The sequence below is a fragment of the Raphanus sativus genome, chromosome 3 (genome assembly GCF_000801105.2).
Source record: "Raphanus sativus cultivar WK10039 chromosome 3, ASM80110v3, whole genome shotgun sequence".
Lineage (NCBI taxonomy): Eukaryota > Viridiplantae > Streptophyta > Magnoliopsida > Brassicales > Brassicaceae > Raphanus > Raphanus sativus.
In genome coordinates this window covers 12135582-12202889 of record NC_079513.1, presented here as the reverse complement: position 1 = coordinate 12202889, position 67308 = coordinate 12135582, and the positions used below count along the sequence as shown (strand labels likewise).

At 32.4% G+C, this 67308-nt stretch overlaps 4 protein-coding genes, 2 long non-coding RNA genes and 1 pseudogene across 15 annotated transcripts; 3 read left to right on the top strand and 4 right to left on the bottom strand.

The window, feature by feature from the left end:
- Nucleotides 1-3223: 3223 nt before the first annotated feature.
- LOC108847436 (uncharacterized) lies at nt 3224-4368 on the bottom strand. Its single transcript, XR_001948962.2, has 3 exons — nt 4230-4368; nt 3974-4063; nt 3224-3587 (listed from the first exon to the last, which is right to left on the bottom strand). It is a non-coding gene; the product is annotated as an uncharacterized LOC108847436 (long non-coding RNA).
- A 10088-nt stretch (nt 4369-14456) lies between these two features.
- Nucleotides 14457-16747, top strand: LOC108847434 (cytochrome P450 704C1-like; annotated as a pseudogene).
- LOC108847435 (histone deacetylase complex subunit SAP18) lies at nt 16609-18083 on the bottom strand. Its single transcript, XM_018620677.2, has 6 exons — nt 17898-18083; nt 17780-17812; nt 17557-17667; nt 17372-17467; nt 16942-17016; nt 16609-16839 (listed from the first exon to the last, which is right to left on the bottom strand). Exons 1-6 carry the CDS (start codon nt 18003-18005, stop codon nt 16807-16809), a joined length of 456 nt encoding a protein of 151 aa, XP_018476179.1. The 5' UTR covers nt 18006-18083; the 3' UTR covers nt 16609-16806.
- Nucleotides 18084-31203: 13120 nt separating this feature from the next.
- LOC108847433 (uncharacterized) lies at nt 31204-35061 on the top strand. 3 transcript variants are annotated; one of them, XR_008943133.1, is made up of 7 exons: nt 31204-31346; nt 31709-31753; nt 31831-31868; nt 31960-31993; nt 32078-32163; nt 32245-32476; nt 34813-35061. It is a non-coding gene; the product is annotated as an uncharacterized LOC108847433 (long non-coding RNA). The 3 variants fall into 3 exon arrangements; XR_008943135.1 differs by having other exon boundaries at nt 32078-32294; nt 32385-32476; XR_008943134.1 differs by having other exon boundaries at nt 32078-32476.
- Nucleotides 35062-36459: 1398 nt separating this feature from the next.
- Nucleotides 36460-39129, top strand: LOC108846673 (agamous-like MADS-box protein AGL6). 6 transcript variants are annotated; one of them, XM_057005632.1, is made up of 8 exons: nt 36463-36715; nt 37774-37852; nt 37975-37989; nt 38159-38258; nt 38345-38386; nt 38453-38494; nt 38577-38722; nt 38822-39129. In XM_057005632.1, the coding sequence occupies exons 4-8, from the start codon at nt 38187-38189 to the stop codon at nt 38916-38918; spliced, it is 399 nt and encodes a 132-aa protein (XP_056861612.1). In that variant the 5' UTR covers nt 36463-36715; nt 37774-37852; nt 37975-37989; nt 38159-38186; the 3' UTR covers nt 38919-39129. The 6 variants fall into 6 exon arrangements, with proteins under 6 accessions (XP_056861608.1, XP_056861612.1, XP_056861613.1 ...); XM_057005633.1 differs by having other exon boundaries at nt 37117-37852; XM_057005629.1 differs by having other exon boundaries at nt 36464-36715; nt 37975-38036.
- A 5410-nt stretch (nt 39130-44539) lies between these two features.
- LOC130509672 (MADS-box protein SOC1) lies at nt 44540-48108 on the bottom strand. Of its 3 annotated transcripts, XM_057005843.1 has the most exons (10): nt 47900-48108; nt 47613-47717; nt 47481-47520; nt 47116-47320; nt 45875-45956; nt 45631-45692; nt 45422-45521; nt 45280-45321; nt 45157-45198; nt 44540-44908 (listed from the first exon to the last, which is right to left on the bottom strand). In XM_057005843.1, the coding sequence occupies exons 4-10, from the start codon at nt 47295-47297 to the stop codon at nt 44777-44779; spliced, it is 642 nt and encodes a 213-aa protein (XP_056861823.1). In that variant the 5' UTR covers nt 47298-47320; nt 47481-47520; nt 47613-47717; nt 47900-48108; the 3' UTR covers nt 44540-44776. The 3 variants fall into 3 exon arrangements, with proteins under 3 accessions (XP_056861823.1, XP_056861825.1, XP_056861824.1); XM_057005845.1 differs by lacking the exon at nt 47613-47717; XM_057005844.1 differs by lacking the exons at nt 47481-47520; nt 47613-47717 and having other exon boundaries at nt 47900-48106.
- A 14697-nt stretch (nt 48109-62805) lies between these two features.
- Nucleotides 62806-65991, bottom strand: LOC108844541 (lysophospholipid acyltransferase LPEAT2). The gene is made up of 14 exons (XM_018617806.2): nt 65474-65991; nt 65199-65379; nt 65052-65111; nt 64744-64907; nt 64608-64671; nt 64443-64511; nt 64252-64347; nt 64093-64137; nt 63834-63904; nt 63660-63726; nt 63498-63548; nt 63247-63357; nt 63121-63168; nt 62806-63037 (listed from the first exon to the last, which is right to left on the bottom strand). Exons 1-14 carry the CDS (start codon nt 65896-65898, stop codon nt 62909-62911), a joined length of 1581 nt encoding a protein of 526 aa, XP_018473308.1. The 5' UTR covers nt 65899-65991; the 3' UTR covers nt 62806-62908.
- Between the last annotated feature and the right edge of the window lie 1317 nt (nt 65992-67308).

Below are 67308 nucleotides of genomic sequence, written 5' to 3'. Positions count from 1 at the left end.
GCATTTATACTTCAAGCTGTCACATAAGCATAAAGGCTAACACATAAATATGTTAAAGTTTTGGATGTTTATTCAAGCACGTTTCTAGTGATGATGAAATTAATCAAGATTTCACATATGTTTCTTATACTTGTGAATTTCAGAAACTAATTACAAGTCTAAAAAGCATATACCTGTCACTGAAGTCTGCTACACTTGAAATCTTCTCAGAATCTCTAAATATTTTGATGTTTTGAACACCTTCTGAAGCATATACCTGAAAAAAAATCAGAATTAACTAGTCTTTTACTTCTGAAGCATATACCTGAAGACTCTCTTTTAGATTCATAATACTTGGTAATAATCTTTGTGCTATGCTTCTTTCTCAAGATTGGTACGTAGTCTCTGTCTAAACACTGATTTTAGACAATGAATTGGTCATTCTTCCATTGTCTTTGTCTTAAGTGTTGGTGGTTCTATCCATCTAACTTATTGTTCTTGTATACTTTTAAACCTTGTGGTTCATAGTCTTTGTCTTGAGACCTTTTTAGGTCGTTGTCCATTTTGCCAAAACAGACCCATAGTCTTTTTTTCAAAAGACTTTTAAGCCATGTGATTACATAAAACTCTGTTGTAGATTCATACTGTCAAGAAACTTTGCGGTGTGATTTTTTTTGCCGTTGGCCTTTCATCAATACAACAAGTCCTTTAGTTTTTTTTTTCTACCATCCGACAAGTCCGTTGTATAGACTTTCTCAACATACTTCTAAGCCAAGTGGAAATAAGAATCTTCTAAGCAGTTGGTCTTTTTGTATACGGCAAATGGTTAGTTGTTTTTACCGTCCAACAAGTCTTTGTCTTAGAATTTCTAAGCTGTAGGCTGTCTTTGTCTAGAGACATTGCAAAGCCATGGCAGTTTTTTGTTTGAGCTCTATCTTATTACTGGTCAGACAATTGGTCTATACATCTATATTTGTCTACTTTTAGCCTTATGGTTATTAAACAGAGACAGGTCTTTAAGCCTGGTTGTCGTCCATGGCTTTGGTCCATAGTCTTTTTTTAAAAAAAACTGGTTGTCGTTTCTTTCATCCAACAAGTATTATCTCAGCCATTATAATGTCTGTCTCTGTCTTAAGACTCTTTTAAGATGTTGGTCTAGCGTCTTCTGTATGCTATTTTGTACTTTATTCCCATCAAGCACTTAAGCCGTGGAGTAAGGATTTGATTTTCAATCAGTCTCTTTTCCTTACGACTTTCTTAAGCGCTAGTTAACTGATTAGTCGTTCTATACTCATAAGCCTTGTGGTTATCGCAATGAAACTTCTCAGTTAAGATTCTTTTGTGTTAAGACATCTCTTAAGCTCTTGGTTGTTTTTTTTACCATACAACAAGTCTATAAACCATTAGTCATTTTTATCCATCTAAGGACTTTTCGGAGACTTGTCTTAGGACATCTTTAAGTCGTGTTTTGCCCACATCCAACAATCCTTATTTAAGCTGTTAAGTAAGAATCTCTTTTGAATTCATAATATTTTGTTAAGAATCTTTGTGTTATGATTCTTTAAGCCATTGGTAGTCTCTGTTTAAGACTGATTTCAGAGTATGAGGTTGTCATTATTTCCATCCAGCGTAACAGTCTTTTAGAAACAGTTCTTTAAACCTTATGGGTCATAGTCTGTGTGTTGAGAGACTTTCTATTTGAAGTTGTCTGGCAGAGTAACTAATCAGTTCTCTATCTGTAGTTTGCAGTCGTGAGAGATTTTATTTCATTTGAGCCGTGAGTTTGTTTTTCCACCTATAGTCTTTCCCTTGAGACATTTTAAAGTTATTGGTTACTATACCAAAACCAAGCCATATTAGTTTGAAGAAGACTCCTAAGGCATGTGGTTTCGTAAAACCCTGTTGTCGATTCATATTGTCAAGAAACTTTGCCTTATGAGTTTTTAAAGCCGTTGGTCTTTTATCAAAACACAGAAAGTCAGTTCTTTAGTAGTTTTCTACCATCCAACAAGTCCATGACATAGACTTCCTCAAGAGACTTCTAAGCCGCATGGTTAAATAAGAATCTGTGTTTGATTCATAGTCATTAGAATGTCTAAGCAGTTGGTTTCTTTAAGCCGTTTGGGTATCATTTTGTACAGCAAGTGTTAGTTGTCTTACCATCCACAAGTCTTGTCTTATGACTTTTATTAAGCTCTGTGTCATTTTCTGCATCCACCAAGTATTCTCTCAGCCCTTCTTTTTGTAAGCCGTTGGCCAATGTTTCCATCTTTATCGTTAGCAGCCTCTGTCAAAAGACTTACATTAGTTGTTTTTGTATCAGCTCTTCATTAAGGACAATAATTGTTCATCCCTTCCATCTGCCAAATTACAAAAACCAACTCATACTATTTGTCTTGACTTTTTATAAAGCAGAAACTGTTTTCGATTTTTTAAGCCTTGTATTTGACAAGCAGACAGTTTTTTACGCCTTGCGGGTCATAGTCTTTCAACACTTCATCAAGCCGTTGGTCGTTTTTTATTTTCCCCTCTTTTGCCTGTCTTTTTTCCTTCTACGGACCTTTTGTTTCTGAGCCACTGGTCTTTTTTTTTCCATTCAGCATATCTAAATACCAACCGCTTTTGTCTTTGCCAAGAGACGTTTGTACTGTTTGAACTCTTTTATTCCACCAAAGACTCTTTTCTAAGCAACCCCATACTGTCTTTTGTGTAAAAGACTTTTGTTTCAGACTTTTCTCTTAAGCTTATTTCAGCTGTTGGTCGTTTTTTATTTCCATCTAACAAATCGTAAACCAACCCATCCAACTTTGTGGTTCAGAGTCTCTGTCTTAAGACATCTTTAAGCATTGGTCATTTTTCCATCCAAGAACTTTTACCAAGCCGTGGGTCATTTTTCTCTCATCTCTATACAGTCTTTGTCTTCTTAAGACTATTGAGCATGCACTACCAACCAAAATATTCTTTACGGGACAATGTACCTCTTTGTGGTTTAGAGTCTTTGTCTTAAGACTATTGAACATGCACTACCAACCAAAATATTCCTTACGGGACAAGTACCTCTTTGCCGTTCAAAGTCTTTTGTCTCAAGACATCTTTAAGCTGTTGGTCATTTTTCTAATCCAACGAGTCTTATTCATGCCATCGGTCGTTTTTCCATCCAAGGACATTTACTAAGCCGTGGGTCATTTTCTCTCAATCCCCATATAGCCTTTGTCTTAAGACTATTCAGCATGCACTACCAACCAATAGATTCTGAGTCTTATATGCCATCGCCATTAACATTCTTCTTTAGTCATACAATACCAACCAAAAGATTCCTTACGGGACAATGTACCCGGATAATAATAGGACAGAACACTATTAGGTTAGTGCTTGCCAATGATCTCTTTGGATTTCAAAACGCGATGTCATCGAATTATAACTGATCTAATGTGTGTTGTCTTTGGAAAAACAAAAAAAAAAACTTGCATTTTTGTTTCATAGACAGAGCATTTTACCTAGGCGATGATGGTTTCACGCAGAGTAAGCTTCCCAGGAATGTAAAAGCAGCAACTCTGGCGGAAAAAGAAAGGCAAGTGAGTTTCTTCTTCCTCAAGCGATACTGTCATCTGTTCATCAAACCCCCAAAACACATGTTCAGACACTTGTGTGCTAGAGATTTATACAAGAGAATGTATCTGACATTCCTATACACTTGCAACCGTTTGGGATTCGTGAAATCTATGAATTTAAACACACAAATCTATGGCATTTAGTGAAGATAAACAGATCTTTTTACAGACAATAGAAACAGACAGTGTATGCATGAAGGGCGCACATAAGATGGTTTTTTTTAAACTAATAGCTAATCTCAGAGAATGTAGAAACGACGAGTGCAGAGAGATAGACTACAAGTTTTCTAAACGAAAACGGGAACCCTAAACCAAAGATCACTTCAAATAATTTTTTACTTTGAAAATTGAAATCGCGAAACATATGAAGGATCAACACGAACCTTACAAAACCCTAATTAACCGATACAGAGACGGCGAGGACGAGTGATGAGAAACCCAATCAATCACATCGTGTTTCAGGCGGAATCAACCTTCAAAAGAAAACCAAAAACAATCTAATCAAGAAGAAAAAAAGATTGAACGGTTCATGAAAATATGGAAACTCAGAAGTTAAATGGCGATCAAATAGTACTCGAAAACTCTGGAATCCTCCAACAGATTCACGTCTTACAGAGAGAGAGAGAGAGAACCACTTACTAATCTAACATCGTAATTGATTTTTCCGAATTTGCAAATCTTCGAGGAGCCGATCGAGAGATTTCTTCCTATGACAAAAAAAAAGAAATTGCGTATTGAGAGCCCAAGTTACAAAATATAAATTGGGAACAATGTGGAAATAAATTGACAGACGCATGATTCTTAACGTTTTTTTAATTAACTGATATAGATGGTGAAGACGCGTTTCTAACGGTTATATTTTAAAATTTGAGTATATGATAGTAATATTTTAATGTAATATAATTTTGCAATTATTTTTTTTCCTTTACATATGTAAACTAGTGAAAATGTAACATACGGAAAAAACTTTATAAATTAATAATACTGAAACTACAAAATTGTATTAGTTTACTAAAAAAATGTTTTTGGTTTATTTTATTTCAGAATATATATTTTTATAAAATAAAAAAACAATATTAATTTATAAAGTTTATATGTATATTTTCAGAAATATAGGGAATCACATAAAAGTTTTTTTAATTTGGCTTACTTGACATTTTAGATCTTTGACTTTTTCTCATGACAAGTATAGATCTTCAATTCGATATCTTTATACAAAAACATACAATTTGGCTTATTTGTTCATCTAGTCAAAAAGTGATTGAATGATTTATTTAAGGATAAAATTGGATGATGCGTTAGTTTTCTAAATAATATAAAATCATAATTTTTTTTAAAAAAATCACAAAATTATAACAAATAAAAAAAATCATAAAATCATAAAACGCTAAAATAAAATCATAAAATCATAACAAATAAAAAATAACAATAAAATTATAAAACTAAATAAAGATTAGAAAATTAAATATTTTTTAAGAATTGTAATTTAAAAAACTAAATGAGCTTATTAGTGAGTTTTTCTTCTCTGTTTTTAATATATTGTTAGCCCTCTCCTTTCCCCTTCATTCTATTGCTATCATTGCATCACATTATGGAGATTTTATTTTTTTCGAAAGTAACACCCCAAAACTTTCAAATATTTAAAAGTTTCTCTCTAATAAGTTCATTTAGCTTCGCGTTTCTGCGTAAATTACAACTCTTCATACTCCAACTACCATTTTCCATGCCCTAATAACACATCTTAGTTCTAGGCAGAGACGGATCCAGAAAACAATTTAATACGGAACATAATATATAATTTATGTTGTATTAAATATAATTTAATAAATAAAATTAACCTATATTTTAAAATACAAAAATTAATGACAAAAATAAATTAGTCATTAATTTTTCTCAAATTGAATAAAATATAAAAGACATAATTTCGCAATTTTAAGTAATCATTTTCAATAATATCATAAAACTATATATTCACATAGTAATTTCATCATCAAAATATTTCTTTTAGTTTTTTTATTTTTGTCTAACTATTGAAAAATACTTAACAAAAATAATTGCAAATTTAAATATTAATAAATTATGAGTTTTTATATTGAAAAAATGATATTAAAAAGTGATTGAAATACTATAAGTCGAATACCATTTCTCAAAAAGAAAAGTCAATAAAAACAACTTCAAATTTTGGGTTTATGTATTATTGTTTAGGATTTAATATTTAAGGGATACATTTAGATTTATAAAATTTTATAGATAATTTAAGAGAGTAATTTAGTCATTTTTCAACACAAATTTAAAATATTTATGAAAATAGTCATCTTTTAAATATAAATTTGGAAAGTGAAATCAAATTTGTGGTAAAATTAGAACTTTCTATTTAAAACAGAAATAAAACAGTTATTAAACTAGTTTAGATTAGGACTGGGCAAAAAAATTGAACAGTAAAATCCGAACCGAATCCGATCAGGTAAAAATGAAGAACCCGACATAAATACCGAATGATCTTGTTTTATGGTATTTGGGGTTATGTGTATCATCCGAATCTAAATGGATATCCGATAGAACCCGAAACATTTAAAACCCCATAAAGATCTTGTACCAAACATGATCTCAACTCCTAATATGTATTCAAAATATATTAAGATATATTACACATCTCAAATACTTATCTATTATATGAATGTTGGTGGTTCTATTATATGAATATTGGTAGTTAAAGGTGGCTGTTGAATTTTGAAATATTTAAATTTAGATTTTGTTTTCATAAAACAATGTTTCTCATTTCATGAAAATGTGGTTTTTCGTTTTATGCTTTCATTTTTATCACTAAATATGTTTCTCTTTCGTTTAATTTCGTTTGATTTTGAATGATCATGGTTGATCTTCTTTTCTTATTTTTAAATCGATTGTACTTACGTTTTGTTTAAGAAAATGTACAAATTAAGTGTTTAGTTACAAAATAGGTAGAAATCAAATATTTTTAAACCGAATAACCGATTGGGATCTGAATCCGAAAGTACATTGGGTTGTACCAGTTCTTTGAAGATTTAATAACCCCGAACCGAATCCAATAAAATCCGAACCAGTCTCGAACCGAACTTTCAAATAATCCAAATGGAGCTGATTTTAATAAACCAAAAAAATTGAAACCCGATTGGGACCCCGAATGCCCAGGCTTAGTTTAGATAGTAAATCAAAAATAAATATTTGATGAAACAGTAGTTAAAATTTGTAGAAAATTTGAAAGCACAGAAAAGCAACACATGAGTTCGAACTTTAGCTAGCCGGGGCACAATTTAGATTGCATGACCAAATTATCTACATAATTCGCTTTGTATTGTGAGGTGCATAAAAGATTATAAGTTGGAGGGGTTATTGGTAGATAGATTCTAGAAGAATTTTAAAATTTTGAAAATCTATTATTATTGGTTTATGGATTTAGAAAATCTTAGTAAACTCCATTGTTATTGGTTTGAAGATTTTTAAAATCCATCCAAAATCCTCTATTATTCAAAAAGTTTACTTTTTAATGATTTTGTAATTCTATCAAACTCTATTGTTATTGGTATATAAATTCTTTACTTTTTTACTCACGAGACTCAACTTTGAAAATATGATGGATACACATAAGATTTTCAAAATCCATATACATAAATAAGGGGGAGTTATTGGAACTAGAATTTGGAAAGAGTTTAGTGATTTTAGAAGTTGACAGATTTTTAAAAGTTTAGGAGATTTCACAAATGTTTTCTAAATTTCTATCAAATATTTTGTATTGATTTCTATAGATTGTTATTGATTATTAAGAATTTGCACAATATAGATTTTCAAAAAAAAAAATCCTTCTAAGGTAATATACAAAAATATTGTAGAAATTTTCAACAATGAATCTCGATGAGGCACTATTAGATTATCGTTTGGTGTGTTCACATAGATAAATGCATTTTATGGTATTGATTCTTTGTATTATGATTTGTTCTTTGATTTGTTATGAAAATAGTCATTTTTATCTTCGTACTACATGGTAGATTTTTAACAATCTTGTTTTCATTGACATTTTCTTTTTTTGACACATCACTCTTACAAACGAAAGATTATGTTAGAACGCACCAAATATAAAACTAATCGACAAAGAAATCTTCTGGAAATCATACTGTATGGAAATGTTTTTATTAGTACACAGATTTCAGAAATCTTATGAGTAGACATGGTATTTTCAAAGTCTAGCTTATGAGTAAATATATAAAGAATTTAACTCCCAATAACCATAGAATTTAATAGAATAGCAAAATCAATAAAAACTAAGGGGGAGTTATTGGAACTAGAATTTGGAAAGAGTTTAGTGATTTTAGAAGTTGACAGATTTTTAAAAGTTTAGGAGATTTCACAAATGTTTTCTAAATTTCTATCAAATATTTTGTATTGATTTCTATAGATTGTTATTGATTATTAAGAATTTGCACAATATAGATTTTCAAAAAAAAAATCCTTCTAAGGTAATATACAAAAATATTGTAGAAATTTTCAACAATGAATCTCGATGAGGCACTATTAGATTATCGTTTGGTGTGTTCACATAGATAAATGCATTTTATGGTATTGATTCTTTGTATTATGATTTGTTCTTTGATTTGTTATGAAAATAGTCATTTTTATCTTTGTACTACATGGTAGATTTTTAACAATCTTGTTTTCATTGACATTTTCTTTTTTTGAGACATCACTCTTACAAACGAAAGATTATGTTAGAACACACCAAATATAAAACTAATCGACAAAGAAATCTTCTGGAAATCATACTGTATGGAAATGTTTTTATTAGTACACAGATTTCAGAAATCTTATGAGTAGACATGGTATTTTCAAAATCTAGCTTATGAGTATATATATAAAGAATTTAACTCCCAGTAACCATAGAATTTAATAGAATAGCAAAATCAATAAAAACTAAACTTTTTGAATAACAAAAGATTTGAATGGAATTTAAAAGTCTTAAAACCAATAACAATGGATTTTGGAAAGATTTTTAAAATCCATAAACCAATAACCATGGATTCTTAAAATTTTATAATTCCTTAAAAATTCTTAAACCAATAACCCCCCCCCCCTAAACTTTTGAATAACAAAAGATTTGAATGGAATTTAAAAGTCTTAAAACCAATAACAATGGATTTTGGAAAGATTTTTAAAATCCATAAACCAATAACCATGGATTCTTAAAATTTTATAATTCTTTAAAAATTCTTAAACCAATAACCCCCCTAAATAAATAAACACTTTTGATTCCGTAGCATTACACAAACAAGTAATAATAACATCAATATTTGCCCATTCATTTCAACACTGTAATAAGAAGAACGTGACCCATGCAAAGAAAAAAAAAAGCAGCGATGATGTTCTTATACCATAACAAGAAGCAGTGCTTGAATTTCATCATCTTCATAGAATAGCGTAAGCAATAGTGGTGGAAACCTGTCATTCATGGCCGACGATTCTTTTTTTGACATGGACAGTGGAATTATTTTTTTACCTGCGGGAGAGGAAATTGATATTTAGAACTATTGGGATATAGGATAAGAATATTCCTAGTCCTAGAATATTGGAGATATATTTGAGATCGGTTGCACATATCTTTAGAGATAGAAATGTATCTTGTAAGTTAAGATTGCCTTCTTGTATATAAGAGGCGTAGGAGTTCCTTTGTAAAGTCATCTGGTTCAATACAAAGCATTACTAGATCTTACATGGTATCAGAGCCTTCTTAGGCATGACGAAGACTGACGGAAAACAAATCGAAAGCAAGATGGAGGGAGCGGTGAGCAGAACCGTGACGTCCCCATATGCTTTGGCTACGAAGGACGATCCAAAGAACGTGATCACAAAGGTCGTGTTCAATGGAAGGAACTACGATGAGTGGGAAAGAAAGATGAGGACGGGACTCAGAGCTAAGAAGAAGCTCGGTTTCGTAAATGGAACGGTAAAGCCACCGGGAGAAGGATCAGAAGAATAAGAGGATTGGCTTACGGTGAACGCGATGGTGACATCTTGGATATTCAATACCATTGAACCAAAACTCAGGTCTAGCATCACACACCGTGAGATCGCTAAGGACTTGTGGGATGCCATCAAGGCGCGTTTCAGTGCCAAGAGCGAAGTGAAAGTTCAACAATTAAAGGAAGAATTGATGAACTGCAAATAGAAGGATGTCTCACTAGAGACATACTATGGAAAGTTGCAGGTGATTTGGGAGGATCTCTCGAACTATGAGTTCAAACCTGTGTGTAGCTGTGGGGGATGCAAGTGTCAAGGATGCACATGTGATTTTCTGCGTCAAATGGAGATGGCGCGAGAGAAGGAGAAACTGCATCAGTTCTGTCTTGGTCTCGACGCATCTCTCTATGGGAACGTGCGAACGGCTATCATGAACACTGATCCTCTTCCGAGTGTGGACCATGCGTACGCAATGGTAGCAAGAGAGGAACAGATGAGATCCTCTGATCGAGACCGTGTGAAGGAAGCAAGAGGCGAAGCTATGGCCTTTGCAGTCAATACAAGTGGAGGTCAACCTCGAGGACATAACAGAGGAACTCTCTGTAACCACTGCAATAAGCCAGGGCATGATGCAGCAACTTGCTACAAGTTGCACGGTTATCCCGACTGGTGGCTCGATAAGTTTGGAAAAGGAAAAGAGGGGAAGAGTCCTCAACAAGGAAACAAAGGAAGAGGAACTGGTCTCAATGCAGCTCCTCATACGGTGTCAGCAGTGGATGCTAACGCAGTCACAGGACTGTCAAAGGAGCAGTGGAACAAGTTGGTAAAGCTGCTTGGTGAGAAAACAGAGGAGACTCGTCTTAATGGTAAGAAGTGTAGAGATGATTGGATCATAGACAGTGGTGCCTCACATCACATGACTGGTTTGATCGATTGTATGTCTGATATACATAATGTTACTCCATATTTGGTCGGTCTACCAAATGGGAAACTAGTTGTAGCTGATAAAGAAGGAAGTGTTCGGTTGACTGAAACTCTGACACTTCAGTGTCCTTTATGTGAAAGAGCTGAAGTGTAACTTGATCTCAGTTTCGCAGCTCATTGATGAGTTGAACTGTATTGTCTTGTTCTCAAAGACGTGTTGTCTGATGCAGGACCTCACGCTGATGATGCCGATTGGAATGGGTGAGAGAAGGGATGGCGTCTACTTTCTTCAAGGAGCGGAGTTGGTGAGAAGAGTGAAGAAAGTAGGTGCAAAGGAGTCACTGGAGCTATGGCACAAGCGGCTTGGGCATGCATCAGAGAAGAGAATAAGGCAATTGCCAGTAGTTGATAGTAGTGATGGTGTTGAGTTTTCAGTCTGTGATATTTGTTTTCGAGCAAAACAGTGTAGAACTGAGTTTCCTTTGAGTATTAATAAAAGCAAAGACATTTTCGAGCTCATCCATGTTGACTTATGGGGTCCGTACAGAACACAGAGTTTGTGTGGATCTTACTATTTCCTTACTATTGTGGATGATTTCTCAAGAGGTGTCTGGGTTTTTCTCTTGGCAGACAAGACACAAGTACAACAGACTCTGAAGAATTTTCTTGCTATGACATCACGACAGTTTAACAGAGATGTGAAAGTGATACGCTCAGATAACGGGACGGAGTTTACGTCAATGACTGATTTTTTTTCCTACCAAGGGATAGTTCACCAGACATCCTGCGTTGGGACGCCACAGCAGAACGGACGGGTTGAAAGGAAGCATCGTCACATACTAAACATCGCAAGAGCTCTAATGTTTCAGGGTAAGTTTTCAACTGAGTTCTGGGGTGAGTGCGTGTTGGCAGCAGCTCATCTCATCAATCGAACTCTGTGTGAGATTCACAAAGGCAAGACGCCGTATGAGGTGATCTTTGGCTCAGCCCCTAACTACGAGGAGCTAAAGGTAGTGGGATGTCTTGCCTATGCACACAATCAGAAGAGGCATGGTGATAAGTTTGCTAGCAAGAGTCGTCGGTGTGTTTTCATAGGGTATCCATACGCAAAGAAAGGTTGGACACTATATGATTTAGACACACTTGACATTTTTGTGTCTCGAGATGTTACATTCTGTGAGGATGTCTTTCCATTCTCTGAACTTCCGGTACATGATTCACTTAAAGAAGCAGAGTATGAAGGGAATCAGCTAGTCGATCTTGATGCAGTCTCTTTCTCTGATAGTGATGATGAAGGCGATAAAAAAAAGAGAAAGCTCTCGAAGTGTTAGAAGGAGAGACTTCGGGTGATCAAACGGAAGTCAGCAGAGTAACAGAAGTGAGCGAAACGACAGTGGAGAAAGACCCTGGACAAGTGACAGTAGAGGAAGACAAACCTGCAGAGACTGAAGTGGAGACAGAAGCAGAGAACCATGTAGAAGAATCTGTTGAAGCAGAGCCGGTTCAGGTACCAGTTACGGAACTAGGCAGAGGATTGCGTGAGAAGCAAGCTTCCACGAGACTGAAGGATTATGTTTTGAATACTGCTCAGAAGTGCAGAGATCTCGGAGATGGGGAGTTTGAGCTTGAGTTTGACTCACTTTATGGAATAGATCAGTTTCTATCTTGTGATCGTTTCTCTACTACACATACTGCATTCTTAGCAGCGGTTACAGAAGCCGTAGAACCAAGGTCCTTTGCAGAAGCTATGAAGGATAAGAGATGGAGAGATGCAGCAGGCGTAGAGATTACTGCATTGGAAGCAAATGGCACGTGGTCTGTGGAACACTTGCCTCCTGGTAAGCACGCAATAGGGTGCAAATGGGTTTTCAAAATAAAGTTCAACGCAGATGGAACCATAGAAAGATTCAAGGCTCGTCTTGTGGCGCTTGGAAACAAGCAGGTAGAAGGGATCGATTATTTTGAAACATTTGCTCCGGTTATAAAGATGACAACAGTGCGCTTGTTCTTGAAGCTTGTGTGTGGACGAGGCTGGGATTTGCATCAGATGGACGTCCACAATGCTTTTTTACATGGAGATTTGGATGAAGAAGTCTATATGAAACTCCCGCCTGGTTTTCATGCTCCGGAGAAAGGTATGGTGTGTAGACTGCACAAATCTCTGTATGGACTCAAGCAATCTCCACGTTGTTGGTTCTCCAAGTTTGCTAAGGCATTGTTTGATTACGGTTTCGTTCAGTGTGGAGCAGATCACTCTCTGTTTTCTCTGATCGATCACTCGTAAGAAAGAGCTTCACGTGTTAATATATGTGGATGATCTAGTCTTAACAGGAAGCTCAAATGAGGTGGTTCAAGAGTTTAAAGCATATCTCAGTGATCGGTTTCACATGAAAGATCTTGGGAAGCTTAAATATTTCTTGGGCATTGAAGTGGCACGAAACCATGAGGGGATATTCTTGTCACAGAGGAAGTACGTTTTGGATATCTTGACTGACGTTGGCTATCTTGGAGGACGTCCTGTTGATTTTCCTATAGAGCAGAATCATCAGTTAGGGAAGTCTAAGGCTCCGCTCATGCTTAATCCACAGAAGTACAGACGTCTTGTTGGTAGACTTATCTACTTATCAGCTACGCGTCCTGATCTAGCGTACGCGGTTCATACGTTATCGCAGTTTATGCAGAATCCTACTCAGGAGCATTGGGATGCAGGGTTGCGTGTGGTGAAGTACTTGAAAGGATCTCCTGGAGCGGGTGTTTTTTTGAAGTCAGATAGCAGTTGTCAGCTCACGGCTTGGTGTGACTCGGACTGGGCTGGTTGTCCTTTAACTAGAAGATCTCTCAGTGGTTGGCTTGTGCAGCTTGGAGACTCGCCAATTTCTTGGAGGTCTAAGAAGCAAGATGTTGTCTCTCGCTCCTCAGCAGAGGCAGAATACCGAGCGATGGTTGAGGCCTTGTGTGAATTGAAGTGGATCAAGAACGTTCTTTTCACAATGGGTGTTGATCATCAAGGACCGATGAACTTGTTTTGTGACAGTCGATCAGCTCTATATATTGCAGCTAATCCCGTTTTCCATGAACGGACTAAGCATGTTGAGTTAGACTGTCATTTTATACGAGACGACATACAGCGAGGAGTGGTTCGGACAAAGCATGTAACCACACTGAATCAGTTGGCGGACATCTTTACGAAGGCGCTTGGAGGGAAGACGTTTCAATCTTTTCTTTCCAAGTTGGGCATTAGGAATCTACATGCTCCAACTTGAGGAGGGGTATTGGGATATAGGATAAGAATATTCCTAGTCCTAGAATATTGGAGATATATTTGAGATCGGTTGCACATATCTTTAGAGATATAAATGTATCTTGTAAGTTAAGATTGCCTTCTTGTATATAAGAGGCGTAAGAGTTCCTTTGTAAAGTTATCTGGTTCAATACAAAGCATTACTAGATCTTACAAGAACATCATCTGAATAGCTTAGGCAAGCTTTAATACATACACAGAACTACCCAACACTCATTTGTCTTTTCTGAGACATTCATCATTTCCTTGTGTCTTTTTCGGAGTGGAGATTGGATCATCGTTACTAGTGTTCATTACATTTTAAAATTTTGGAAATGTTCTACAAAAACTTTTATATATTATCTTAGAAGGATATTTTCTGGAAATAAAGAATGTAAGCAAATCCTTGAAAATCAATAACAATCAATGTAAATCCATGTAAAGTATTTGTTAAAATTTACTTAAATTTTAAAAATCCATCAACTTTTAAAATCACTAAATTCCATATAAATTCTTGTTTGAATAACCCCTTTAGTGTGTGGCACGTGGCAAGTGTCACATGCTCCCTTACATGGGTCCGCCTCTGCTTCTAGAGTGTCAGTAAATGAAAAAAAGAAAAGATTTGGAAAGAGTGCAAGTTCATGAATACGTTACATGATCCACTCGTTTTACTTTTCAGATAGAATATGGATTCAGATTTGGTTTTTAGTTACAGATGCGCCGGCCTCTCGCTACTAATAGTTACAGATTTGGTTTTGAAACAAGAAGCCAAGAACGAAAAGTCTGCCAAGTAAGAAAAGAATGGAGGAGATTTTAGCGACCAGAAATTAATTAACTCTTGACGTTGACTTAAAAAAAGAGATTGAAATAAGAAGCTAGTCCGCGAGAAGAAGCAGAGAAGCAAGAAAAGCTATGGAGGAGATTTTAGCCACCATATCCATCGCACTAGCGGCCACTATCTTCATCGTTCTGTCATTCTCAATCTATCTAACCATCGGAATCTTCACCGGAAAATCCATAAACGACAAGGAGTACTCTCCAGTACACGCGACGATCTTCGACCTTTTCTTCCACAACAACGAGTTATACGAATACCAGACGGAGATCGCAAGGAAGAAGCCCACTTATAGGTTCTTGAGTCCAGGACAGAGCGATATATTCACTGCTGATCCTCGCAACGTGGAGCATATTCTCAAGACAAGATTCGACAACTACAGCAAAGGAGACAACAGTCGTGAGAATCTTGGTGATCTTTTGGGGCATGGTATCTTCACTGTTGATGGAGAGAAGTGGAAACAGCAGAGGAAGCTTGCAAGCTTTGAGTTCTCTACTAGAGTTTTAAGAGACTTTAGCTGCTCTGTTTTTAGGACAAATGCTTGTAAGCTTGTTCGTTTTGTCTCTGAGTTTGCTCTCTCTGGAAAATCTTTTGATGCTCAGGTAAGACTAAATATGGAAACTTTGCAATGTTTTATTTTAAGGAAACTCAAAAGGGTACTTATTTTTATATATATTATAGGATATGTTGATGAGATATGCACTGGAGTCTATCTTCAAAGTTGGGTTTGGTAAGGAGTTAAAATGTTTGGATGAGTTTAGCAAAGAAGGCGAGGAGTTCATGGAAGCTTTTGATGAAGGTAACGTTGCATCTAGTTATAGATACATCGATCCTCTCTGGAAGCTGAAACGATTTCTCAACATCGGATCACAATCAAGACTCAAGAAGAGTGTTGATACTATAGACAAGTTTGTCTACAGACTCATTACCACTAAAAGAGAAGAGCTTGCCACGGGACAGAACACTGTGAGTTCTCTCTTGAAGTTTTACACACTCTTTTTATTGGATTCTTATCACTTTTGGCTCGTCCTTAGGCTGTTAGAGAAGATATACTATCGAGATATCTAGTGGAGAGTGAGAGAGATCCGGAGAAAATGAATGATAAGTACCTGAGGGATATAATCTTGAACTTTATGGTTGCTGGGAAGGACACAGCCGCTGCATCTCTCTCTTGGTTCTTGTTCAGGAGAGAATCGTACAAGAAATCAGAGACGTGACATCAAGTCACGAGAGGACAACCGATGTAAATGGCTTTGCTCAAAGTATAAGTGAAGAGGCTCTTAATCAGATGCAGTATCTCCATGCAGCCTTGTCTGAGACCTTGAGGCTTTACCCTATTGTGCCTTTGGTAAAATAAACATTTCATTTATAGATTCTTCCGTGATATACCATGTTATAAGAGCTAAGGGAACCACACGAATGAGGGTTTAACATTTTTTTTTTCTTGGTGCCTTTCAAAGAACATGAGGTGTGCAGAGAATGATGACATACTTGCAGATGGACATAGAGTGAAGAAAGGGGATAATGTCTACTACATGGCCTATGCGATGGGAAGGATGACTTATATTTGGGGACAAGATGCTGAGGAATTCAAGCCAGAGAGATGGCTTAAGGATGGCGTGTTCCAACAAGAATCACCCTTCAAATTCATAAGCTTTCATGTTTGCACACTCTCTCGCAGACAAGCTATCTATGTAGTTAAAGAGTACAAACGTTATTATCTTCTAACGTGTTTTCTTTCATTGACTGTGTATGTAGGGTGGTCCAAGAATCTGTCTTGGCAAGGATTTCGCATACCGGCAAATGAAGATAGTATCAATGGTACTTCTTCACTTCTTTCGCTTCAAACTGGCTGATGAGAAGAGTAACGTGCGGTACAAGAGAATGCTCACGCTTCATATTGAAGGAGGACTCCATCTCCACGCAATCCCAAGGACAAGCACTTGATTTCATCACAACCCTTGCCACACTTTTATAGTCTCTACTTCATGAATCCAACATTTGGTTACCCATTCAAACAAAACATCATTTGAATTGTTTAAATCTCGTTTAAACTCATTACACCACATATATTAGACATAAAATGTCGTCTGAACTAAGTTTTGAAACGGGAAAAACCATGAATGTGTTTTTTCCTTTGTCCACACATACACCTAAAATCTCATTTGACGAGAAACAGAAACCTCCTCCTAGTAGATTGCTACATCCAGATAATCTCCAATCTGTAAAAGGATGATTAATTGCAGTTATAATTATTCTACTTGGCAAACTATTTTTAATTATAAAGATCACCATTGTTATCTTATGTGTGTGTTTAACTTTACCTCGAAATGAAGGTCAGCGAGTGTTTTACTGTCGTCTGGTTGTTTTCGGTTTGGATAAGACATCGTCTGACCAACCTTTATCAATCAATAATCACAAGATCAGTATCTTCCCATGGGTTGTAGCAAACATCACAAAGAACAAGTAATGCATTCTGTACTCTCAACTTTCAAAACATAAGCATGTGAAAATGACTAGTCGATGCTAATATGATCTGAGTAAGCTTCATAAGTATGACGTATAACAAATGACATGTTGAATATAAAGACTCTAAATCACCTATGACTTTAAGAAAGTGGCATAAAACACACAGAAGGAACTCTAGCATGTATCAACAATCATGTGGTGGTTTATGGTTATACCCTATCTTATCAAGAAAGCGAAGAAAGAAGGTAACTTTTGACCAAAAAAACGAAAAAAGAAAAACTTTACCTGTCTCACAATGAAACGGCCATTCTTGTCTGGATAAACAAACGCAAAAGACAACCTTGCGTCTCTTCTCCTAGCTGCTACAGAGACTTCTTTGACCTGAAACACAAATAAGTGTGGTTTTAACTTTGTGTGCTTGCTAAGAGTCAAGAAGAGAACATACATTGTGTAATAATAAAAACACATACCAAATCAGTTAACTCGCGAAGATTAGCATCTTTCCAAGTGTAAATTTGAACTTCATCCTTTGGTTCTTTGCCTCTCACAGCATAATCTTCCTTAGTATGATGACCACCACTCTGCATTAATATCCCAATTAACACAGTACAACTCAACACAGTACACTTTTTTTTGTAACACAGTACACTTGCTAACAGAAAAAAAAAGTAACAGACTTGGAGAGAAGCTTACCTTCGTAAAAACGCGAAGAAGCAGAGGACATGTCTGCAATTCGAAAAAAGGAATCAAATTGAAAGTTTCGAAACAAACCCTAGAAAAAGTCTGCAGATTTACGAATCGAATACAAAACCTTCTCACGATCGACAGGTTCGGATTTAACGCGAGGAGGTTGATTGACGCCTCTCGGAAGAGGCGGCAATGGCCGCCCACCGCCTTGTCTTCTCGCTGTTTCAGCCATCTCTCTCTCTCAGTCTCTCGCTAATGAATATCTCCGACGAAGGTGCAGTGAGTAGTAATGTCGCTGGGAGTGATCGGTTTGCTTTAGGCTCATCCTTATTTACCTTAATGGGCCCTTTTGCATAAACTATGGGCCTTAATATTATTCATCTGTTACTGGCCCCTTTTTAATATTAAATAATATGAGAAATTCCTTTATGTTGAATAATGAACGGGAAAGCTTACTTTGATCATCGACTAAACAGTCGTATATATACATGATACATGTAGTTATCCTAATTATAAGATAAACACCAATCTAGAAGTAGATAATGATGAAATAGAATATGTCGATCATATATATCGGTACATAACACTCCCCCTTGATCGACACATCTGATTCATGGTTCATTCATGCTTTTGATGTTGCCTCATTAAAACCTTTCCAGAAAAACCCAGTGGGACAAAACCATGGATAAGGAAAAAGAGTACAACACATGAACTCCCCCTGATGAATGCATCACTGAAGATCTTTGGACGATGCATTCCTATCTCGTCGATGAGCTTCTTGTAATACTTTGTAATTTCGCCGGCCTTCAGAAACTTCATTTGGACATGGTCAAGACGTGCTCCTTTGATGCTGACCACTCGACAATGTCTTCATGTTCTGGTCGGATGGATGATGCTCAATCAGTACTCAGATAGTACTCGACCGGTACTTGGATGTACCTCTATCCTGCGATTAAATCTTTCTTGCAGGTCCTCTCATGTCCCACGGTTCCTCTAGTCTCATGGCTTTGCCATATCGTGGATACTTTCATTTTATTATTGACTCATACATTCTTCTGGTCACTATCTCTAGATGATGTCTCATGACTTCTTTCATTTTGTCGTAGACAATGCTATATTTTCGAAAACATACATGTTAAGTCATAGACCTTGTCATCACACGCCAATATACTCATATATGGCTAAGGTATTGCAGCCTGATATAAAGATATGGTCCGGATATGATACTGCAATTATATGGTGTGGTCCACCTTATACTTTGGTGGAACTTGGTCGGACCATAAACCTCGACCACTCTTATGATGATTGGTTCTTTTATTTCTTTACTGATGTATAGACATTCATTAGTCCCATATACTTCATTTGGTACTTGACCACACGTTTTATGATACTACCATATGCTGGTCGATCTTTTCATTAGCTGCATTACATATGCTGGTCGATCTTGGTCGATCTGGTCGATCTGGTCGGTTCATGATGATACATCAATCAATTCACAAGTATACACTCGGATTTATTTGGCTAATTGTGCAGCAATGGTTTATAATTTGCCTGAACCAATTCACCACACTACTTTTGGTTATTCTTATGGACGATTGGGAAGTATGGAGCCGGATGGTCTTTGGCATGAGAATTAATGGTTCTCTTTGTCTTCTCCTGCGACCATCTCACATTACACCATCTAATTGTGGCGTGCTGATCTCAACTCATACACGGCTATGATTTCTAGTCCCATCATATTCTGTCCAAAATCAATCGATAACTTGTATCATTGAAATCATTGAACCATTGAACCTCTCTTTAGGTTGGTTTGATATAAACATAAACACAAGGAATTATAATATCCTCTATAAGGATCTATGGACTGATTGTACTAAGTATTTTCTTAGTCTTTCTTATCACTTGCAGCTGCTTTGTTTTCAGTCCATGAATAGCTTAGGAACAAAACTATTCTATGAGAATTTCTTTTCTCATCTTTTTGATACTTTTATCATTTCTTTATCCAGTGATCAATATGCTACTTACTACATTTCTTTCTTACTTATATCCATACATTTATCATTTTCGAATTTATAGTAGCATCCACCACATAGGAGTACATCTCCTTATAATCTGTTCCTTAGTCTTTGTGTGTATCCTTGTGTAATCAAGCCATTCTTTGAATGCTGTAAATAGGAATATGAACACCTTAGTCCATGTCTCACGATTTCTTCTTCTTTCCCACACATGACCTATTTTTCACTGGTTTTATCTTATCAGATGGTGTTTCTATATATGGCCAATACACCCATCTCTTTTATAGATTCTTTGAATCTTTCTTTTAAACCCCCACGGTTTCAACCTTTTAATCTATGAATGCATTCTTGTATTCACGTGGGTTCTGATCCTCGCTTATATATTTTAAACTCAAGTGCTATTTCCTTATGCATCTTTATCTTTTATGTGTGTATGTGTCGACACTCTATTATATGTATGGTTCCATTGTGTTCCAGACATGAACTAATCGATTAGAGATTTCATTGTTACTAAGAACCTTCATTACCTTGTAGTTTGGCGTCCCAAACTACATGGTCTGGTTCCTTTGATGTTTAGCTGCGCAGCCTTATCTCAATGTCTGGTATGGTTTCCCTTATGACCTCGGATATGTCATTTCTATGCACCTTTCTTTTCATTTCCGAGGTTCCTTATCTTATGGAACATATTGGTCTATCTTTAGACTCTATAGCAACTTGATTATGTCTCTTCTAGGACATTAATTTCGTGGTGCTTAAGCTGGTATGACTTAGTCATTCTTTTTCTTTTCTTTTCGGGTCTAATCTGTCTGGCATTCTTTTAGCTAGCTTTGTATGATCTTTATTTGGACGTCTTAAATCATATTCTCTGGTCCGAGGATCTTGCCAAGACAAGGATGGTTAATACCATTCCATTTCTTTATACTTGTACCAGCTTATTTCTTTCTCCCCCTGATGTTGGATAGTCGGATTTAATCATGCAATCCGTAAACCTGGCATTAATCTGATCACCCATATTTGGCTCAAGGTTTCTTATAAAATCGTGGGAGAAAGCATTCTCATATCCAACATATATTCCCAATCTTATCTCATCTTTTTATGAGGTTCCATCCTAGACGACACATATTATTGTGGTGGTCTATACATAATCTCTTAGGATGGTCTATGTCTGGATCATGACCCTTTATCATTCTTAGATGGGAATATCTATGCTCACTTTATATGGTCTGATGCATATTTTTATTACATGTAAATCCATGTGTTCCCAAGCATTAGCTAGTGATCTTTGTATCACAAAGAATTCGGCCAAGTTCTATCATGGTCATAGACCATGTCATTCGGATTTTTAGTGTTGTTCATGGACCACGGGAGTGTCATTTCTCCCCCCTCATGAACATGCTATAAATATTTTAGATGCTTGGAACATTATAGCCTATTGAGTTTCCCTTGTGTACATGTTACACAACGTGAGATTCTATGGGATAACTCTTTTGTGCCTTTTTTTCTTTTTTTCGATATCAATCTTTGCATCAATTTTAAAGATCTGGATGGCTAGTCCAGTCATGCCATAAAGTGTATAAAATTTCGTGGTCAACCTATCTGGTTACCTAGGCCTTTTGCCTTTATCATACTGATCTTTTAGCATAGTTTAGATCAGTTGGGAGTACAGTCTCGACCATTTTTATGCCTTGGGCGATTTTTACTTTCTTTATAATCTTAAGGAATTTATATATGTCAAAAAAATGACCAAATTTTTTTATCAAAAAAAAAAAGACCAAATTTTTTTTTATTTAAGAGTAAATATGCATTTATAGCATTTGGGTTAACTAATCTAAAACTTATGGTTTAAAGTTAAGAGGTGGGTTTGGGGGTGAGGTTTCAAATTTCAAAAAATAAAAAATAAATATTAAAATTTTCAAAATAAAAATGAGCTATTTTTATCATTTTATTTTTTGAGAACTATTTTGTGATAAAAACTTAAAAAGTGTTATTTGAGAGAATTGCCCTTTTAATATTGGCTTATTATTTTTATCTAAAATAGAAATCTGCATGGTTTTAGTTATAGGCAATTTTCCTAAATATTATTTTTAAGTTTTTGTCATAAAAATAGTTTTTCAAATAGAAAACTGATCAAAATAGATTTCACTAAAAAGCAAAAGTTCATTCAATTCCTTGCTTTATAGATATACAAAATAAAATAAAAATAAAAATTTATAACTACGGATGATATGTATCTAAATTCGAACTTTTTATTATTTTTCTATTTCTTTTCTTGATATTTTTTTTAACAGGAGGTTCGAAGGCGGACGCGATGGCACCTACGCCGCGCTTAACTCAACCGACTAATCCCCCTGGCCCGGAACCAGCCGACACTAATATCCATTACCCAAGGGACACAATGGCACCTACGTCGCGCTTAACTCAACTTAAGGAGGACGTAAAGCATTCCGTGGCCACGTGTGACATTCGACATGGCCGACATTCGAACCTTTGTCCCCTTGAATGGTGCTTTTCTTGATTTTTTCGAATTTCCTTTTTTAAATATGAAGATATTTGTGAAAATATTTAAATTTTTTATTTTAAAATATTTAATATTTATTTTCTAGTTTTTTTCAATTTAAATCTCACCTCCAAAACCCCACTCAATTATAAATTTAAATTCTAGGGCTAATTAACTCTAGGAGTATAAAGATAATTTACCATTCAATAAAATTTATTTTGGTCATTTGCTTTTTTAGAATTTTTTTTTTGTCGGCCAAAAATTTTATTAAGTAGCATCTGTTATTACAATAAGTTTAAGATAAGATGGACAAGAATGATAAATATTAAAAGGTTCTGATGATAGTAATGCTTTTTTCGCTAACATGTCTGCACAACGATTGCCATCTCTTTTTTTATGTGAAAATTGGATTCCGGCAAAACAGTTTTTCCAGGCCTTGATCGTATAAATAATGGATTGTAGCTTAAGATTTATATTTTCTGAAGCGAGAAGCTGCATAACACCAAGATTGTTCCCTTCAAAAATGACTCGTTGATATCCTAGACCCCAACAACATTGTATTGCCCATAGTAAGGATGAACATTCTGCTTCTTGAACTGTTGTTCGACCCTCAAAAACACCATTACCACTATTGAGGAAAGTACCTGCATGATTTCGTACAATCCATCCTAGACCAGAAGGATTATTACCTTCTCGATGAGCGACGTCAAAGTTACATTTTACCCACCCCAAGGGCGGTTTCTGCCATTTTGAAGATATATTTGAGGAACCTGTAGTTTGTTGTGCCTGAAACTCATGTTCTGTAATTTGAATCCATTCTTTCACATCATTGTAAACTCGTTGTAACAACACTGATTCTGTTAATGCCGACTGTGCATAGAGGAGCTCATTTCTTGCCTTCCAAAGACGCCAGAGAATCCAAATAGGTTGTAGTCGAATGTCACGAGAGAGAGATTGATCATTTGCAAATTTGATGATGAACCGGAGCTTGTCTTCCACACTGACTGTTATATCAATAAGTAGAGGATAAGGCATTCCTGAAAGTCTCCAAACGCCTTGAGCATAAAAACAAGTGAAGAACAAGTGATTTGTTGTTTCTGAATGCTGACAACACCGAAAGCATTGAGAGTTAGCCACAACATGTCGATGACGTAGATTTTCCATCGAAGGTAAGGCTTTCGATAAGAGCCGCAACAAAAAATGTTTAAGTTTGGGAACAGTATCAACTTTCCAAACATTCTTTGCTAGATCGGGATGTTATGCCAGAGGAGGAGAACGATCCGTGAAATCCGAAGAGTGCGTTACGAATCGTAACTTACGATAAAATGGTACCCCGTCTTGACGGTAAAGTTGCCATCTCTCGTATACGGCCAAATTTTGTAATCAGAAATATGGTTAGAGGGTAGGAAAATTTTGCGTATGAGAGCATGATCTCGTTGATCTATCAAATCATACAACATTTGGTCATCCCATTGATTGGTTGAGAGGTCAATCAAGTGTTGTACAGAGAGTAGAGGATTAGTATAAGGCAAAAGGTTAGGTGGTCTCGGTGGGCTTGTAGGCAGCCATGAGTCACTGATCTTAGTGGAGACACCATCACCAATTCCAAGTTGGATTCCTTGTTCAAGTAATTCTCTACCAAAGAGTAAGGATTGTCAACCATAAGACGCTTGGGAACCCAATTTTGCGGACCATATAGTTCCATTCCTAAAATAGCGATGTTAATTCTTTGTGAAAACAAACTTAAAAGTGTTATTTTAGGGAATTTTTTAATCAATTGGCGATGGATTTATTTTAAGATATGATGAGTTAATTATTCTCTAAATTTATTAGTTAATCGAAAAGGTGAATCCATAATCATCTTAGTATGAAATGATTCTTGGCTTCGATCCACTCGTTCGAGACCAGCAAACAAAAATCAACACAATCATTATATGGATCTTACAGTAGACTCTTATCAATGCAACAACGAGAACATAAAATTTACAGATAATTCGGACTCTGATGGACCCTCAAGATGTGGAAATAATTGAAAGTATACTTTTAGGGTAAGTCCCTACAACAGATCGGGATGAATGACATTTTACTAAAAATAGGAGATACACGGCTAAATCTGGATATCAATCTGAATGAGTGTACCCAGATAAATAAAAGACAATACCAGAGTACGGTTCTTTGGTCACTCCTTTGAAGGCTTTTTTGCTGGAAAGTATGATGTCCACCTAAGATCAAACATTTTTTACGGCAACTAGTATCAGGATGGTAAGAAAAATTTAAGAGCAAGAGGAATTTAGGGTGACACAATTTCTGCACGTTGCAGAGACCTCGAGGAATCCATAAATCATATTTTTTAATGTTTACTGGCGGTTCAAGTTTGGGCACTTTCATGTATTCCATCGAACCCTAATATTTTTCTCACCCAATCACTCTTTGCAAACATGGACCATTTATTTTGGAGGGTGTTCCTGACAATGGAGGATCACCAATTTGCATATATTTTATGGTATATATAGAAAAGAAAAAACAACAAAATATTTAGCTATTTGAATACTGATTCTAGGAATACCCTTAAAGTGGCAGAAACTAAGTATTTACTTTGGTCTGAGGCACATAATACACTTTCACGAGAAACATATCATACTCGATCACCAGCATAACCAATAATACCGATCATCCCAGGTATATTGTGTTTTACAGATGGATCATGGAAAAATCAGAAACCATATTCAGATCAAGGATGGTACATCACACTGGAAGGTTCTTATGGTTTAATGGGAGCAAGAAATACACGAGCGAATCAGTCACCTTTACACTCGGAGATAGGGACGCTCATTTGGGCAATGAAATGCATGAGGAATTTATGACAGATTACTATTACATTTGCAACAGATTGTTTTTAGTTGATGGAGATGATTTTAGAACCAGAAGAGTAGCCAGCCTTTACAAATTACTTGGAAGACATTGCGATTTTGAAGAAAAGTTTCAACAGCTCTGAGCTTATTTATAGACCACGGACACATAACACAATGGCGAACAGTCTTGCATACAGTGCAAGAAAGCAACCGTCAATTGATGTCCATATAGATGCGGAACTACCAGTTTAGTTCAAAGTCTATTGAGTCTGTTTTTCAATTGCCGACAAAAAAACTATTGACATATGAGTTGTACTATATTTGTGTTTTTGTTCACGTATAAATAAATTTATTTAAAAGATTTTTTTTCCTTCAATTTTAACAAGGAACAAACTAACAATTTTTTTAAAAGAATTATTTATTTAATTAATTAAATGAAATTTTCACTTTTTGTTCATTTTCATTCATCGTCAAATTTTTGGAGATAAAGATCATATATTGGAAATATTAATGGGACTTAACTAATATATAAGAGACTTGGATTACTTCACGTACTGCAATTTTATTTTAATTTAGAAGCCCATAAAACTTAACATAGTATCAGAACGGACCGACATGACCCATTAATCCGGTCCGGGAAGGTGGCCCGATCATTCTACGAATTGATGGTCCAAGAAAGACTCATTTTCTCAATTTCTTCAAGATAGAAAGAAAAAAGAGGATTTATCTTGGGGGAGGGGCGAAGGGGGGGGGGGGAGGGGTATATAATGGATTCTGTCAAGATTAATGGTTATACGCACCCCTATTTGAGAGAGGTTGTTAGAGATAAAGATTCTATATTGGAAATATGACATATACTTAAATAATATATAAGGAATTTGGGTCACTGAATTTATCGCCAATTGGTTTTAATATGGAATCCAAGATACTTATCATGGTATTATAACGGATCTACACCATGATATTTCCTAACACTAATAGCTTTAGTTATCCTAATTTCTTTAAGGATAATTTCCTTTTCTATTTGACTTCCTTTTTAGTGATGTTGAAGCTTATCTCCAACATTCTCCTCCCTTAAATTTCAAGCTTCTATTTGAGAGGTCTTGAATTCAATCAGCTCCTTCATCTCTTTGAACTTGATTTCTCTAATGCCTTGGTCAATATGTCCGCGCCTTGCTCACTTCCTGGAGTTTTTTCAAAGTCTTGAACATGTTCTTGTAGATATCCCTTGACTACAAGTCGTGATTTGATCTTGTTGATAGGTCCATCTGCATTCTTCTTGATTTTGAAAATCCATTTGAGACCAATGACCTTCATATGACTTGGTTCTTGTTGATTAAGATGATTTCTTCCTTGAAAGCCTCTCTCCATTCTTTCAAGTCTTTAGCTTCCTTACAACTCTTTAACTAATTATACTTTGATAGTAGACATCTCTTACATTCTACTTTGGCCTGAAGAACATAATCAACCAGATAGCTCGGTAGACAACTTAATCGTCGTAGATGTTAAACAGGTTCTTCTTGTTGAACAGATTTTTCGGCTTGAACATGTTGTTCCGGTTGGACAGGTAGATGTTGATCTTCTATCACATAATCATATGTGGTGTGATCATGATCATGATCATTATCAAAATCACCTTCAATATTGCCTCCCGGTTTCGATATGATTGTGATCATTATAATGATTGTTATTAACCACCACGAGTCTTTCTCCTTCATCTATTACTTCTCTCCATCTACAAGGTTCGTCTTCCAATCTCGTGTGCAAGCACGCTAGCTAGTCTACCAACTTCAAGTCTCAACTTGTATAGTCGGTTAGGCAACCTTTTAATGCTTTCACCAACAATCTTCCGTTAGGGTCTTTCAGTGTTAGGTAATTTTTCTTCATCCTAATATCACACCCTCGCTCAGTAGCTTGTCCCAAGCTCAATATGTTGCTTCTCAACTCTGGAATGTAATATATGTTGGTCAAGAGTTTATGTTCTCCTATTTTTGCTTCATATAGTATCGATTATTTGCCATTGATGTCGACACATAAGCCATCTCCGAACTTAACTCTTCCCTTTATGTTTTCATTAATCTAAGAGAAGTAAGATCATTCGCCTATCTTATGGTTACTATCTCTGTTGTCCAAGTACCACATTCCATCTTCATGTTTACTTTGTTTTAGTGTCTTCGGTATGACCTTCTCCTCATTAAGAAACACGATCTCATGCATATACAAGGCTACATCAGCTACCACCGTTTCACTTTTGTTAAGCTTTTGGTCATGTTGTTTCTTCTCTGGACACACCGAAGCAAAGTGACCCGGTTTTTCACACTTGAAAACATACAATTTGAGACATGTCCTTCTTCTCCTTGTATTTGTCTTGTGAGTTTAATCGGCTACGTCCTCTGCCTCTTCCTATGTTTCTTCTTCCGCGATTCCAACCTCTACCTCTTCCTCTTGAGTTGTACGAGTTATTTGAGTTCGCGTATAGAAGGTTCCCTTGTGGCTCCTGGTGTCTTTTTCTTGAATCTGTTCTTCATACGCTTTTAGTCTCCTAACAATATCTTTGAAACTCATTTTATTCAGGTCACGACCTTGTTCAAGGGAAGCTATGATCTGAATATACTTGTTTCGCGGTAAGCTGTTCAGGAACTTCTTCACTATCTTAAGTTCTTTCAAAGATTAATCTAAGGCTGCGGATTTTTGAGGCTAATTCTGATATCTTTCCCGTGAAAGTATCTATTGAGTCAGTGTCCCTCATCCTTAGACGTCCAAACTCATTCATCAAGATCTGGAAACGAGTTTTTTCACACGTTCATCACCAAAAAAAATTGATTTCACGGCTTCCCATATCTCTTTGGGGAATCTTGATCACCAATTTGCAATATTATGTTTCTGAATTTGATTGGAAGAGGAGAACAGTAGCAATATCATTTTTCTCTTCTTCATTTGTCTCTGGTTCAACTGATTCCCAATCCTTGTATACTCACAGTAACATCTTTATTTTCACCCATACTATATATGCAGTTCGTTGAAGATAACATCAGGCAGACCACCAAAATCTTTCCCTCACATCCTTATATATATTCATATTTGCTTTGTTTCCAATTGAAATGATCTGTAAATTATTTTACTTATGTGACGTTCCATTTACATGGCCTGCTTTTATAAATCGAAGTACTAAATAGTCGAGTACTATAAGTTTGTCTACCATGTTATCTGAAACTCGTCCCAACATATATGGTATTATGTCATCGACGTACGACTTTTTCCTTCTTCTTTTTTTCTTGGACTGGACACAACGAGGATCGTTTGGTCAGTGTTCGGAAATAGTTCTTTCTTTTTCTTTTGCATGTATAGTAGTGATAACTTTGGAAACATAGACACAAGCTTTTATTTTCTTTAACAAGTTCTGATTTCTTAAAAATATGTTAGTGCCATTATGGGTTTCTTCATTTTGCTGAGGTGGATAATCATAAGCCATAAACCCACAATTAAGTGCAATTGAAATCTAGATTAATGGGAAAAAGTTGAGCAAAAAAAGAATTAGCTATGTCAATGCATGATTATTTTATGATTAAATAGATAACATTACAATGTTATACTCATGATATGTTAAAGTGTCTCACATTCGTAGTGTCTAATTGTGTAAAGCATTTCCACAAAAATGTTAACAACTTCCAACAAAAAATGCCCTATTATGTAATCGTTTCTTATATACATATATGTACACATAATAACCAATAGGTTAATGTTTGTTTTTCCATGCGATACCATGTGTGACGATTATCTGTTTACCAGCTAACTTAAATGTTGATTTTCTAACACATGGAAGATAATCTGAACATTCGTTAGTTATCATTAGTAATAGAAGCGAAGAAACATAAGTGAACGGATCCATTGATTTTAATATTTTAATTGTGAACCTCGGACGAAGTAAGAGGATATTAGACCATGATTATCGAGCTATCTTAGAAAAGTCCTAAGCCATTATTTGGCCAAAAATAAATCAAAAAAGTCCAATTAAACTAAAGACGTCCTTAGCTTAGATACATCTTAACGCGTCCTTATGGGACACGCGTCACACATGGACATCTTCTACACTCTCTCATCTCTATCTCTCTTCTTCTTCTCCTCTGTCGCCTTCTCCCGCTTCTCCTCATCCACCAACAAAGTCGCCGCCTTTACTCCGATCAAAGCTCGACGCTTTCTCAACCCCGATTTGCCGGCGATCTCTTCCAACCTATCTAACAAAATCGTCCCTTGGCCAAAGCTTCTGGGTGTTCACTGTTTTGCTATGGCAAATCGAATCACTGGATCAAGTTCTTGTTATGGAGCTCTTCTCTTGTAAATGGTAAGCTGACTGGGTGTTCTCTGTTATATTGGTGCGTAACAGAAAATATAACAGAGAAGACTGACACGCTGACTGGCATAACAAGTTCTTGCTATGGAGATCAAGTCCTACCAATAATCTCTGTTATATTTTTCTTATAAAAGACTGACACGCTGACTGGCATATAAAAACGATTATCATGTGACGAACCTTAATCTTCATTGACCTTTGGTTCTACTCTAGCTTTTATCCACTTCTTTAGCTCGTTAGCCAAAACTAATGCTATATTTTTTACTTGAGGCTGCGAATTTAATTGTTGAGCTGATGCCTCTTTGATTTGTATTCCAAATGATATCTCATTCTAAGGGATAAAGAAGAATATGAGTTGTTGAGCTGCTGTGGTAGAAAATAAGCGTAAGTGACAATTACCTATTAACTTATAAAGTGAGGGTTCCTTAATAAACCGGGGCTTTTAGCTCAGTTGGTAAAGGGTTCACAGCTGTGAGTTCTGCCACATGAGTTCGAATCTCGGCCACTGGGGAATTAACATTTCGGCATCGTCAGGGATAGAAGACCGACATGTGGCAACACGTGACTAGTCTGGACCATTTCGGTAGGGCCAGGATACCTCTATATAATTAAAAAAAAAGAGGTTTCCTTAACAAAAGAAAATTTAATATAATACCATTATTCAGCTACAAACTAAAGACTGGATTAGTTTACCAAAAAGATATAATTAAAGACTGGATTAATAGATACATATAGAACAAATATTTCAAATAATTTATAGCGGAAAGAGCATCAGTTTCGTTTATAGGACTCTTTTACCTAACATCTTACTATATTTAACCAAATATGTGAGGACCTCTAAAAACAATGATGAATTATTTGCTCTGCTTTTGACCAATGAAATTTTCGAATATTGGTAAAAAAATAATCAGCATTAGTTTCATACGTAAACAACTTCGTTCAACTAAGGTTAAAAGACATTTTAACTAAATATACTGAGACACGGCTATTTATTTAAGGTGTAACTAGATTTTGACCCGCTTCTCAGTATTTTTTGTTGTTTAGTAAATACTTTTAAAGAATTTATAAGATAAGTAATTTAAAATATGTTCTATAATAATATGAGGTTGAAACAATGTATTCTTTGTGTTTTGATATCCGATAAAGACAGTTGATAGATCTACTGACTCGTATATAGTCTAATATAAATTTACTAAAACAAAATATATTTACCAATTAGATTAAAAGTAGATTTGAAGATGAATTAGTTAGTTTCATATAAGCGAATGAATTCGTGTGTGTTCATAGTGTAATTAGCAATAAATTTTGTTAAATTTATTTCTATGCATATATGTATAATAGTACAAACCAAACCTATTAATTATCAAAATAACCAAATATGTTTATTTGTATCTATACTATTTATAAAAAAAAATATTGTATTTTATAATTTTGAAAAAGTATCAATACTATTATCATAAACTCAAATTTTAGAGATTCTAAAAAAATATATAATGGTTTATCATAAATTTGAATTTCAGTTGGACAAATATGTTCTACTATTAAAAATCATAGTTTTTTAAAAATAATTTATATAAAATTTACATATAATGATTTTAATTATCGATTGGGCTGTTTTGACTAATTTTATTCCTAGTTTAGTGGGCTTTAATAGACATAGTTAAGTTATTGACACAATAAGTATCAATTCTGGCCCAAGCCCATCGGATATCTCTCTACCGACAGAAAGAGATAACATTCTCTTTTCTTTTGGACAGATCGAAACAAAAAAAAGTGTCTCTCCGATGGCGATTCAAGTCGCGATGAGATTCTACGAAAATCGAATAGCCATCGACTCGTTCTTCTCTGATGTAAACCGGTAAATCTTCTTTCTCTTATCTCTTCTTCAAACAATAAATATGAAAATCTCACTTATTAAAAAAAAATCAGTTTAGTCTGCATGTGGTTTCCGATAACTTCTATGAACATATACGCCAGTGTTAAATGGTTTTTGATCTGTTCTCAAATTTCTGAAACACATTCCGACAAAACATGTAAGTGTTCGGCCCAGAATTTTTTATTCTTTTTTTTTAAAAAATTGTTATTTGTTGTATTACAATCTTCGTTTCTAAATCGATAACACCTAGACATGATTTTCGATGTGTTGCAATAAATTTAAATATTATGGGTTTTAAATTTATTAAATATGTTTGTTTCCTAACTTATGTTTTATATTTTCAGGGATGACATATGTTTCAAGAAGAAGCTATTACACGTCAACACTAAGTAACATTCAGATATGATTGTATAAAAATCCAAAAAAAAATCTTCCTTCATATACGTTCTTATTTTTTGATATGCAGGGAAAATTAGCTTACTGAACGATATCAAATCTTAGAAGGTAACATTTGTTTATGTATGTTTTTCTGAAAAGAAGATGTCGCCATTAAACAATTGATTATGTTTAATATTAGATAAATTTTTATATGCAGGAGAAAACTCAGAATATCTTCAAGAACACAGAAGGTAAACTTTTTAAATATCTGTTTGTTGTTCTGAAAAAGAACTGGTTATACTAATAAACTTATTTTGATTTATATTGCTATGTAGTATCACTATAAGGAGAGTGAAAGCAGCGTGAAGGAAATAGGAAGAAAATAGACAGATAAGTACCGACAAACTAATGCAGCTATATTGTAATGTTATCTTTACAAACAAATTTATAATCTTGGAAAAAATGAATTATAACGAAGGTATCTAACTGAAAATTGTTTCAGGTTGATTGAAATATCACATGTAACTGCACGTGTTCAAACATATACACCATGTAAAAAGTCACTTCAATAAGATAAGTCGAAAAAATTATTACATGAAACATTCTTTATGTTCTTCTGTTAATGTTTTTTTTCTTTTGTAGGGTCTTTAAAATTTATGACTGAATCATCAGAAATAAATGGAAGCAAAGATAAAATTTCAAATAGTCAGAAGGTTTTGCATCAGAAGCGAGCAGTAAGTTGTTCTAGCCTTTATTTGTAGTTAGGTAATAAACTTGAGTTGCTTGCTGTGTTGTAATGTTTGACTGCTTTGATAGGAAAACTATAAATAGGGCTTGCATTATTAACATTGCGTGAGAGACAAATAGATAGTTTGTAAAATTCAAAGCAACATACTAAAAATAAAATAAGAAATCCTGTAAAATCTCTTTGAAAACGATGAGAATTGTTTGTTTCTGAGGCTTGCCCTCATCGTCTAGAATCAAAATAGATAGTATCTGAGAACCAAAACAACATACTAAAAAAATCAGAGATTCTGGAAAATCTCTTTGAAAACGACATTCATTGTTTGTCTCTGAGGTTTGCCCTCATCGTCCACAATCAAAATCTTCAACCTCTTTTTAGATGTCACTTTTGTGGTATTTTGGATTCGATAGAGGTGATAGTAAAAGGGTATTGAGCTAGTCAGTATTTATAATAGGAGAGGTTTGTAGTCGATATAGGTTAAGAGAAGTAATCAATGTAGGTTGTGATAGAATATTTTGTAATCAATGTAGGTTACCGAAAATCTTGGTAGAAAATATAAGTAGAATCGTTTAGATATTTTGGTTGATTGAAAAAGGTAAATTTTGTACTCGGCAGTAATAAATAAACCTTGTTGACCAAGGAATTTAAATTTAAAGTGTTTTTGGTTAGATAATAGTAAAAATTATTAACAAAAGAATTTAAGAATATATTCACTTAGCATATTCACAGTATATTCTTTTTTTGTTTACATCTATACTATTAAAGTACAAGCACATTTGAATTTTTTACTAAACATGCCATTTCTTTAACTCACATTGCTTATTTCATTAAGGGCAATCAAGTAATATTAATAACACATTTTTATTGGATCATTTTTTTTGGATCCAGCCCACTGCCCACATCATCTCTTTTGGGCCATTTGGGCTGATTAAGAAAACAGATCTAATTCTTATTTTTTTCCCTAATTCAAATAATTTATTTTCAACTGATCTTAATATTTTGTGTAGTGAACAAAAATTAATAACTTAATTATTATGTTTTTTATTTTTAATATAATTTAAGCATTCACAAAAAAATTTTGATTTTTTCATTGAAAAATATAAATCTTTATTAAAAGTATATATTTTTATTAAAAAATTAACCACATAATAAAATTAATATATTAGAGTTATACCAACTTAATTCATTAAAAATAAAGTTTAATTTTCTAAACATAAATACTCATTAGACCTGGACGTTCGGATACCCATTCTGGTACGGATTGGTTCTTTTGGATATCGAGTTTTTCGGGTTTTGAAATTAAACCCCATTCGGGTTTTGAAATTAAACCTCATTCGGGTATTATAAAATTCCGGGTTGGATTCGAGTCGGGTCTTTCTGGGTCCGGGTGGGTTCGGTTCTCATACATAAGAACCTGCAAAATAACCAAATAACCAAAGTATCTAACGGGTTTGGTTATTTGTACTTAAACTAACCAAAATATCTGATTCGGTTCAAATTTTTGTATCCAAATTATTCAATAGTAACCAAAAATATACATTTTATACAGTTTTTTGGGTAAACTTTTATCCAAACTATCATATTTTATCCAAAAATACTCAAAATTACCGAAAATAACTACTATAGTTAACTTATAAAATTAATTTAAAAATTAAAATAGTTATAAATATAATTATAACATATATTTTTAGATATATTTCGGATATCTTCGGGTACTCATTTGGTTCTCGGTTCGGGTCGGATTCGGGACCGGTTCTTCGGATATAGCAATTTAGAACTCATTTGGATATTTACCCCGGGTCTGATCGGGATCGGGACCCTGATTTTCGGGTCGGTTTCGGGTTGGTTCTTCGGGTCCGAATATTGTGTTCTGGCCTATACTCTTTTAAAATGAAATACGATAAAGAAAAATAAAAAAAACTTAAGTTTTTTATAAAAAAACAAATATATAAAAATATGACATTTACTAAATATTTGTCAATTTAAAAAAAAAAATAAAAAAATAAATCCGCGTTTTGAAAGCGCGGGTCAAAATCTAGTAGGTTGTTACGTATCTATAAGTTTAAATTTTGAAAATGTGATTATCAACAAAACTTATCTTTTAAAATTGTAACTCGAAAGTTGATCTTTTAAACTTTGATTAGCAACGTCTGTGACCAAATGGACCATGGTGATGTATTGAAGTTAATCTTATATATTGCATAACATACTACGTGATGATCGTATAAGTTATGGTATTTCAGGTTTTTAATACAGACATGCATGATTGATTTTTGAATAAGTGATTTAGAATAAGAGTGTTGACATATACGATTTTTGCTTCAGGAAGAGAAGACATGTAAAGACAATATGAGACATCCAAGAAGTTTTTAAGTTTAACAAACAAAAGTTCACAATGGCAGGATGAAGATGTGATGAATAATGTGGTATGATATTATAAGCTAAGGTGACTTATTTCTTTAATACAGGCATGTTTAAAATGTAATTGAGGCATTAGTTTCATATGTATAATATGTGACATGTTTAGAAATAGCTGGTTGCTCATATCTTATTATATAAAGGATAATTTATATAGTTTTGGTACAATGGTAATTTATGTAGTTCATAACGATGGTGTACTAATCGGTTTAAATGGTACAATGGTTGACTAATCATTTGAAATGGTTCAAATATAAAATGAGATAATGCGAGAAAACCGGATACATATATAGGGTATATTATTTGTCACGTGCTGTTATGATATATAGGGATAGACCGAAAATGAATTAAATGAATGGGTGCAGTGACTTTGTATAGGTAGATTTTTTCAGAATGTTTCTCTTTTAATAGAATAGATTGATAATTTTGGAGTAAACGTGAGGGAATAAAAATTTGAAAATAGTGAAAAAATAAAACTGGGAGAAAGAGAGAAATGGAGTAAACTGGAAAACAAAACAAAAAACATACTTTTTTACTCATGTGTATACCAGTGTAACATTGTCCTCCATTTTAATAGTAATTGGAAAAAATAAAAAAATGCTTTCACATGATTGGTAATTTATGAGATTAATTAGGAGTAACTAAATTTTCTATTCAACTATTTACTCTAAGAATATGTTTCAGTCAAAGCCTTAATTTATATTAAAGGCGGTTATGACAGAAAAAAATAAGCGATCATGCTTCATAGTTTCATACCAATAGACAACTAATATTTTTTTGCAAACTAGACAAGAGTACTAAATTATATAAAAATTAGTAATCATTAAGCCAAAAAAAACATTTAGTGACCATGGACCTGAACCATAACATTTGAAAAAAATGAATTCCTTTGGGTTTGAGTATCTTTGAAAAGCAAAGAAAAGGAAGAAAATTGAGTTATCGAAAAGGGGAAACGAATGGAAATTTTACTGGTCCCACTGTTGCAAGCAGAGTTCCATTTTGTTCCATCAAAAATTGACTGTTTATGTATTTGAATTTTCTACTTCTTACAAAAAAAAATCTCGTTATTTGGTATCACTTACTTAGAGGACAGTTGAAAAACACGGATATAAGAGCATCTCCATTAGTAAAACTAATGGAGGGGGTTCACACAAATCCCCAAAAAAAAAAAATTAAAAAAATCAAATTCTATGAACCTCACCCCGCGTAATCTTTCCCACTGAATCTTTATCATCACTATTTTGCGGGCCCCATGACACGTGACAACCCGCAATTTGTCGATTTTTATTATTATTTTTATTTTTTTTACAGAAAAAAATCAAACAGTAAAAAAAATAAAAAAAAATAATTTTTTTTTGGTGAGGTTCACCAATGAAAATGCTCTAAGATTATTCACTATACTAAAATGTGAAGATAAAAATATAAAAATATTAATTAAAAGGTCACTGAAGAGATTAAACTAACAACAAAGATATAAATTAATCTAAAAGAAAATATATAAATTAACAATGGGTTACATATATATAAAACACGTTGTCGTGTACGATACAGATATTCCTTTTATCTACAAAAGATTAGCGGTTCTTGAGGAGAGAGGAACTCAGTATCAAGAAAAAGGAGAAAGAAGTATGGGAAGAGGGAGAGTGGAGATGAAGATGATAGAGAACAAAATCAATAGACAAGTGACCTTCTCAAAAAGAAAAAACGGGTTGTTAAAGAAAGTTTATGAGCTCTCTGTTCTCTGCGATGCTGAAGTTGCTCTCATCGTCTTCTCTAGCCGCGGCAAGCTCTAGGAGTTCGGCAGTGTCGGGTACATTTATGCTCCTTCGTAGCTCCCTTTATATTCAATATAGTTAGGTTCCTATAAAATTGATTATTAAATGGACTCTCTTATTACTAGCTTTACTGTACGATTCAAGAATATGATCAAGCTTTTGTCTTGTGGGTATTCTTAAAGATTGCGTCTTTTATCCTATGGTAACTAGGGTTCATCGTTATACTATCTCTGTCTCTCTCTTTCTTGGATCCATTATTATAAGCCAATGGGTCCGTTCGTACGTTCTACTTTATTGTTTGATATTTTATTTAGATCTAGATTCTTTAAACTTGTGAAGATGCCAAAATTCAGACGGGGCTTAGAATATAAAGTTAGGGTTTCCTTTTGTAAGAAAAATCTTTATACATAATTAAGCTAATGATTATTGGAGGAAGAGTGTTGGAGGAAGGCTAACGAAGAGGAGGAAGTAGAGGAGGAACTCGTTGACTCCCTCACTATGGAGATGGAAACAGCGCCCCCTTGGACACCCCGAATCCCGACCTGCCAAATCGATGCTTCATGGATCGCCAATGGCAGCGTCAGTGGCTTAGGGTGGAGTTTTAAGGATCACATGGGCTCTGAATTCTTTGGATTGCGAGCGTGTAGGAGGACCCTCTCAGCTTTACATGCTGAGATGGAAGGTCTACTCTGGGCAGCTTCATGTATTAGGAACATGAGGATAACCACGATGAGGTTCGAGACAGATTGTACGGACCTAGTAGATATGGTCACAAACCCGGAAGATTGGCCTGCTTTTGTGAGAGAGACCGACTTGTTTCGGAGCCTCCAGGAGGGTTTTGAGGATGTGAGAGTTTCTCATATTCCACGGGATCGGAATGGACGTGCAGACGCTTTAGCTAAGGAGGCAAGAAATAGAAGTTATACCTTTATCCACATAGATCAGACCCGGTCAGACGGAGGGGATCCTCGGAGAACCGACTCGTCTAACCACCACTTGATCTAATGAAGATGGACAGCCGACAAAAAAAAAAAAAAAAAAAATTAAGCTAATGATCTCTTGTGTGTAATAATATTTTCTGCTGAATTTGCAGAGTTGAAAGAACAATTGAACGGTATCATCGTTGCTACAACTGTTCTCTGAGCAATAATAGGCCTGAGGTGTCTACACAGGCATGTGTATATACGTACTTTCGATTTATACAATAAATGAACCTGTTTAAATTTGTAACTACTCTTACTTCAAACTCTCTCGCTATTATATGCATTTCATTATATAACCCTACATGGTGCAGAATTGGTGTCAAGAGGTGAAAAAGCTCAAATCCAAATACGAATCTCTTGTTCGCACTAATAGGTTTATTAATAGTTTTCTAAGCTCTTGAAATTATATAGGGATCATCATATCATCTTCTGTTATACATATTATATATATAGCTGAATAGTTGATGTCTGTTGATATGCATGCTAATTATCAAGGCACTTGCTTGGAGAAGATCTTGGAGAAATGAGCGTGAAGGAACTGCAAGGGTTGGAGAGGCAGCTGGAAGCCGCTCTTTCTGCCACTCGAAAACGCAAGGTTGTATACCTCTATTATTTAGATCGGTCTTGTTTCATTTTCGATCATATGTTTATATATAATAAACCATATGTATATATATGCAGACACAAGTTATGATGGAAGAAATGGAAGATCTTCGGAAAAAGGCAAGTTATATATTGTTATGTACTAAACTGATACATGTATTAACCAATCTATTTTTGAAATGGTAGGAGAGACAACTCGGAGACATAAACAAACAACTTAAGATTAAGGTTTTCACAATAGATCTCAAACTATGTCTTTTAGAAATAAAACTAACTCGATTATATTTTAAATAATATTGTTCGTCAATAGTTTGAGGTCGAAGGCCATGCTTTCAAATCGTTGCAAGACTTATGGTCAAACACGACAGCATCAGTGCCCAGTGATCCCAACAATTCTGAATTTCCGATTCAGCCTAGTGCAGTGGATTGCAACACCGAACCTTTTTTACAAATTGGGTACGTAACAAAGTACCATTTTTTCTTCGTTTTGTGAAAAGGGATAGAAGTTATATATATTGATTATAAGACTACTTCGGTACTTGGATATATAAATAGGTTCCAGCAACATTACTACATGCAAGGTGAAGATTCTTCTGTATCAACAAGAAACATGGGATGTGAGACCAATTTCGTCCAGGGTTGGGTTCTTTGACATGTTGTTGACTACATCCAAAGGCCACTAGTGTCACGGCAATTTCAGCTCTAAAGCTCAATTTTCCAGTTACACTTGTTCTTAGCTCAAACTCGTTTGAATGTATTCGCATGTTTGGGTTCTTTAAATACTTTCTTCCCGTTTGTGTTTTCTCCCTTGTCTAAAAACATTTGTTTGGGTTTACTAACACTCATTTTCATAATCATAAGAACTGAACCTGCCATTCCGTAACAATAAGGTAATTAAGTTGTAACCACTGGCAGGTGTAGAACAGGAAGAGAGCAGCTGCCCCCATTAAAAAATACAATTAATTTAAATGCAACAAAAATTATGTGTATCTTGCAGCTTGGTTGGTCAAAAGTCAAAACCTTCAATTTGTGCCCACTAATCCAAGGTTCCAATAACATTTGCACATTTTCACTGTTTTTGTCTCTATTCATTATATTTTCTATATCTGCCACCGACTGTAACCAAATATGAACGAATCATTATATGTCACGTAGTATTAGTAACCTTGGAGGGGGACCTACTTTCGTGTTATCTGATTTGAGTTTGGCAAAGAACCTCTCTGATCTGTCTTTTCCAAGTCCTATCACTGGGCTATTATTGCAATGTAAGCCCTTTGTATAAGTAGGCCGGTATGGGCCCAGATCTGTGTCTATAAGAACATGCTGATGCAATATCTCGTTCATCTTATGTTATAGCCTTACGGACTGTAAGAATCTAAACTATTAAAATATAAGTACATTTAAAAATTAATTCTTATTTTCATCTGTAATAATATTACAGTTTGTGCCCCTGGGCTTTTCGTCAGTTAATTACATTCCTAAACCATACAAATTTGATTGCCTAATTAAAACGACAAATTTGACTTCTCCTTACGAAACCAAACGTCTGTTTTCAATTGGATAGCCACCATAAATTCCAGCCTCAATCGTAACATAAAATTGTAACAGAAAACCAAGCTGTCTACATAATAATAAACCAATACGGATCAATCAAGGACATAAAAGCTAACCACTATCCACATTTTTAAAACATTAAGATCATCACTACAAAGGAAATGTTGTTCATCTAAATACTGTTTTCAATAACTACGATACATTAACTGTGAAAGTTTCTGCCCAGAGTTTATTCCAGTGATGAATTTGGTTCCGGTTTTCTGCAAAATGTCTACCGTATCAAATGCCTACAACTTATACTTACAAAAATTTTAACTATAGCAAAAATCTTTATAAAATGAATTTGCATTAACAATTTTACACCTACAATCAACTTATTTACAACTTAAATTTTACGGCTAAAATTTTACATCCATATACCACAGTCGAACCAATCATCCAGAGGCGTGCCTCAGTGAGAGCAAATGAAACATTGGCTTAGGATAGCAGATTTTATAAGAAAATAAGGGCATCATCTTAGACTAATCTTAGGTATAGACCAAGGGTATAAAATTATGAAAAGTAACGTTAGTTTATAGGAAGAAAACATTGTGGTAACTATAATAAAGAAAATTAGGAAGTATGATAAAAACTTGAGTTTCTTAAATTGACAAAATGAAAAACAATTGGCAATTATTAGAAAATAGAATAGTTAGATCGGTTTTTGAAATGTTTTTTCGTGCTAAAAAAATAAATAAAACTGTAGCATTTGTTTGAGTATTGCATAAGATATATTGACTGACTCAACTTTTATTTATAAATCCAATTTAAAATTTTTTGATTTGTAAAAAGAAATAATGTTTTTTATTTTAATATTTTTTGTTAGTTTAATTTATGTATTTTTACTCTATAATAATAGGTATTATTAATTTTAATGCAGAAGTTTCTATGAAATTTTTTGTATGGCTTATGGCAGCTATAAGCCTATAAAGGTTCGCACGGCTCTGCAATCACCATTGTAATGTATTTATCTACTTTCTTATAAGTAATCCTAAGCTTTAAATTATTTCACGGTGACTAATTATATTTTAGTGATATATTGAACCGATAATTTCCAACGACACGATCTAAATCTGTAAACGCAATACTATTACTAAAATCAATGATATTCTATAACAGCTCATATATTTAATCAATCACACTAACTTATATCACGATATCAATCTTTACATAACACCTTTAAGCTATCACATTTCCTAATTCTATATCAACTTTTTATTAATTCCAGTTTCCTTTAAAACCAATATGCCACATACCTATTTATAATGAACAAGCTATATATGGAATTTTCGGTTATACGAATATTCCTTCTATTATACACAAACCCAACATAAGTATTTTTAGTGTTACAAATCTAAAAATATAATCGCAACTAACCAAATAAATTAAGTTACTAAAAATAAAAGGAACATATATTAATAATTCAGAATATTTATATTTTATTCTATTAAAATTAAACTACCAAACAATATTTACTTAGGGAGTGTATTCAACCTAAAATTTGAGGTGATTTGATTTTTAACGAGGTTTTAGATGATTTCAATAAATTGCATAGATTTAAGTGATTTTTGTTAAACAACTCTAAAATATCACCTACAACCATGAGATTTGAGTTTTAATTTTTAACTAATAAACTCCACTCGAACACTCTAAAATCACTTGAAAACTTTAAAACTCCACAACTCAAAATATTTTCAATAACAGAGGATTTCATTGTATTTTATAAAATGTCAAGTTCAATAACACTGAGTTTTAAATGAGTTTTTAAAATTCGTATTTGAATAACATTGAATTTGTTATCGTGAAACAAATCAGCTGAAACTCTTAAATGAATTCACCCTTTTAATTAATTCTAACCACTTTATTTATTATCTTATCTAAATAAATCAACATTGTTTATTATCAGCAGTACAAAACATAAGTTACTTATTTTCAATTGTTTTATTATATCTTTTAGGTTCTTTTCTACTCTTTTTAACTATTTCATTAATCAACAACATTTATTTTACATATTAAGCACCATAATTCGATATATTTGAATGAAATTACTCTATTTGTAACAAGAAGTCAAAATGATAAAAACAGAGTTTTTAATTTGTTTACATAATCAGTTAGACATATATATTTGGGTAAATGTTCACCTACGAGTTGTTTCTTTCGAGTGTCTGGATTTTTGAGTTTTGAAATTAGGTTACATTCGGATATTATAAAATTTTATGTGGGTTTTGAGTTGGATCCTCCTAAGTCCGGATGGATTCAGCTTTGTTGTAAAAAATCTTAAAATATCCAAAAACTAACGTATGTGAAACAATTCATATATTTATACCAAAATTAACCATATTAGTCAATTCGGTTATGGTATTTTGAATTAAAACCAAAAATAACCAAATAACAAAAGTCACCATATTACCTGATTTGATTGGGGGATTCTGATGTATAGAAATTTAAAAAATGTTTAAATACTTATATAATTAACTATACAATGACAAATATAAAATACTCCCTCCGTACCACTATAAGTGGTTCTTAAAGATTTATATTTTGTTTCAAAATAAGTGATGTTTTCATTTTTTTGACAAAACTTAATGCAACTTAAAATTTGTATCCAATTACAAAATACTATATCTTTTTTTATTGGTTGAAGTAGTTTTCTTTAATGATATTTTTATATTACCAAGATTTAATTACATAAAACTTTGTGTTTTTTTAATTTTTGTGAAAAAACCTTAAAGACCATTTAAAATGGTACATAGAGAGTATATAACACTAATCATGAAAAACAAAATATCAATCTATAAAGACGTAAAAATTAATATCCGCACGGATTCTCTAGTGTAATTTTGAAATTCGAGAGGTAATGTTATTTTTATAGTTTTTATAATCACGATTGTTACAAGAGGTATTAATGAAAAGTTAATATTTTCAAGTATTATTATAATTATGTGGAAAATAGCTTTAGCTAATATTCATTTGATTCCATTAATTACAAACAAATATCTATATTATCATTTGCACAATGATTTTTTGCTCTAATCAATACTATTATTTGTAAAATGATTTTTTACTCTAAATTCTCAAATTAAAATTAGACTGGTTAAATAGTTGTTATACTTAATGAACAACTAGATTTTGAGAAAGGGCGGATATAATTTTTGTTTATTTTTTTGAAAATTTAATTTTTATATCTGAGTTTTTTGTAATCATGTATATGTTTAATATTAATTTAATTTAATTTAATAGAATATTCGTTTAAATAAATGAAATACATAGTTGGACATAATATTTATCAATAGGTTATATTCTTGTTTTAATATAATAGATTATAATGATTTATTAGATTATATTACTAATTATATATTAATATAATAAAAATAGCCAAAATAAAAATAAATTTAAAATTTATTTTCTTAGATAAATGATCAAAATTAATATAATAAAATTATTCAAAAACTATACTTTAACAAAAAGGATAATTCTTATATGTATATATATATATATATATATTATTTATCTGAAAAACTATTTCAATTAAAAATTTAAACTTTAAGAAACAGAAAACACACATAACTAAATATTAATAAAGTATAACATTTAATTTTAAATAATACAAAATAGAATATTCAAAAAATTATTTATTATTAATGGATGTAGTACAAAGAATTTTAAAAATATTTATAATATGTGAAAATTTTCAAATGAAAATATAAATAACAATTTATCATGATAGAATTATAATTAATAATATATATATTAATCAATAATTATAAAATGATTTTGTCTACATATGCGGACAAAACACCTAGTAGACTTATAAAACCAGTCTTTAAAACACCGATATATACATATATGAATTGGCATATTCTGATATTTATTACTCCCTCTGTTTTTAAATAATAGATGTTTTGAGATTTTCACACTTTTTAATAAAATATATTAAAGTTTACTTATTAGTGCATAGTTTTTTGTTATTTTATATTTCCTATATTTATAAACCAATAAGATTTCAAGAAATGCAATTAATATTTTTGAGATTCACAATTATTCATAATTAGTTGACAAAAATTACATTGAAAATATATCTTTTTGAAACAAAAAAATTTCTAGAACATACATCTTTTAAAAACAGAGGGAGTATAGTTTTATTTGTAAGGTAAATAATACGGAAAATATGCAACAATATTTGTAGCTTTACTTTTGTACACACCAAAGAACCGTAGTTCGCAATGAATTTTGATGTTGCGGAGTTGACTGAACAAAGTTAATTTGGTTCCCATCATTTATGAAAGATAACGGATAAACTAAGACCCGAAATTTGTTAACGAAATTATAACAAATTCCGATAAAATTTTAGTTGAAGATGCATGACACAAGATGACAAGACCACTGACTCTGAGTATACCTGTTACTTAATTTGAAAAATATACTCTTGAATCAACTTGCTCATCATTTCTCAGTTGGCAGCAAATGCTTCAAGAAAAGTAAAGCTTCAGATCTTTGGGGGTGGTTATACTCTCGTCTTGGGAGGGCTATAATAAGAGTTCTTTCATCCAGTAAAAACATACTGGTTAATATACTTTATATTGTGATTGTTACCATAACTTTTACCAATAAGCTATATATAGGTATTCCTGATTTGGAGGGAAAAAGCCTGAATTGATATACAAAATAACAAACCTTAAAAGTGAACAATAAACATAATTAGATTCTAGAGAAGGGAAGTGTAATAGAACATAGATACATACCACAGGCAGTTCAGTTTTAAAGAAGAGAGTGAGAGTGAGAGAGAGAGAAAGAAGATAACAAGAGAAACAGCTTTAGAGCTTTGTTACTTGTCCTTATACACTCACTGCTAGCCCGTTTTTACATATATGTTTTTTGCTTTGTTTTGTTTTTGTTGTTCTTGGAATAGTAGTTGCTTCACTTTCTTGAAGAACAAGGTAACCCAATGAACAATTGTGTCTCAACTTCAGAACTTGGGCTACTCTCTTCGTCACCTCGTCCACTTTCCTGGTTCTTATTCGACCAAACTTCGATTTCATGAGATCCCCACTGCAATCATAAAATAATTATGCATACAAAATTAATAGATGCAAAGAAGATAGAACAAAAACATAGACGATCTTGGGATTATAATGCTAATTAATGTAGTGACTGAAAACTAACCAAGAAGAATTACTATAAGGAGTCTCCTAACCGAGTAACCAAAAAAAAAGAATCAGATTTTTACCATCATAAACGAACAAAATAACCCTAACTTGAGAAGCATCTGAGATTTTCGTTTAAAGAATATATTGTACCTTTTCAGCGAGCTTCTCGTTTTCTGCAGCTAGAGCTTTCTCCTGCAAAGTTTTTATTCCAATTGTAAAAAGAAAGCACTAGAAGATTATTAAGTTGGATAATTACACCACTATGATCTTTACCTTCTGCTTCAGCTGCTCAATTTGTTCCTTAAACACTTGAGTCTGAAAGAGAGAGTAACTAAGTTATAGTTATGATTGCTTATATAAGAACAATAATGTGGGGATGGTATATGAATATAGTAATATACACACACATAAATACCTTTCTTGCTCGAACACATTTGACACTTTTCTCGAGTTGTTGCTCAATTTGCTGCAGCTCCTCAATCGAGCATGATCCTATGCCTTCTCCCAAAAGTTTACTAGTTAAAGTAAGAAGAAACACTTACTGAATACGATTAACCTCTTACTACATGATATATATATACACGGTAATACAAGTGTATGATGTGACTGTATTGGATCACAAACCGTTTAGAAGCTTCAAGTTGTTCAATTTTCTTCATCATGTTTGCTGCTTCATGTTTGAAATGCTGATGGTTATATCACAAAAGGTTATTGCATGTCATTATTTTCAATATGTGGCTTGAATAAAATGACATTGAGATACTAATATGTGACACTGATATTAAATACAATGATTGTTTTCTCTTGAGGCATTTTAATTTTTTACTAAAGTTGTTATCAGAAATGGGTATGCAAGATCATAATTAACCTGCATATTTTCTTCAGAAACCGGTTTGCTGCTGACTCGATCCTTGGTGTGCCTCAGATAACGATCTACGGTATCTTGCATACTGTTAAAAAGCATTGAAAATAACTCAGAAGATTAACTTAACACATTGTAAGAAACCAACTCAATTTTTTCTCGAACTAAAAAAAAAAAACAATATAAGAACATAAAAATCTTTCTTAGTTGATGTAATCACAAATCTTAAGGACATACTTTGGTAAGGCACGTAGTAAGTTACGTATTATCTGATTTTCCCCAACATTTTGGAAAATCAGAAAATGTGAATCTCTTTACTTTTAATTAGGTTGGTCTCGAGAAAAAATTACTTTCCCAAATGGACAAATCTTCTGAGACATCTGATCAAAAGCTGGCTTTTCCTATTTACAGAAGTAATGATTCATCCATCAAAAGTAAGTTTGGTTTCCTTTCTACCTAACACTGCAAGATAACCTCTTTCTCATTCTTAAAACAATCTACACTTAGATTCTGGCTTTATTTGACCAAAAAAAAGATTCTGGCTTTATATCAATGCCAAAAAAAAAAAATCAGGTACGAAAACAGTAGGAACAAATCATGTAATTTAACTGCACTTCATAAGGAATGAGCATGAAATGAAACATGCCTGATTTATCAATCAAGATTTGATAAAACAAGTTCCTAACTATCACATAGCAATGTATGATTTTTCTAAAAGCAATAACATTAACTAGATTTTATCATCTAAAACTGTAAGAATGCTAATTGCAACATATTTATGATTTTTAAATGAAACCCATCAAAGAGTTTAAGACAAAACTCAAGGAGTCGTATTGTCCATGATCATGATCTCTAATAAGATCTAAAATGATCAAATATATACATAACAAGTGCAAAGAACTTGTCAGAGAGTTAGAAAATGTTCAAAAAAAAAAAAATTTGTCAGAGAGTTCTTTGGCATTTTAACTTTTATCATAATTCAGAAACTAAATATGAAAGAGACAAATCTCAGAGGATTAAACAAGATGATGTACTTGGTTTACTTTAGTAATAGCCCTAAAATTGTAGAAACCAAGAAACTCATACAACCCTCCCCACTAAGCAAACGTCAGAGGGAGATGTGGTTCCACAAACAACCAGCAGATTAATATATAAACCAAGGGATATAAATGAAACTTCCTCTCTTTTGCTCTCACTGGTTCTTTGTAGATGATATTTTAAAGATACAAAAAAATAAGATAACGTACTTGGAGCTGGCGAACTCATAAAGTTTTCCCTTAGGAGAGAAAATGATCAGAGAAACTTCAGCATCACAAAGCACTGAGAGCTCAAAGGCTTTCTTCAACAAGCCATTCCTTCGTTTAGAGAAAGTGACTTGTCTGCTTGTTGCATTCTCTATTCGCTTCATCTGAGTTTTTCCCCTCACCATCTTTTTCTCCTTGTTTAATAATCCTTTTCACAGAAAAAAACATATTTTATACAATCTTTTTTTCTGGGTTTATTGCGGAAAACATGAGATCAGCGGTGCAACCACTTCAATAATAAGACTAGTCATACACATAAGGAAACCATTTTATAGGAAAAAAGGTGCGTGATAGAAATAAGTTTTTACCTAGGATTTGATTTTTGATATATTTTTTGGTGGGAGGAGACTGATGAAGTCAACGAGAGATGAAGATGATTAGGTACACAAAAAGCAAAATCAATATAAAGTACAAACTTAAAACGAAACGAAAGATGCAACCTTTTAATTTTGTTTTCGTTTTTGGGGGTAATTGAAATGAGATTTAGCCGAAACAAAACATCAAATCCAACAAAATGAAAGTAGATCCATCAGACTAGTCCAAGACTACAAAGCAAAAAGTAAAGAAAAAATCAAGACAATAAGGTGGATAAATAAAAAGACCTAATGACCAAGATTATTATTAGAAGTAGAAACTGAGAAGCACAGTTTTGTATAAATAGAGAGATGTAGGAGACTTTATAAGCATTAATGGAGGAGCTGCGAGAAGAAGAAGAAGATGTTCATACTTGATTCTCTGCGAAAGGAAGGATCTGTTTATGGATGTTAGAAAAGAAGTAATAGCTTTCCTCGTTTCATCTATTTGTGTGTAATAAAAGACACAACAGACAACACACACACACTCCTTTCTTCTCTCTCTGCTTTCTCCTTAAAAAGATCCTCTTCTAGTTGTAGTTATGGTAATGGTGTGGAACATTTATTTTTCTTTCTTTTTAAAAGTATTAAATAATTTTAAAATAATAACAAAAAGGAAGAGCAAATAGTAATATGTGTCGAAAATATGATGGTCGCTTGAAACCTCATCCTTTACTTATTTTGGAAAAAAGCCTTATGAAATACCAAAATAGCATAGTTTTGATATATATGGAAATATTTACATACCCATCTTTTTCCCTCCATAAATAATATAATTAAATAAGATTATAAAGAAAATCTTTTTGATTTAAGTGTGGACGCAAAGACTCTCTCCTACTTTATATGCCCTACATGTAATTAATTTGAAAATAAGGATATCCAATACCTAATTCTAATATACAGATAAATTTTATTGAATTTCTCACACCATATTTTTAATATTGATATGTTAACTATCAAAATTCTAATAAATATTAATTTTGTGAATCATCAAAATTTTAATAACTATTAATTTTTATATATAGTCTCTCAAAAATTTTTTTTACTTTTTAATTTCTATTTATTTAATTGATGACAAACTCATCAAAAGACTCATTCATGATGCTCATAGATTATTTGCAATACTTACTTCTATTTTTCACTTTAAAAATAGAGAAGTGTTTTGCTCCATTGATTACCTCTATTTTTATTCTAAAATAAAATATTCTAAATAATTTTTTGTTAATTTATTAACCAATCTTTAATTTTTGAAAGATTAAAATTTGACGCACTCATTTTTTTTATAACAATACAATACCACAGTTACACTATTTATACAGTTAAATTATTATTTTAAAACTAAAATTTTATTGCAACACATGATTATAAACAAATGATCTACTAAACATAGTACTTAAATGTGTAAATTTATACTATATAATTTTATTTTGGTGAAAATGAGAACATATAAGTACAGTGTTACTCTGTATTTTTTTGTAACTTGTGTTACTCTATATTTGATATATTACTGTTCATTTTTATATAATTTGCACAAATTATAAGGCACTACTAAAGTGAATTTTATTTTATAGTTAACGTTTAAAGAAAAAAATAGGGCACTATTTGAGTTTGAGATGCTGATATGTACTTAGACCATGTGTAGTATATTTATTAAACCCAATGTTTGCTTTATTTTATAATGTTTTTATATAAATCTCTAGTGTGCTAGTATTCTAACGTTAAACACGTTTTTTTTTACGTCAAAAAACTATTATATTACTCAAATTTGAGGTGATCTGGGTAACCAGACCGGAATAAAACAACCAAAGTAGCATAATGATCTATGGAAAGTACGAGCATTCCTAGATAATGAATCAGCTATCACATTTTCTGTTCTTGGAACATAGCAAATCTTGAAGTCCGAATAGCACATCTTGATCGTTTGAATCATCTCCAGTTCAGTTGAGAAGCTTGGCCAGGCTTGTGGTTCCGTCAGCATCGTAATCAGGTCTTTACAGTCTGTACCAAATCTCTAACAATCTGAGTGTTGCAGCATTGTTTTCATTGCCCATTTCAGAGCTTTCAATTCCGAGTGTAGAAGTGACTCCCTCCTTCTCACGTTCCTCGTCCCCATTAGCTAGATCTTCCCCCTGCTATTTTTCCAAACTCATCCGAGTCCACTAAACTAATCTGTAGATGTCCATAACCCATCTATCATGCATATGTCACCCAAACTTAAAACGTCAAACACGTTTATTTTATTTTCTACTGTTTTGTGAAATTGTGTATTTTAGGTTAATAGCAGATAATTTTGCAGCTCCACTTGACTGATTAATAACTTGCTATATATTGCAATTCTATAGTTTGACATGTTTATCCACAGTATCGCATTACAGAGTACAATTCCACCATTGCCTAACATAGATATATCACCAATCAAATACTACAAAGACAATGAGGCAATGGCGTGTAGCGATGTCCCTTATTCAAATGCATTTGCAAAGTTTTGTACCTCCGATAATAATTTTTCTGCAGTCATAAAAGAAAAAGTAACTTGCAAAACCAATAATGAATCCGTTTTGAAAAAAGAAAGAAAAACCAATAATGATTCAGCTCATTGAACGTCTTGTATAGCTAGTGGCACCAAAAAAAATATCCTATGTATAAGGCAATGTCCAACGGAGGTTTGTTACAGGCCCTGTTCGAAAACGCGGCCGCCTAGCCGCCTAGGCGGCCGGATAATCGCGATTCAGAAGCTTCCCGCGACGATTTTGCCAAATCGGCCATTAAAATCGGAAGCCAATTACTCGGCCCATTTAACCGAATAATAGGCCTAAACACCGATTAATCGGCCCATTAACCAACTAATCGGCCCAATTTAGGCTTAAATTTCAAAACTATTCAAATATTTATTGGGCTTCACAGAAAGTCTGGTGCCCAATTACTTTAACATTACTGTCACATGTATGCTCTATATATAGAGCAAGATATTGCCTCTACTTTTAACTCTAAGTGATGTGGGACTTTTGTCCACCTTACTATTAAAACATGCGAAATAGTTATAAAATGAGGGAAGGGGGCGTCGAACTCGGGTTACTAGAAGAAAGAGATTAAGCCATAGCCACTAGGAAAAGGCAACATCATTGTACAATCACGCATCTGGTGATATATATACATACATGCATATAATAAAAATTCAAAAGCTAGTCTAGAAAAATTTGTATTGTTAACAATTAAGTTTTATAAAACAAATAAATATAAACTTCAATAATAACATACAAAAATAATAAATCTTAATATATTTATATTTTATATTTAATTTAAATAATATAATAAAATAAAATAATAATTAAAACTAATCCCCGCGTATACTTCGATTAATCCCCGATTTTTTGGTAACTCGCTAGGCCCGCAATCACCGCCCGACTAGCGCCTAGCGAGTTTTTGAACAGAGGTTACAAGGTATCTAAAGAAAAGAAATAAAAGAAAAAATTTAAGAAACAGACCTCAATCGATCCTTAAATTAGTAGTGAAAAGAAATTCCCTGCCACCTCTCCTTCCACCTCTCCTTCCACCTGTTTAACACAAGATAATGGTTTAACTATTTTAGTTTTAATTATTTAAATAAAATAAATTAAAATAATACTAATATTTTAGTTTTTAAGAATCTCTTTTTTAGAGCTTCACCGTTGTGAGGTTGCTCATCTCCACCCAGCTATTTATTTTGAGAAAACGAGCATCATTTTCGCTGGTGACTTAAGATGTTAACTAACTTATATACTACGCACGTGTTTGAAGTTCATGGTTTCGATTTTTTCTTTCAAACCAATTCAGATTACTGAAACATTAAGAAGACGAAGAAAATAAAGCGTAGAATATTAGAAACACATCAATGTCATCCGTATAGTCACGTACAAAGGTTAGCCAATGATAATGCGAAAACACATCTCCTACTTTTTCTCATGCTCCAATCGAAATCTCCCTAGACAAAAATATATTCGTTATTTATTAACTTCAAATATAATACAATCGTGCTCCACATTTTGGTCCTGAACAAGGGACCCACCAAATAATACAATATAGCAAATACTCTATGGCCCTAGGCTACTACTACTTTTCTTACCTCTTTTACCTCTTTACTTCCTCTTTTAGGTTAAATCTATCTCTCGTTTATATTCACTTTTATGTATCTATTTACCTAGTTAGGTGTTGAAATTATGATAATCTTAGGCTCACTTAGAAAAAGGACAGATTCCCTATCTTGTCCAGAAAACCTACTCCATTCGTTTGCAACTGTTTCTAACAATCTTGTGATTTCAGTTTGGTTTCTTTTTTAATTAGACCACCCACAATGGGGGATGATGATGAATCCTTAGCGCTAAATCTTATGGTAGTTTTAATTAAATATGATTAATTTTCGTAATAGAGCTAAGGATTGGTCCGTCGGGAAGGGATTTAAGGATTGAGTCCGTGAGGACGTGGCAAAGCGTGAATGGTCCGTCTGGCTGGGGTTGTGTTTAGCGTGTGGAAAAAAAATTCACAATCTTTATGACGAAAAAAAAAATTGAGAGCAACTCTTCTAAGGCGACGAAGAAGACGAAGAGGAAGGAGATCTTAGGGTCCCCTCCAGATGACTACACCAATCACCATCGGAAAATAAGCTTCGGCGGAGTAATTCTCTCGCTAATGGAGCCTGCTCAGATCGAATCTGATTTGATATCCTCGTCTGAGACGGCGCGTTTGATTTCTTTGACGAGACCCGGATCAGGCATGCGTCGCACGCCGGTAAGTGTTGCTTTCGCGATCTCACTGCTTTACTAGATTTGGCGTTTCGACATCATGATGTTGTGATTTGATGAAGTGTTTCTTGCACTAACTTGATGTTTTATCTTATAGCTTGGTGCTATTAGAAAGCTGCGTTTGATCCTAATGATTGGTTGTCAATAATATCTATGTTTCTTATTTATTTTGATGCCCTGAGACTTGAGTGGTTTGGCTGTACTACATCATGCTTAGCTTAAGGCTCTTTGAAATGCTATTAGAAAGCTGCGTTTGAGATACTACTCCTCTTTATCAGACAACTTATTGTGCATTCATAAAGTTCTAGACTCCAATTCCTTCTAAGTAATTGATAGTTGTAACTGTGCCATGTATCAGACAGCTTTGTGCTACTCTCTGTTCCCTGATTCTGATTATTTTCCAACTCTATGCAATATCACAGGAAGGATGGCTTTCTGGACATTGATAAAAGGTCTGCTGCTCTTTGCAAATGCGTTTGTTTCATCCACCGTGTCTACTCCTCAGACCTCGACCTTGCATGAGCTGAAGCAAAGTGTGTTATTTGCTTGTCTGAATTCGAACAAGGTGATAGTAAATTGCAGGTTTTTTTCATGTTTCTTGATGTCTCAAGCTAAGCCCGTTCAATAATTATGTTTTGTAGTAATGTATCAATCGTTATGTTCGTTGATGTTTCGAACGGGCTTAGCTTTGTTTCGTCATGAAACGAGGATTCTCACAATCTCCTTCTAGCTCCACTCCTCCTCCTTCATCCAGATTCAAATCCAACCCTCAAGGTTCGAATCGATTTCTCTTGCAAATTGTTTCGGTATTAGCTCTGTAACTTGTTTTTAGTTTCTGTTTTACTGTCTTGTTTCTGTTTCAGTACTTTTGGAATCATTTGCTTAATAATTGAAAATCTTAAAGTCAAATTCTTTTGTTGGGTTTGAGGACATACATGAGGAGGTGATTCAGAGTATGATGAAGAGGAGAGCACAAAGAAGTTTGCGAGGAAAGTAGCTGATCATTATAATCACCAAACTCTGGAAGAGAGCGAAGCTAGTCCCATCATTCATCTGAAGAAACTCAACAATTGGGTTTGATCACTCATTCACTCTTTATCATCTCTTAGACATTGTTATTTCAGTTTTTTTTTAATTTTTTTTTTATTCTAAGGATTCCAAATTGGGATACACCATTGTAGACACTTTTTTGCAATGAATCCTTAACTATTTAAACAAAAAATCTATAAAAAAAAAATTAATAAAATATGGCTAAGGATTCCACAATGGAATCCACCATTGTGGATGCTCTTAGGTTCAGTGAAAGTCACATATGTTTTTCTTCAATAACTGTTCATATTATATACATAGGTTGGTTGGTGATTACAAAAAAAAAGATACAGAGGTTGGTTGGTGATTACAAAAAAAAAAAAAACACTACTGGTGATTCCGTGGAGAATTTAACTGGACCAATTCTTTTTTGCAAGTATATATACATCTTTTGTGAAAGCGGCAGCGCCGACTAATCCCGGACTGACAAAAAAGAACTGAAAAAAATCCCGGACTGAAAAAGAACTTAGAGCATGGCTTAAATACCTCCTAGTTAGCAAAAAAAAAAAAAATACATAACGAATTTCTTTTTCTGTTTTTGGTCGTAACTTCAACATGTAACATTTGTAGTTTCAACACTATTCTAAAATTTCGTTTAGATAGCCACCAGCTCACTGTTTTCTAAGAATTATAGTATATAAGCAGCACCACATCAAACTTGAACACTGGTTTTCGAGTTTAATAATAACAAAATTTTATTGAATATCAGAGAAACACCACATCAATGTTTCGAAACCACCTCATATACTCTTTATCTCATTTGGACATTATACACATTTTGGCTATATCTGCTTCCCCCTCAATAGTACCTATGGATAAAACTTTTTATTTACCAAACAAATCCAAGCTGTGGAAGTATTGCGACATAATAGTCAAGGTTTAAATGTTTTCATCCTAGGTATGAGGTTCAATTTCTAAACGATATAATATCTTAAAGATTTAGGATATTAAGCTTATGGATGGTCAAGAGTGACGAAGACAGAACTGTTCATTGTAGTCGTGTGATGCGGAAAAAAATTGTCCATCAAAAATATCGTACATATATACGAAATTATTTATTGATGTGAGTGTTACGAGGAAAGACATATAAAAATATTGTTCAAAAAAAGTTGTTCATCAGTATTGTATATGTTACAGGTAGAAACTGATCATCATATATAATAGATTATGTATTATATGATGATGTATTTAAGATTTGACTAGTGTAAACGAAAAACAAATCCAAATTATGAAATTAAACAAATGATTATTAATTTCTTTTTTTCACCAAACAAAACAGTTACAATATAAGGAAATTATTTTAATTGCTTAACTTTCTGTAAACGCATGATTTGCGTATATTATCTATCAACAGGCTCAATGCATTTGCACATGTATTGATTATCATTTTCATTTGAACACAATGGCCTCCCTCTATCATTGACAAGCAAATTCAAAATATCTATATTATTAAAAAAAGAAGTACCCATATAAAATACACCTTAGTTTTCATTTTTATTTACAATGGTATGCCACTGATATTAAATAACATTTTCTATTTTAATGCTGTCTTTTCCACTTATATTAATGTGTTTTCGAAAATTAAATTTGAATTAAATACACAATTAAATAATACTTCCTATTTTAATGTTTGGTCTTTTTTACTTAGATTAATGTATTTTCCAAAATTAAATTTAAATTAAATACATTTCATGAACTTCTCCATTAAATCAATGTCAAATTCAAAAAAAATACATTTTTACTAGACAAACAATTCTGGAATTTATAATATCAACTTTTCATTTAAAAAGATCTGAACGAAAAAATATTAGCAAATTTAAACCGAAACTAGATAATATCCAAACGGATTTACCATTTTGGTATCTAGAGAACCATAACCAAACCTTATCCGAACGAAATATTTCGGATATTCGAATGTATTTAAATCATATTTATATACTTCAATATGTTAGCTATTTTTCGAATTAATATCCAATATATAAGCTATTTTAAGTTGTTTAAAATATTTGAAATATAAAAAGATAATCAAAAGTAAACATTTAAAGTAGATAAACAATAATAAAAACAGCAAAAATACTTAAAATATATATATATATATATATATATATATATTTATTCTTCATCCAAATATTCAAGTTAAACCTATTTTTAATTTTTAATTTAGGTACTTTTGCTTATATTACTCAAATTTACATGTTATATTATATTATTTTTAGATTTAGAGAAATTTAAAGATATATAAATTTTGAAAATTTAAAAATAGTTTAAACGAGTTATCAAACCCGCAAAGATCTGAATCAAACCGGAACCAAAGTTTATAAATATCCGAATAGAGGTAGAATCTTTAAACTCAAAAACTCAAATCCTAGTAGATTTTAACCGAATTCGAATGGATACCCAAATACCCATCTATAGCTTAGTCAATATAAAATGAATAATATTATAATATACTATTTAATATAAATAAATAAATAAAATTAAAATTCAAAATTAATACCCGTGTCAAGATCTAGTATATATTTATTAGCCAAGTAGGACCTTTTGTAATTTTATTTTAATTATTTAGTATAAAGTGGATTAATGTCTTAAGATTTAATTGTCGGATAAAGAGGATTAATAAAAATAAGCTAATTGGCCACTGGGGGAGAGAGTTCGCACTTCAGATTGAGACCAACACATGTCGGGCACGTGGGTCAGCTGATTCTGTAGAGAGGGACCACAGACCGTGCTGTTCACCGCGCAATCTGTTTCATCCAACGGTTGTCGTTCCATCTTCTGATTCTCATTGTCTTTTTAATTCGTTTACTAGATTTTGATCGGCCCTTCAAAGGGCGGTTATATTTTTTGTTTTAATCTTTTTTTGAAAAATTATTTGTTTGTATTTGATTTATTTTATAATCATATTTGTGTTTGTTACTAATTTAATTTGATATAATAATCTTTTAAATAAATGAAATATATAGATGGATCCAATATGTCACATTTATTGGGTTTTTAACCATAGATTTAAACATAAGTAATTTTATGTTAAATTTAGATACTTGTTCATGTATTACAAAATTTATATGTGATTTGTTCTTTTTTTTATTTTTAATTTGAAATTTATATATTTTAGTTTATAGAATTTATATGATTTAAACGGATAGTCAAACCCAAACTAAAACCATAAAATATGAATTGAAACAAAAATTTGAATTCTGAATAGATTTAAACCAAAATCTCATCATATAATTAAACTTCTTAATTTATTAATAATAAATATTACAATATCAACAACTTAAAATATTTGTGTTCAAATATTAATAACATAAACAATTTTTCGACCCAGACTTGAACGCACCATATATTTTATGATGTAAAATTTCATTAATAATTATACAAAAATTATGTAAATTCGTAAAGATTTTGTCTATTTTGAAACAGGAAAATTCGGATATGTTTTCAAATCTATAGATCTAGTGATTCAATATGTAATCCGGTTTGGATTTCAAGAGATATTCATCAACTAAAATTTTGATAAAACCCACAAAAACCGTTAAAACCAGAGGGTGCATGTTGAACCTATAGGTGATTGATATAATTCAATTTTATTTAAATTGTTATTTTTTTATAAATTTAAATTTAATTTCAATGTTTTAATTAGATATTTAGATAATTATTAATTGATAAAAGTCATGTCCAACATAAGTATTTTTATCTCCTATTGGTATAGGTGAACATATGAACATGACCTATTGACCTATACCAAACATAACAAAACTTATACCCGCGGATCTTAAAACATGAACATGACCTATTGATATAGGTGTGGTCCAACTATTTAATAAAATAGATTAAAAACTATTAACTATTTAGAAGAAATATTATACAAAAAAACACAGATACGATTAAAACACACAAATATAATTTTTTTTTTAAATATAAAACAAAAAATATACCCGCTCTTTTAAGAGCGGATCAGAATCTAGTTGTATTTGAATTATATAGCGTAACTCTAATTTGTTGTAGAAAATGTTTAAATTATATTTTATGTGAAATGAAATATAAATAATTTAAATTTTAAAAAATTTCTAAATTTTTAAAAATTACTTTTTAATACTGATATATTTATAAACTATATTATTAAATTAGAAAATGACCTATTAATAGTCCAGCTATTTTATAAAATTATTAAAACTTTTTACTAATCAGTTAAGAAAAATATTCTACACAAATATGATTAAAAAGATACAAATATAAAAAATGAATTTCTAGAAAATGTAAAACAAAAAATATACTCACTCTTTGAAATGTTGATCAGAATCTAAATTGTATTATATTATCTTAATTAAACCACAGTTCATTTCCATTAATTTTTATAGTGGACATAATATTTATTAATGTAAAGTATCAATATTATTGTTTCCAAATGATATAATTTTTATTTATTGAACTACGTAAGGTTGTCCACAGTTTGTAATAAGTAGTGAACCACTAATATTTTGGAATTAAAGGGTGACTTTACAAAATATGCATACATCTTAGAAGCATTACAAAATTATTTTATGAATAATAATAATTACTGGAACTGAATTTATTCTGATGGATCCCAAAAGAAAAAAATAACCACATATTACGTAACATATAGGTGGAAGTTACAGATTTAGGAAACCAACGTGGAAGTTACAATTTTTTTAATAAAGGTAATTACATAATATATCTAGATAATTATTTAGATGCATTATATTTTATGTTGAACACAACCTTTAATCAATTGAACATGTTGAAGAATTAATAGAATAGATACATCTCTAAAGTCAGGTTTGAGCACTGCATGAACATTCAGATTCGGTTCAGTTTTAATCGGGTTTTAGGTTTTGGATGTTCGAAAATCAGTCTCATTCAAAATTTATAAAATTCTGGTCAATTTTGGTTTAGGTTTAATCAGATTCGGTTTGAGTTTGATAACACATTTTAAACCTGGTTGAACCCGTTTTATTTTTAGGTTTAGATCTAAACCGAGTTTTGGTTATCCACATTTCTATATATTACCATAAAATACTTGTTTAAAAAAATTGCATTTTGTTTCATGAAATATATGTTCAACAACTATATCTTTATAAATATAAAAAGCATTACTCAAACGTCAAAATAAAACAGTTTTATTTAACTTCACCTATTCATAGTTGATATTCAAATACAGTTGTCAAAACATAAAATGATCAATATTGATCAAATACTAAAAACATATAATTGAAGTAGTTATGCATGTGATAGATACCTATTTTAAAATACCCAGTAGTAGTTATTGATACTTGTTCGAGATTGAATTAGATTTGATATAATTTTTTTGGATTTGATTTTTTCTTAAGTTTTCTGGATTTTTATTCGGATTCGGGTTCAAATTCGGTTCAGACAAAACTCATTGCGCAATATACTGTAAAATGATAACCATTTGATATTTATGCTGGATCCAGTTCAGTTCGGATTTATTTTTATCAGGTTGGATTTGGTATGAATTTTTAGATTCGGTTTATTTTTCTAACCGTAAAGTAATAAACCATGCTTCCGTCAGCTTTGCCCATCTAAGCTTTTTATTTCAACACTACGCAATAAGTATAACTAGATTGTGCGGGTATTTATTTTCATGTATATATATATATATATATATATATATTTGGTTTATTTAATTAGTATATATTTAAGATTATTCATATATTTAAATGTTTAAATCACTATTTCAACTACAATAATTTTATAGTTTTCATGCTGTTAATTAACTAACTATTTCAAATGATCACATATATATATATATATATATATATATATATAATATATATATGTTGCTTCTTATTATGTATGTATTTTATATTTAATTTAATTATGATCCCGATCCGTAATTCAAAGTGCTAGATTTCTTTGAAAATTTTGTTTTGTTTATTCAGTTTATATAATAAATTATTGTTATATAAAAGTTTAAGAAAAGTTAACTTTTTATACATGTATTATATAGTTTATTAATGTTAAACCATTCTACCAACATATTATATTTTAAAAATAAATGTTTTATATTTATGAAAATAAAATATACTAACCTATCAATTTAAAATATTTTTTTTTGAAATGAGATTTAAAATAATTTAACATATTTAGTTCAATATAGTAGTTTTAATTAAAATGTTAGATTTGTTAGAAATGACATACTTCAGAATTATTTTGTATTTAATTTACTATAATCCCGACCCGCAATTCAAAGTGCTAGGTTTCTTTTAGTAATTTGCTTTGTTTATTCAGTTTATATAATAGATTATTGTATATATAAAATTTTAAGATAAGTTAATTTATACATGTTATATAATTAAACAGAAATGGATACTGCTTTCCAACAAAATCTTTTTAAAATCTTTGTAAAATGTATTTTTGGAAAGTAATCATTTTAAGTGGATATTATTATCATTACAATATTTTATAAATCAAAACTAAATTAAATTTAAATTTCTGATTATATTTTATGACAACTAAAATTGAAATTAATCAATTTCCGAAAATAAATATTGAAAAGATTATGAAAAGATTCTATAAAGATTTTGTTAGAATTTTCTTAAATTGATATTTATTTTTATTTTAAATAAAAATGAAGATACTAAATGATATTATAGTTAAGTTATGTGAATTTTATAAATCTTCTAAGTAATGGTCCAACTTAAAATATTACACATGAAATGAAGTTGTAACTTCTATTTTAATATAATAGATTGCTTCCTATTATGTATTTATTTTATATTTAATTTATTATGATCCCGACCTGTAATTCAAAGTGCTAGATTTCCTTGAGAATTTTTTTTGTTTATTCAGTTTATATAATAAATTATTGTATATATAAAATTTAAGAAAAGATAACTTTTATACATGTATTATATAGTTTATTAATGTTAAACCATTCTACCAACATATTATATTTTTAGAATAAATGTTTTGTATTTATGAAAATAAAATATACTAACTTTTCAATTTAAAATAATTTTATCATATTTAGTTCAATATATTAATTTTAATTAAAATGTTAGATTTGTTAGAAATGACATACTTCAGAATTACTTTGTATTTAATTTACTATAATCCCGATCCGTAATTCAAAGTGCTAGATTTTTTTTAGTAATTTGTTTTGTTTATTCAGTTTATATAATATATCATTGTATATATAAAATTTTAAGATAAGTTAAATTTTTATACATGTTATATAATTAAACAGAAATGGATATTGCTTTCCAACAAAATATTTTAAAAATCTTTGTAAAATGTATTTTTGAAAAGTAATCATTTTAAGTGGCTATTATTATCATTACAAAATTTTATATAGTTTATTTTTGTTTATAAATCAAAACTAAATTAAATTTAAATTTCTGATTATATTTTATGACAACTAAAATTTAAATTAATCAATTTTCGAAAATAAATTTTAAAAGGATTCTGAATAAATTCTTCAAAGATTTTGTTAGAATTTTTTTAAATTAATATTTATTTTTATCTTAAATAAAATGAAGATATTAAATGTTATTATTTAATATGAAGATTAATAATAGATAAAAATGCAGTGTGAACAAGTCTAGTAAGTAGTCCATTTTTTTCAAAAATCACACATGAATTAGAAGTCATGACTTCTGTTTTAATATAATAGATTAATCGAATTTCATATGTTAAAGTTTAAAAATGACTTATAAAAACGTAGGATAAACTAATTAAAAATATTAGTACATAGTAAACACTGATACTAATACATTCTAAATTCGAATAATACATGTGTAACCACAAAGAAGGTAACAAATACGGGAAAAGTGCCTATTCCGACCCGAACAATTTCGATCGTGCCAAATACAACCCGAACAAATGATCAGTGCCAAATACGACCTGAACTTAATTAAAATTCAAAAGACATACCCGAACTTTTTAAAATGTGCATAAATCTATATTGGCTCTAACAGAAGTTAGTCAACCGTTAACAAGATAAAACGACGTCGTTTTGATACACGGTGAAAAGTGCATATTTCGACCCAAACAATTTCGGTGGTGCCAAATATGATCCGAACACATGGTCAGTGTCAGATACGACATGAACTCAATTATAATTAAAAAAAAATATCTGAACTTTTTAAAATATGCATAAATCTACATTGACTCTAACATAAATTAGTCAACTGTTAACAAGATAAAACGACATTGTTTTGATATATATATTATTAATATATGTTCATTCCAGAACTTAAAAAATAAGGTGGTACTTTTTAAAGATGTACATTAACAACTAGATAAAAATAACTTTTTGAAATATTGTTACAAATTTGAAACTTATATAAACTACTATTTTTTCTTCATCGTATTCAATTTTAAAACTTTGGTAAATTTTTTTTCTGATTTATATAAATACATAACATGTTTTTACTTATCATATCTTTAATAAACTTATATCTTACTAAATATATATAATAAAATATTTATAATTACACAATCTTAGATATACCTAAAATTTTGAAGTTATTTATAAAAATTCTTATATAGATTATTTTTATTTTTTAAACTTAAGTGGATTTTTTTTCAAAGTTAATATTATATATTTTGAAATTTTGTTCAAAAATGTTAAGAGGTCTTTTACCTTTCTTTCACTAAGATATCTTGTTCGAAATATTAGACATATTACACAATAACTAAAATATATATAAACAATCACCAAAGTTTTAAATTGGATAAGATCGAAAAAAATATTAGTTTATATAATTTCAAATGTCTAAAAATATTTCAAAAAGTTATTTTAGTCTAGTCGTTAATGTACCATTTTAAAAGGGTACCACGACACGGATTTGAGTCTTGTAATAAACATATATTAAAAAAAAATATATATATATATCAAAACGACGTCGTTTTATTTTATTAACAATTGACTAATTTCTGTTAGAGTTAATTTAGATTTAGACACATTTTAAAAAATTCAGGTAATTCTTTTCTTATTATAATTGAGTCCAGGTCGTGTTTGGCACCGACCATGTGTTCGAATCGTATTTGGCACCACCGAAATTGTTTGGATTGAAATAGGCATTTTTTCTTGTATATCAAAATGACATCGTTTTATCTTGTTAACGGTTGACTAACTTATGTTAGAGTCAATGTAGATTTATGCACGTTTTAAGAAGTTCGGATAGTTTTTTTGAGTTTTAGTTAAGTTTAGGCTGTATTTGGCACTGGCCATTTTTTCGGGTCGTATTTGGCACGATCGAAAATGTTCGGGTTGGAATAGGCACTTTTCCGGTTTTCCCTAACAAATACATATGAGTTCACTCAGAATTAGAGGAGCAAACACCATAGCGTTTTATGGGGTAAAGAACGGCACACAGTTATATTCCAAAACTCATTGGATGGATTATGGATCCATGGGGGGAGGATAGGCCTAAAACTTAGCAGCCCCTTTCTTTTTTACTATATCAAAAGAAAACAAAAGGTATATAATGATACAACAAGACAAAGTCATAATCTTGTTTCTATGTGTTATGTTGGAGCAAAGGTAAGCGCAAAGATAGCTATGAGCAGAGGGTTTCTTCTTAAGCAGGACAAGAAATCATTCTTGCTGATTCTTTGATCTTTGTCGTCATCAAGCAAAATGTACATCCCTTGAATCTGAAACACGAGATAAACTCAAACGTTTATCTATATACATCTTTATCATGGATGAATGAATGAATGAATCTGTTTACGCTAACCTCATCCTTGTTCAAGTTTGGGATTGTGGGTTTCAGTACATCTCCGAGCTGAGCCAATGATAAGAAAGAAAAAGAGTAATAAGTGATAAGAACCCAAAAGTAAGTATGACATAGAGGTGAATATACTTCTTGAATGGAGATATAGCCATCTCCATCTGCGTCACAACGTGAAAAGGATAGCTCGCATGTTTGCTGAAAAAGCGGCTGTGTTGATACGTGAGCCGATGCAAACAAGAACTGCAGAACAATCGGCAGCACAAGAAGAGGATGAGATCAAATGGATTATATACAAAGAACTTCTACAAAGGGTGTTTTTCTCCATGAGGGTGATTGAGTCTTATAAAATGTTATGTTGCAGGGAGTCCCCTTGAACTTACCTGTCTGAAAGTGATTGATCCTGTCTTCTCCACATCGATGAACCCGAATATCTACAGCAGTATGTTTGTGTAAGTAACATTCCCGAGGTAGAAACGATGGTAAAAGATGATAAGAGCATAGTCATACTGATACAAACAGAGAAGGCAAGGATCATAACTGACCTCTTTAGAAAGAGTGCAAGGCTTCAGTTTGAGAACCCGAAGAAAGTCATGTAGCGTAACACATCCACTGCAAAAAAGCATTAAACTTCTTGAGGCCTATAAAATTATGGTCTTTCGAGAACTAAAGAGGTATTCATCTTTATAGTTACTTAATACTTATAGGACAAAGGTTACCTTGAATCCGGATTCATGGAAGAAAATGTCTCCAAATACCGCACTGCTTCTGAGTTGCTTATATGGAATAGCTGAAAGGAAGAAAGATAAAGCAAAACAATCACCAGAGAGACAAAAACATGCGTATGTAATGATGGAGCATGTGTATACAGAACCTTATCAGAATAATGAGGTTCTACATATCTATCCACGAAATATAACACAATCAAAGATATGTGACTCCTTGATGTAAATATAACGCAATCAAGGATAAACTTACCGACTCAACCTTTGCCATTTCAACCATGTAATTTGAAGGATTTTCCTGCAACAGAACAAAGAATACATGACTTGTGGGTCAGAGTAATTTTGAGGAAACTACAAGGCATATATAATGAAAGACAAAAGAGAGGAAAACACACACATGAGCTGCACATACCAGATTTAACTCAGATGCTTTGTTGAGTAGCATCAAGTCCCCATAAGAATGAGATGTTTGGACGACATTCAAAGATGATGCAATTGCATGACTTGTCTGTATTCATAAGTATACCATGAGAACTACTTTTCACAATAAAAACAAAAGTAAAAAATGCAGAAAATAATCTCTATCTACCACTAAACACACACCTTCTGCGAGAGACGCACAGCATTTTGTTTTTGATTGTCATTGGGATAAATTACTGGAAGGTATTCCACCTAAAATTTTTAGTACAAAATTCAAAAAAAAAGACATTTAGAGTATATAATCAATTAATAACAAAAGTTTTACAGAATATGAACATTGCCTACTACCTCCATGAAATTGTGAAACTGGGTGAACATTCTGAACATGAGCATCAACAAAGAAATGTTTCCCCTGAAAGTCTCATAAACATCAGTAAGGGATACTTTTGTGTGTGTTTGGAGAAGTAACAAAGAAGAGTCTCACCAGGATTGATCAAAATGTACATGGGGATACCGGACCACGACAGGTTGAATAGGGTAACCTGGGATGAAAGCACCGAGCTGGAAGGAAATAATAGCTTTCCCATTGGTAGTGGTTCCTTCCGGGAATAGCAGCAGACGAGGAAATCTACCGCAGGAAGCTTTTCTCTGTATTTACATCCTTGAAAAGCACATTGCGTATCAAATACAAAAAGAAAAAAAATCATGAAAAGGGATGTGTATGAAACAATCTCTTTATTTAAAACCATACTATATAGTTATCAAATAACACGCAACAGAAAAACTATATACCTTTATTTCATGCACGGCGTCCTTCTTTGATGCCTGTGAGAATCTATCAACATATATCACCTAAAAAACGGAAGCTTTTAGTATTAAAGTACGCACCAGCAAATGTTAAGCCAACATGTTGTGACAAATGTGCAGCTAGCTGCCTACCTGCATAGCCCTGATAATAGTTCCGACAACAGGAAGTGAATCATGCGACTCGGATGCAACAATGGTGGGTGATAGCTCATAGAAGTAGAAGATTGGTTCAATATAAGAAACATGGTTTGATACAACGATGGGAGCAATCTCCCTCCCAGCAGGTTTCCCTTTTCGTCGTATCCACTGATAACTGCAGCAGCACACCATAAAGTCGTATAGCTTATAAACAACACCATGTAACAAACTTTAAAGCACTAAGTACAGTTTTGCCTTTTGTAACTGACCCGAAAGAGAAGAGGATACATCTGGAACAGAAGCGAGTGACCCACATGATTCTGCATCTCCATCGAGGCATAGGGTTGTGTCTGTCACTCCACCAAGCGAGTGCTACCTTCGTGGCTAAGTAACCAACAGCCAAGCTAACACCGAAGAGAACGAGGCGAACCAACGCAACCGGGAGGCAAATCACGATCTTGACCGCTTCGTAGAGTCCGTAAACTCTTGGTGTGTCGTTACGAAACGGATCAACCGTGGTGGGGTTTTGAACCGGAGGCTCGGCGTCGCTGATAAACCGGAAAGGGTTAACCGGATTGAGATGGTCGAATTCGAGATGATCGAGTACCGGGTCTTCTCCGTCGTCATCGATTGAGATGAGGACCTCTGGTTGATCGGATGTGATGAGAGGAAGAGACAAATCAGGATCCGGCATACTTAGAAGAGAGAGCGGGAGAGATTGGAACACGCTTTGTGGTGGAGTGTTTCTTTGTTTCTTTCCAATTATCCTTTTTTTTTTAATACAGGGTTTTGGTTTAGAAGTAATTATTTATCCCTCCAATTGTTATTTAATGTTTGATTTGTTCACTTTAAAGCTAGTTTGAACTCGATTATGATTGCACATGGATCTCTCGGTATGGTCTGTCATAAATTATGTCAAATTGGAAGTGTATTAACCACTTAACCTGTAGGATAAAGCTATTTTTCTTTCTTTCTTTACAAACTTTTTAAACCTCGTCCTTTTCTAATCATATAATATGATTGATTTACATGCTGAACATGTATTATATCCAAACTATTTTAGAAAAATCTGTGAAAATGTTAAATGTCTAAAATAGTTTATATCTGGAATTTTCGAAGGGAATTCGGCCAAAAAAACACTAAACATGGCAAGAATGGCCAAAAGAAACATGGATTCGAGGCTGGCAAAAAAAAGCCTGAACTTTTGTTGACTTTTATCGGTTTATTAAAAAACTTTGATTGACCGACCAGATTAAGACACCGTTAACTAACAGTTAAGACGGTGGTTAATCAACGTTAAATACAATCGTTAAGTAAAACGACGTCGTTTTGAGATGGAATGAAACGACGTCGTTTTACCTATTTTTATTATCAAAAATATGTTGTTCACGTGGGTCGAATCTGAGAACTCATGGCCAAATGACAAGGTTTCTTATCACTAGACTACTGTCACTTTTAAGTATATCTATAACATGTTTTATTTTATTGAGTATCAAACAAATCTCGAAAAATCTAAATTCTTTTTTAAAAAATTCCAGAAAATCTTAAAAATTCAAGAAAATTCTGAAAATTAAAATTAAAATTGAAATTATAAATATTTAAAAAAAAATCAAAACATTATTTTTTTTAATAAAAATTAATGTATCTAAGATCATTTGATTTTTTATCTTAAATACATTAATCATACTTTTTTATAAATTAATATATTTGAGATAAAATAGAAAAATGATATTTATCACACTACAAATGTTTTTCATTTAATTATTATCATATTTTAGAAAAAAAATTGTGATAATATCGTTTGTTTATTGTATCTTAATTATCATTTGTCTATTTTATCTTAAATACATTATTCATACTAAAATCTATAGTGTGATAAATATCATTTTTATTTTATATTACATATGTTAATTTATTTAAAAATATGTTTCAAGTTTTTAATCATTAAATTTAATTCGTTGCATTTTTTGAATTATTTTAGATTTTTTTTGAAATTTTTAATGTATTGATTTTTTTTAAAAAAAACTTATTTGTAATTTCAATTTTAATTTTACTTTTCAGAATTTTCTTGAATTTTTTAAATTTTTTGAATTTTTTAAAAAGA

What these genes read in the sequence shown, in the direction of transcription:
- LOC108847435 (XM_018620677.2), bottom strand. Translation starts at nt 18,005, where the DNA reads ATGGCTGAAACAGCGAGAAGACAAGGCGGTGGGCGGCCATTGCCGCCT. An exon ending in TTCTTCGCGTTTTTACGAAG is followed by an intron (nt 17,668 to 17,779) that starts GTAAGCTTCTCT and finishes ATATTAATGCAG; the next exon opens with AGTGGTGGTCATCATACTAA. An exon ending in GCCGTTTCATTGTGAGACAG is followed by an intron (nt 17,017 to 17,371) that starts GTAAAGTTTTTC and finishes TGATTGATAAAG; the next exon opens with GTTGGTCAGACGATGTCTTA.
- LOC108846673 (XM_057005628.1), top strand. Translation starts at nt 36,631, where the DNA reads ATGAGCTCTCTGTTCTCTGCGATGCTGAAGTTGCTCTCATCGTCTTCT. An exon ending in TAGGAGTTCGGCAGTGTCGG is followed by an intron (nt 36,716 to 37,116) that starts GTACATTTATGC and finishes TATTGGAGGAAG; the next exon opens with AGTGTTGGAGGAAGGCTAAC.
- LOC130509672 (XM_057005843.1), bottom strand. Translation starts at nt 47,297, where the DNA reads ATGGTGAGGGGAAAAACTCAGATGAAGCGAATAGAGAATGCAACAAGC. An exon ending in CAACTTGAAGCTTCTAAACG is followed by an intron (nt 45,522 to 45,630) that starts GTTTGTGATCCA and finishes TACTTTAACTAG; the next exon opens with TAAACTTTTGGGAGAAGGCA. An exon ending in ACGAGAAGCTCGCTGAAAAG is followed by an intron (nt 44,909 to 45,156) that starts GTACAATATATT and finishes TTATGATTGCAG; the next exon opens with TGGGGATCTCATGAAATCGA.
- LOC108844541 (XM_018617806.2), bottom strand. Translation starts at nt 65,898, where the DNA reads ATGCCGGATCCTGATTTGTCTCTTCCTCTCATCACATCCGATCAACCA. An exon ending in GTACATTTTGATCAATCCTG is followed by an intron (nt 64,672 to 64,743) that starts GTGAGACTCTTC and finishes TGAGACTTTCAG; the next exon opens with GGGAAACATTTCTTTGTTGA. An exon ending in AGTTTCACAATTTCATGGAG is followed by an intron (nt 64,512 to 64,607) that starts GTAGTAGGCAAT and finishes TAAAAATTTTAG; the next exon opens with GTGGAATACCTTCCAGTAAT.